This window comes from Taudactylus pleione, unplaced genomic scaffold, assembly GCF_031769625.1.
Source record: "Taudactylus pleione unplaced genomic scaffold, aTauple2 ptg000069l, whole genome shotgun sequence".
Lineage (NCBI taxonomy): Eukaryota > Metazoa > Chordata > Amphibia > Anura > Myobatrachidae > Taudactylus > Taudactylus pleione.
The window spans coordinates 6,021,042-6,093,130 of record NW_028284471.1 but is presented as its reverse complement, the minus strand read 5'-3'; the positions used below and the strand labels follow the sequence as shown (position 1 = coordinate 6,093,130).

Below are 72,089 nucleotides of genomic sequence, written 5' to 3'. Positions count from 1 at the left end.
TCTTTATCAGTAAATGTGGTTTTAATTATTATGATTTGTAGAATGTTTTTGTCATAAGATGTGATGTGTTTAGCAGGCAGTTCCCATCATTTACAGAAACCACCAAGTTGTCTATAACACAGTAAACCCCATGGTATTATTAAATGCTAAGTGCACTGACTTGCCACAAAGTGGAACCCTTCCTTTTTAATATGTATGTCATATGTTAGGCTGACTAATGAATAAACAACCACTGCATAATAAAATATCCCACCTTTCACAAAGTGTGTGACTCGTTTTTCATATGCATTGGTGGCGTAGTGCTTGTGGCTGATTATATAAGTAATCTAGATTGGAAGACTCTTTACAGCTTGCCAAATGCCAGTTTGCTTCAAGCCCTATCAGTGAGGAATAGAGGAAAACTTATAGTGGGGCTACTAATGGAGTACTATATGAATGATTTCATGCTAAATAACCCCAATATTTTATGATGCAAATTGTTAACATCACCATAATGTGAAAACTATATTTACAAATTTAGGGATTAGACTATGAGCACTGGTCTCCTACTGATGTATGAAAAATATATAAGTGCCACCTAATAACAAATTACCTATAAGATAACTATAGTGGGGTTAGTAACCCCTAACTGAGTATCTAGGTGGATTTCAATTAAAAGCATAACTAGCCAATAGTATGGCAAAGTTCTGGAGGTGTACTCCAAAATTATTTAGGAAAAAAATAACTTAATATACAATAAAATTACTCTACAGTCATAATGTACATATAAACCAATACTTATTTCAAGACTATATCCTGATTTTTTTCTTTTTATAAGGATAAAAAGTTATTCTAGAGTATAGAAAAATAACAGTTATAAGTAAGTGCATTAAAACATCAATCCCTGATGGGGTGCAACAGGTACAGTGGAAATAGAGTAGATAAGAAAAAGGAAAGAGTGAAATGCTCAGGTTAAAATCTGGCACCAGCGTAATATTTTACATTAAATTCTCTGGAGGATCATCACCACATACACAGAACAGCTTATCACGTGATTCCCAAAGTGTAACCTCCTTCAACTACCAGTCAATAGTTGCACTTCGAACAGTGTCTCCTCTAATCTGAATGTTAACAAAATATACCAAATCTGCCAAAACAGCTCATTGCTAGACACTCCTGTCATGGCACTAGGCGTATGTTGATTCGGCTCGGGGACCCTTGGGCTAGCTGTATGAGCTGTAGTCTGGATGAAGCTGGGGTGGTTTAATAATGTTGTTCCTCATGCAGGTATACTAGCAGCAAAAGACTGATGCTGGAGAATGGTATTGAGAACAGATGCAGGCTAGGAGGATTCTCTGCAGCAGAATGTATTATGTTCAGAGGCAGACTGCAATGAACTAGAACTGGGTGCCGGAAGCACAATTGAGGCAGGCTGTAATGAAATACTGTATGCTGTGAAGCAATACTGCAGCAGGTTTTCTGTATAGCACTGGAGCAGAATGATATGAAGCAATACTGGAGCAGATACTGAACCAGGATCCTCTGAGAGATGTTCTGGCTATGAGCAGTCAGCAGTTCCTGGTTTAAATAGGGTGCCCTTAGAACTGGTAGGCTGGATGAATAATGTGACTGGAGTTGCTGGAAACTGGTTTGTCAGAGCGTATCATGTGATACCCAAGATGGCAGTACCCATTATGCCTTCCAGCACGAACTGCATGTTACAGATGAGTGACCACAAGTCTCATGGATACCCAGGCGGCCATCGGGGACGCACATGGCAGTAAGATGACACTGCCAGACCCGTTAACAAATGCTAGAGACACATGGAGCCATTTTTTTTTTCTTTTAAATGCCAGTATACCTAGGTAGTGCACTGCCTGCCATGGGGGTGGAACTTAACCCTGTCGGTTTTGAATTTTCTGCTTGGCAGGCAGGGTTTTTTCCTCTTATAGGAAAGTCCATGTAAAGCTGCAAGAGACTGAGACCCACAACTGCTGCTCCCACTCTCCGGAGAGTTATACAGTGTATATTTCTACTTCAGGGTCCATAGGGTATCCACAGGATACCTTGGGGTATAGGTGTGACGTCAGTCGCAGGGCACCAAAGAGTTAAGCTTTCAGCCTCCCAGGATGCACTAGGTCCCCCTCCTATACCCCGCCCCCGGGCCAAGGCACCTCAGTTTAGTTTGGTGCCCGGCCGGAGTCGGGTGCACCTGTTGGAGTGGGGGCTAGAAGAGCCCCTGAAGCTTATTCTTCATGCAGCTGTGGCTGCACAACTGGATGAACAGCATGGACAGTCAGTCCTGACGTCCATGCTGTCTTCCCTACACCCCGCCGGTACCAGAACGCCGGTACTGATCCGGGGATGCTGGTGGGCGTCTGGGGTCACAGCTAGCGGTGACCCCAGATGCTCCGGACCATGGCCGGATTCAAGGGGGACAGAGGTAAGCAGCGGGGTCCCGCGGTGGGTCCCCGCTGATCACATGGTCCTAAGTCCCCAGGCAGGGGGCTCCCTGGGGACTGGCTGCAGCGTGGAGCCAGGCGACCAACCTGCGCTTCCACTACCCCCTGGGACAGCGGACCGCAGCAGAGCGGTAGCGCTGCGGCGTCCCAGGGGTTAAATGCATGCCAGGGGAGCGCGCCTTCCCTGTCTCACAGCCGGCGCCTCCCCCGCTGCACACAGCCCTCTCTGCATGCTGCCGACTGGTCCTGTGGCAGCGCTCCTCCCCCAGGCCAGCCTCCTCTCTGCTCCTCGGCGGCCATCTTCTCCAGAACGCATGGTGAACGCTGCTGGAAGCGCTGGACGGAAGCATCGTGGTCTGGGTCCCCCCGCATACCTCTCCTCCGCTGTGGTCAGGTCTGTGTATGCAGCGCTGTGTCCTACCAGGCCCTGTGTCTGTGTAGTTGAGTGATCAGCGCTGTTAGTGCAGGAATTGTTATTTTTCTGCATTGTATGTGACTGTGCTAGCGCTGCTGCCTGTAATCTTTTCTTCTCTAAACTGTCAGCTTTATTACTGTCCCTGTTCTTTCTGCTAAAGCCCTTGCGGTGCGGTGCTGCAGGGTGGTCTCTCGCCTATTTAATACTTAATTGGTGAGAGAGGTCACATACGTGGTGCCATCATGTCTGAAAGTGATTTTCCCCTCCGGCTACAGTGTACCACGTGCAAAGTACCGTTAGCGGAGGGGGAGGGTAGCGCGGAGGGCCTTTGCCGGCAGTGTTTGTCCATGGCGCGGCCTATTACGGTTACAGCACCGGTACAGGAGCCGCCCTGGGCTTGTTTCGCTCAGGCGTTAACAGCTTTAGTGGGCCAGTTAGCTCCGCAGCCCGCGTTTACTCCGATGGGTTTGTCCCAGCAGTCTGTGGTGTCATCACCCATGCAGGGGTTCCCACGACAATTGGTGGTACCCCACAGTCTCCCTATTTCCCCGCTCCCGGGTTCTCAGGAGCCAGCGTGGGTTAACTCCCTGACGAGTTCTGTACAGCACTTGTCGGATGTGTTGCAAGGGGAGTCTGTGATGCGGTCTCATAAAAGGCCGGTGGCGTCTCTGTCCGCTCCTTATGAGGATGACGAAGGGACGTCTGATGATGGGGAGATTCTAGATCCTTACGATCAGGAACCTCTCCATACTAAGGACGCTGATGCTAAGTCCAAAGTATATATTCCTGGACTTATTCGGGCGGTCCGCACAGCCTTGGTGATTGAGGACGAAGTTCCCCCAGCGGCTAAATCTAAGTATGCCTTTTTCAAAGATGTGAAGGGCGATGCCACAGTCTTTCCTCTTTCGGGTCAGTTGGTGGACCATTTAGAGGAGGCGTGGAAACAACCTGGCAAAAGATACCAGCCGCAGAGACGCCTGGCGGTGGCTTATCCGTTCGCGGATAATTATTTTGCGAAGTGGGAATCCCCTCCACAGGTGGATTCTCACGTGACCCGTCTTGTCCGTAGTGCCACATTGCCGATGCCATCCATGTCCTCCCTTAAGGATGCTACGGACCGCAAGGTAGAAATCTGCCTGAAGTCCGCTTATTCCCTTGCAGGGGGGGCAGCACGGCCGGCTATGGCCATTTGCTGGGTTGCCAGAGCGATGGAGCGCTGGGCGGATTCATTAGAGGCTTCTTTTGAATCCGACTGTCCGGCCGATCAGGCGGAGTTGATTGGCAATCTCCGTGATTCGGCCACCTACATCAACGAGGCGGCTCTAGACATTAGTACTCTGGTGTCTAGAATTTCTTCAGCAGCGGTAGCTGCTCATCGCACCTTGTGGCTGCGATCCTGGAAGGCGGACGCAGATTCCAAGAAAGGTCTGGAAGCGTTGCCGTTTACCGGAGAAGTTCTCTTCGGTCCGGATCTGGATAAGATTGTGGCCACGCTGGCGGCAGCCAAATCTGCCTGTCTCCCGTCGGCCGCTGCTCCTTCTGGTTCGGGACCATCGTCCTTTCGGTCATCTAGGGCCCAGGGCAGGCCCAAACCACAGTCGTTTCCTCGACAGGCTGGCCCTAAGAAATCGGTCAAGCCCCGGAAGCAGGCATGGAGTACCAGACGACCGGCCCCCAAGCCAGATGACAAGCCTGCGGCCTGACGGTCCGGGCCTCCCTTTGGGGGATCCCAGGGTGGGAAGCCGCCTGCTACAGTTCGCCCAGTGTTGGTCGACCACTACGACAGACACTTGGGTTCTGGAGGTGGTTTCCCACGGATACGCCCTCTCCTTCCGGCACAGACCCCCGGCTCGCTTCTTCACCACGGGTCTCCCATCAGACCGGAACAAGGCTACGGAGCTGCGGAAGGTATTGCACACTATGCTCCAGGCTGGAGTTATAGTGGCGGTTCCATTCTCCCAGAGGGGCCAGGGTTTCTATTCAAATCTATTTTTGGTACAGAAACCCAATGGGTCATATCGTCCGATTCTCAACCTCAAAGCACTCAACAAGTCTTTGCGGGTCCCGAAGTTTCGGATGGAGACCCTACGGTCCATCATTCTGGCGCTGGAACCTGGGGACTACTTGGTGTCATTGGACATACAGGACGCTTACCTGCATGTCCCTATTCTTTGGCGCCATCAACAGTTCCTCAGGTTTGCAATCAGCAGCGACCACTTCCAGTTTCGGGCGTTACCTTTTGGCCTGGCAACAGCACCACGTGTTTTCACCAAGGTGATGGCGGTCATGGCGGCTTCTCTGCGGCTGCAGGGAGTCCGCATGTTGCCGTACTCGGACGACCTGTTATTGGTGGCAGGATCTCCAGAGCTCCTGTTACGCCACTTGGACCTGACCATTGCACTGCTGCAACGGCACGGCTGGCTAATCAACTGGCAGAAGTCCACTCTAATCCCGTCTCGGAGGATTCTGCATCTTGGAGCCTTATTGGACTCGGGACAGCAAAGGATCTTCGTGACGGAGGACAAGATCTCTGCTTTACAGTCAAGGGTGCGCAGTTGTCTGCACAGCCGCCGGGTGTCCTTACACTCGGCGATGAGGTTACTGGGCTCCATGGTGTCGGTGTTCGACATGGTGGAATACGCCCAGTTTCACTCCAGACCTCTGCAGCACCTGATCCTGTCCAAGTGGAACGGGCTGACTCAGTCTCTGAAGTCCCAGACGATTGTGCTCACCCAGGAGGTTCGCCTGTCCCTTACGTGGTGGTTACAGACGACCCACCTCAACAAGGGACGTCCGTTCTGGGTTCCAAATTGGGTCCTGTTGACAACGGACGCCAGTCTTCGGGGCTGGGGAGCAGTTTCGGGTCCACACTTGTTCCAGGGCAGGTGGACGCCGACAGAAGCGGAGCTTCCAATAAATATCTTGGAACTCCGTGCGGTCTTCAATGCTCTCCAGCAGGCACAGCGGTTTCTCCAGGGTCGCCCGGTGCAGGTCCAGTCGGACAATGCTACCACCGTGGCCTACATAAACAGGCAAGGAGGAACTCGCAGTCGGGCGGCTCTCGTAGAGGTCTCTCGGATCCTGGTTTGGGCGGAGCGCAATCTTCCGGCCATATCAGCGGTCTTCATCCCGGGAGTGCTCAATTGGGAGGCGGACTTTCTAAGTCGCCAGGACGTTCATCCGGGGGAATGGTCCCTGCACCCGGACGTTTTTCAACTACTGGTGGACAGGGGGGGCCTTCCAGAAATCGACCTCATGGCGTCCCGGCACAACAACAAGTTGCCGGTGTACGGGTCTCGCACAAGAGACGAAGGGGCGTCTCTGGTGGATGCTCTGTCCGTCCGGTGGACGTTCCGGTTCGCATACCTGTTCCCTCCGGTCTCCCTTCTTCCACGGGTAATCCGGAAATTCAAACAGGAAGGAGGGACGCTCCTGTTGATAGCTCCCGCGTGGCCCAGACGGCACTGGTTCTCAGACCTTCAGGGTCTGTCCGTGGACATTCCTCTGTGGTTGCCGCTACGACCGGACCTTCTGTCTCAGGGTCCTTGCCTTCACCCGGACCTGACTCGGCTGTCTTTGACGGCGTGGCTGTTGAGACGGCCATGCTGAGGTCCCGGGGGTTTTCCAGCTCTGTGGTGCGTACCATGTTACGAGCTCGGAAACCGTCTTCCGCGAGGATATACCATCGCGTGTGGCATACGTTCTTCCAGTGGTGTCGACCGAGAGGTTATGCACCGCGGGAGTTTCGTCTGTCTCGGATTCTCGCCTTCCTGCAAGCGGGACTAGATCATGGGCTTCGCCTTGCTTCTTTGAAGGTACAGATTTCGGCCCTATCTGTCTGGTTTCACCGTAGGATTGCTACAATCCCGGATGTGCGCACCTTTATGCAGGGTGTTCTCCGCATTCAGCCGCCCTTTGTTCCACCTGTGGCGCCTTGGGATTTGGCTGTGGTCCTGAGGGCTCTCCAAGGACCGCCGTTTGAACCACTGGGCTCAGTGGATCTTAAATGGCTAACAGCTAAGACTGTTTTCCTTCTGGCCATTGCTTCGGCCAGACGTGTTTCTGAGTTAGGGGCTCTTTCTTGTAGACCCCCTTTCTTGGTTTTTTATGGGAACAGGGCAGTGCTCCGCACTCGGCCCGAGTTTCTTCCCAAAGTTGTTTCCCAGTTTCATATTAACGAGGAAATAGTTGTTCCGGCCTTTAACTCACCGGGTCTTTCCGTGGGTGAGGCCTCTTTGGATGTTGTGCGGGCCTTAAGGACTTATGTTGACCGCACTTCTTCGTTTAGGAAGTCGGACGCTTTGTTTGTCCTCTTTGGCTTCCGTAAAAAGGGTTGGCCTGCTTCAAAGCAAACTTTGGCAGCCTGGATCCGTATGGCTATTTCTGAAGCTTATCTTCATGAAGGCCTACCGGTCCCTCCTTCTCTGAAGGCTCATTCCACTAGGTCTGTGGGTCCTTCGTGGGCAGCTCGACGTGGTGCCTCGGCAGTTCAGATCTGCAAGGCTGCTACGTGGTCTTCTGTCCATACCTTCGTGAGGTATTACAGGTTTGACACCTTCGCCTCTCAGGATGCTTCCTTCGGGCGGCGGATTCTCCTTTCTGCACAGGAGCGTCCCCACCCTTAAAGGATACTGCTTTGGGACATCCCCAAGGTATCCTGTGGATACCCTATGGACCCTGAAGTAGAAAATATGAGATATGGTAAGAACTTACCCTTGTTATCTCTATTTCTACGAAGTCCATAGGGTTCCACAGGACTCCCGCCCTGTCGCACCTGTGCTGCAGATGGGCTTTGCTCTGGTCACCGGTTTTCCGTCTCCCTCTGGTGAGAATGTGATTCTTGTATGTGTCCAGATCTTTGTTCTCTCTCTTCCTTCTCCTCCTCCGGCCTATGGCTTGGTAACTAACTGAGGTGCCTTGGCCCGGGGGCGGGGTATAGGAGGGGGACCTAGTGCATCCTGGGAGGCTGAAAGCTTAACTCTTTGGTGCCCTGCGACTGACGTCACACCTATACCCCAAGGTATCCTGTGGAACCCTATGGACTTCGTAGAAATAGAGATAACAAGGGTAAGTTCTTACCATATCTCATATTTTTTTAAGTTATTTCTGCTAATTTAACATATAGGGGTTTGCCTGTGTTGTTGGCAACATTTTGGTTGTGTACTACTCTGTCCACATTGCGCAGTTTCTCTGATGAACAGAAAGGGAGTGGATTTGTGCACTGGGAAGGTAATTATTGCATGAACCAGTGCATAAAAAATATATTTATGCTGGTAGATTTCCAGTATGAATTGGTCTCACTGTGGTGCTTCCTCATGCAAACATTAAATTAAATTAGAGAACAGGTAAAGTACTGTATAAGGGAGCACTCTTAAAGCAATTAAAACTTTTAATAACTTATAAAAACAGTGTTCATAAATACAATGACCTACCACACAAGTGCATGTTTTCCAGGTTTCCTCACAGAATCACAAGTGAAATAAATAACTCCACATGTGGAACTTTTAAACTGTGTCAGTGAGTAATGAAAAATGGAAAAAGTGAAATGCTTGGGGTCCTGAGGACCGAGTTTGAGAACCTCTGACCTATCAAATATAGGATGGAAAAAAAAAAAAAAAAAAAAAAAAAAGATGGTAGTAGAATACAGCTCTTCAGTGTGCCCTTCAGGTACGAATAGTGGAAATTTACACACATACGAAATGTGACACAATAAATAATATCCTTAAGGGGAAAGTACATATTTTTTCTTAAACTGCACCATAGTTTCAGTATAGCATCCAAATCTTAATGATAAGCGGCATTTGTTGACAAAGAAATGTATTGAAAACTTTGTCAAAAGCCTTTTGAGCACTACTGTATACAGATCACAGACCACCTATATGAAAGCCTAAATTAAAACCTATGATTAGTGAATCCATAGACTCAAAAACCTTCATTATGTGTTCATGGGAAATTGGGGGTAATTACGGTAGTCAAGATATAGCTGTCATTTAGTATGAAAGCGAATACCACCTTTTCTATGCCAAGCAGCGCTGTGCGCTTGTCAGTGTGCAAAATTTCGAAAGAGCTCAGTATTGATTATCCCCAATGTAGGTAGTGTTGGTGACAGCCATTTTATACAATATATCGCTTTCCTAGCCAGGGTTATAATTACAGTCAGGAGAAGTATGGAGGCAGAGAAAGTGAGAACAGATGTCCAGGAATCAAAACGAGTAAAGATGAAAGCTTCAGATGAATGTGGTACTACAGATTTAGTCTAATAGTTTATAAACTAACTTTCACATGTTAGACCAGAACCATATGTTATGAGCAAAGGTGGCGATCACTACTATACATTCAGGACACCTTCCTGTTTGCTCTGGAACCATATGACCTATCTGCGATTGAGAGACATAGCTCTGCCAAATTGTAGGGCCTAACAATTCGAGACATCTCATTTCCAGGCCTCCCAGACTCCAGACCAGAGAGCCTGAACAGTAGTAGGTAGGATATCATTATACAAAAACCTAATTTTAAATTTGCTAGAACAGGTAAATGAGGAGGGAGTGAATGGGGTTCAAGTCGGAGGGGAGGGGGAGGATTAGTAGTGCAAGGGGAAAATTTGATAAAAATAAAATGTCTGATTGAAGAAATATAAAGAACTGATTTAGGCAAGTTATACTTTTTAAGATGCTGAAACCTATACAACCCAACTGTTGAGTCAAAGATAACTGAAGTAGCTGCTTTGTCTGCCCAATTGTCATACTGAAGAATAGTGAGAGACAGTGCAAAATCAGAATTCCCCCTTAATGGGAGATGTTTGGTGTAGTGAGAATCAGTACACAAATGCCTATGCATGGCTAACCGCGCAAGATAGGTAAATAAGGGACGGAATTGGTATGAAATACCGACAGAATCCTGACAGGGTTAACATACAAGCACTTGTTGGTCGGTATGCTAACCCTCCCTCTACCCTTACCCTCCCTCTTTGGTGCCTAACCCTAGTGGCATTCCTCCCTGTGGTGAGACCCGGTGCGGGGAGGGATGCCATGTGTGCATCGCAGAAAAGGAGGGCGTGGCCTCACGGCCCGAACCCTGGCCCGGGGTGGTTATCACTGGGGTCCCTCACTGTGACAGGCTCCTGTCACTAAGGGGGAGTCTGCACCTTGGTGTCACCCCTCGCCGGGTGACAGCCGGGTGTGGCCCGCACCCCCCTTGTGATGCCACTGCCTAACCTACGCCTCTCCCCCTTAGTGCCTAACCCTCTCCCCAACCCCGTTACTTTGGCATCCCGGTGGTCGAGATGCTGGTGCCAGGATTCTGACTGGTGTCGGGATTCTGGCGTCAGTAATTTAAGCATGGGGATGCCGAACGCATACCATCAGGGACATAGAGAGATGATATACAGCATATGACTAAACCACTGTAGCAACAAGTAATAATAAGGATGTATAAGATAAAATGTATAAACAAGTAATCAAAGGTTAAACCGTGGAAAGATCCAAAGAAATAGCATATCTTACAGTAGTATATTGTCAAGAGGAAATAGCAATAATACAATTAGCATGTATAGCACACGTTTCAAAAATAAGCCTTAGTAACTTCAGGTGGCAATAGAATAGGTTGAGCCAGTTCCTTATGCCAGCATCTACTTGTCCAGAATGGATGTGGCATCATAGGCTGAGGTGACGTTTTTGTATTCCACAAGTAGAGCATGGTACAAATAAGGTAACTGTCCTTTGCACTTTAACCAAACGGGTGCAGATTTGTGACCTTGTCTTCCTAGACTGGGCAACTTCCTTGGAGTAGTCTTGACAAATCAAAAGACTGATCTGACCACTTCTCCTGGCTGTGAACAACAGACCACCTTGTGGGCAAAATTAAGGCACTTAATTATCGTGAGGGGCCAAGTAGAATCCTTATAGGAGACCAAGTCGATGGGCCTGCTCTACAGTGAAATTTTGAAGCCCATCCAAGACACCCAGGGTTGTTGGAAGAGCGGATGTAAGAAGTTCTGAACCCCAGCAGTCTTCAGAAGCCCCACTAAGTGAAGGTTGTTATGACCAAAAGTGTTCCAGATTGTCCACTTTGTTTAATAAACCGATACTTGGTTTTCTGTAAAGAAACAATCTGTTGCTTGAGGAGCCGACAGCCAATCAGCAGCCGCTAACTGTAGAGCGTGTGTTTTGTGGTTTTTTAACAATTTTTTTCTTCAGGGTCCATAGGGCCTCACAGGGAAACTTTGGGGTGTAGGTAGGACCTGGAGGACCGGACACCAACAGCAAAGCTTTTCAATCTCAGGATGCTCTGGTCCTTCCTGCTATACGCTGCCCACAGCCTGAGGGCACTTCAGTTTCGTTGGTGCTCGACAGGAGCTGGACCACCATTATAACAGAGGGCTGAATTAAGCAGCCCAAGCTTTAATTTTATGATTTCATTAACTTTTTATATTTTACCAAATGGGCGAGCAGCACCAGACTGTCCTCCAGACATCTGTGCTGCCGCCCCATCACCCCTCTGCGGCCCAATGACACCAAGCCTGTGCTAGGTATTCCTGGCAGGGCACAAAGGGAGACTAGCTAGCAGGCCCCCTGGACCCCAGCTGCAGCCCGGAATCCAGGGAACAAGTAAGGTGGAACCCCGTTTGTGGGGACACACGTCCTAGTGCAGTTTTGCTGCTGGTCAGGAGACAGACCGGAGGCGCTGATGTGGACACTGTTTCACCCACTACTCCACTAGACCACCGGGCATAACTATACTGGCGCAGAGGCATATTGTAAAGGCCAGGGGACACGGTGGTTAACATCAGCCAAGGGATAAGGCGCTCAGGGTGCCATTGTATTGCGGTCTTGGTGTTCCTTGAGCTGTTCCTCCCTCAACCTCCGCCGCCTCAGAGACGCGCAGCAGCCATTTTAGACAAGCAGGTCTCCGGCAAAGACCTCATTCAGGATGATCTCTGTATTAATTGTTACACACAGCCCCAGCTCAATCAGCCCCGGTGTCTCTCAGGACCAACCCTGGGCTGCCTTTTCACAGATGCTGGCAAAACTTGTGGACCAAGTAGCAGTCCCCGTGGTAGCTCCACCTGTGGGATGGCCACAGCAGGTACCCCCTACAAATCTTTTGCCTCCCCCATGGATAAACTTACTGTCTATCCCAGTGCAGACTTTAGCTAATACCTCTACGAATTTCCAGCAAATGCTGAAAAAAAGATAAAAGGTTTATCTACTAAAGGTGTCCATCCACTAGAAGACATGAAAACGACCGCACAATTACGACATTGTAATCGTGCAGTTGTTTGTCAGTCTGTGATGTTCCTACACATAACGAGCAGTTGTTAGGCACATAAATCATCTGCAAACATGCTGAACCTGACGTCATCGTCAGGTTGTCCAGCATGTTTGCCCGATAATAGATGTCTAAACGACACTACAGCGCAGACTGCTTCACAATCGCAGAGTGTCGATTCACTCAGCAATGCAGGCCTTGGGATCAATGGTGTCCACCTTCGACATGGTGGAGTTAGCCCAGTTTCACTCCAGACCCCTCCAACACCTGATCCTCTACAGGTGGAACAGGCTACCCCATCTGCTCAATCCCAAATGATGAGCCTCCCCCCCAGAAGTTCGCCTGTCCCTAGCCTGGTGGCTACAGACTTCCCATTTGAACCATGGTTGTCACTTTTGGATCCCGGACTGCACTCTCCTTAACAAGGACGCAAGCCTCCGACGGTGGGGTGCAGTAACCGGCCAGCACTCCTTCCAGGGCTAATGGTCCCCAGTCGAGGCAGTGATGCCAATCAACATTCTGGAACTTCGAGCCATCTACAGAGCTTTACTCTGGCTCAGAATATTCTAAAAACAGGCCAGTACAAGTACAGTCCGACAATGCCACAGCTGTGGCCTACCTCAATCACCTAGTCAGCAATGACAGAAGTGTCCCGCATTCTCACTTAGGCTGAACGCATTCTCCCAGCCATCTCCGCAGTGTTCCTATCGGGGATTCGCAATTGGGAGGCGGATTTCCTCAGCCGTCATGACGTGCATGCAGGAGAATGGTCTTTACATCCGGAAGTCTTTCAACTTCTAGTGGACAATGAAGTCTTCCGGAGGTGGATCTCACGGCCTCCAGCCACAACAACAAACTTCCAATTTATGGAGACAGAACAAAGGACCCCGGCCTTCATAGACATATTTTCGGTGAAATGGAACTTCCATTCAGCATATCTTTTCCCTCCAATATCTCTGCTTACCCGAGTGCTTCGAAAGTTCAGACAGGAGGGAGGCACAGTCATGTTAATAGCTCCGGCCTGGCCCAGACGTCACTATTACTCCAATCTTCAAAGGTTCTCCATAGCTGTTCCTCTTCAGCTTCCTTTATGAGTAGACCTGTTGTCTCAGGGTCCATGTCTACATCCTGACCTAGCCCATTTGTCTTTAACGGCTTAGCTCTTGAGACATCCCTCCTAACGGCTAAGGGTTTTTCCAGCTATGTGGTCCAGACAATGCTAAAAGCACGTAAACCAGCCTCAGCCAGGATTTACCACAGAATATTGCATACATATTTCCAATGGTGTGCTCCAGGAAAATATGACCCTCAGGTCTTTAAAGCTGGATTGGATCTAGGCCTCCACCTAGCATCTCTAAAAGTGCAGGTCTCTACTTTGTCTATCTGGTTTCAGCACAGAATTGCTCCTATACCGGAAGTTCACACCTTCATGCAGGATGTTCTACGAATACAACCTCCCTTTTTCCCTCCTGTGGCTCCATGGGATTTGTCAGCAGGGCTCCAAGCACTTCAGGAACCTCAATTCGAACCCCTGGAATCAGTGGACGTCAAATGGCTCACTGCAAAGACTCTGTTTCTTCTGGCTATAGCATCTGCCCATAGGGTATAGGATTAAAGGCGCTTTCATGTCGCTCCCCCTTTTTGATATTTCATCAGGACAGGGCTGTTCTTCGAACACGCTTAGGCTTCCTTCCCAAGGTGGTTTCTCATTTCCACCTGAATGAGAAAATTGTGGTTCCAGCCTTTAATTCACCAGACCTCTCGGCAGCTGAGACCTCTTTGAATGTGGTCTGTGCTCTAAAGATCTACGTGGACCGTATTGCTTCCATCCGGAAATTGGACTCCCTCTTTGTCATATATGGATTCCAAAAGAAGGGATGGCCAGCTAACAAACAGACTGTGGCCAGATGGATTCACATGACTAACAAATAGACTCTGGCCAGATGGATTCACATGACTATCTTACAGGTTTACACACAGACAGGCCTTCCTGTGCCGACTACAGTCTCTGCTCATTCTACTCACTCTGTGGGTCCCTCGTGGGCAGCCCGGCATGGTGCCTCAGCTGAACAGCTATGCAAGGCGGCCACCTGGTCTTCTGTCCACACATTTCTTAGGTTTTATGCCTTTGATACATTTGCCTCTCAGGATGCTTCCTTCGGGTGTAGGGTTCTCCTGTCAGCTCAGGAGCATTCCCGCCCTTGAACGACTGCTTTGGAACATCCCCAATGTCTCCCTGTGGAGCTCTATGGACCTGAAGAAGAAAAGGAGAGTTATGGTAAAACTTACCTCTGTTAACTCTCTTTCTTTGAAGTCCATAGGGTCTACAGGGCACCCGCCTTGGCGCTCCTAGCTTCTATGGGTTTCCGTCTCTGTGGGAGAGTGTGATTCTTCAGTGTACCATTCTTCCTTCTCTCCTATCCTGCCTTGGGCTTGTTGGCAAAACTGAAGTGCCCTCAGGCTGTGGGTGAGTTATAGGGGGAAGGACCGGAGCATCCTGGATTGGTGTTGTTGGTGTCTGGTCCTCCACATCCCACCTACACCCCAATGTCTCCCTGTGGAACCTATGGGCTCCAAAGACAGAGTTAACCAAGGTAAGTTTTGTCATAACTCTCCTTTTTTACAGCGGGGGTACGGGTGCCGGCCACCTACTGGCACGTGTAGTTCCACAAGTGCCAAAGGGCAGGCACGCTGGCACCTGTAGTTACACTGTAAAAAAAAATATATAGTTTTCATTCTAACTACACCACTATTACCCCTGCACCCACCAGCCAGGGGTGCAGGGAAGAGCCTTGGGCTTCAGCTTAAGGCTGTGGTTCTCAGGAGGAATCCTTTTATTGGGGGGGTGATAATGCTTTGACCGGGGTGAACTGGTGAAAGGGTCCCCTGGGTGTGGCATCACACCCCGGCCGGATTTGAGTCCAGGCTGGTTTTAAATATAGGGGGAATCCCTACACAATTTCTTCCCCCCCCCCGACAGGCTCAGCAGCCCAGTGCTGGTTCCTAAAATATGGGGGAACCCTACTAATATTTTCCCCTGTATTTTTAGGAACCAGGCAAGGACCCGTCATTTTTTTTTTTTTAACATTTAACCCTTTTTTGACAGGTATAACACACAAGCAGCCTTCACATAACTTACTGTGCTTGTTCAGGAGAGTTTGGCTGAGAGAACACACTGCAAATTCCGGTTATAAATCTCGTTCTAAACTTGCAACTCAGGTGAGAAATCTCGATCTAATAGACCATCAGAAAACTCGATTTGACCTCACGCTTAATATATTTGAGAGGTTTCAGAAGTCTCAAAATCACCTGAGTTTCGGCGATGCAAATCGAGATAAAAAACCAAACAAACTCGATCAGACTCGAATCTTAGTAAATTTACCCCTAGGTCTTTAAAGCGTTTTATGGCCTCAGTAAACTGGGTGGCCTGCTGTTGTATCATAGGCACCATTGTGTCTAATAGTACAGACCATGTTATAAACAAAGAGTAGGTGAGGCAGATACAGCAGAATTGTGAAGCAGGGGAGATGAGCAGGAGGTCCCAGCAGATGAAGGGGGGTAGCTCTGCGAGAAGTGGATGAGGTAGGCTCCTGCACAGGGGCATCATCTTGTTTGCCCATATTAGAATGTTGAGCTTTAGCAAGCCTGGATATATCCATAATAGGAGAGAGCAGAGTAACCAGTCAAATTGTCTATATTCACCGGTATGAAGATATTGAAAAAGCCAGAATACATGGATCATGTAGTGAAAATATCAGGTTATGTGAAGAAGGATCTGGAACATGTGGGAAGTGGACTAGGCCCCATGGCAGGTAAGGAAAAAATGGTCCATAATAGAGGTCTCAGAATAAAATAGGGTAAGGTATCAAAGTCACTGTGAAGGGCTCAAAGAAAAGAACAAAACATCTTAACCTAGAGGTTCCCTAACGCTGTCCTCAAGGCACCCCAACAGTTCAGGTTTTAAGTCACCTGTGGTCAAGCATGTTTGGGAACCTCTGCCTTAGCCAACAGGGAAATCCGAAAGTCAGCAGGACATATAAAAGGAAATGTATGTGGGGCAGCAGCCAAATCCAAGATGGCAGCCAGAGCACGATAGCATCTGAAAGAAAAAAAAAAATGGCATAGATGGGTCAAAAGACACAAGAAGGCATAATATTCCAAGCCATATGAGAGATAACACGAACACAGTTAAGCTTCGCAATTATAAATCAAAACAAATCCCTAATGTTTTTAAATGTGGTAAGAGATATCACTATCAGAAAAGAGAAGAAGAGAGAGACGGAGGGAAACAAAGATGGGGGAAAGCGAGGAAGTATTAGTAAGGAAAAATAGGGAAGGTAAGTGGCAGGAAGGGACGTGTTGACATGTGGAGTCCCTTCCAAGAGGTCATACTAAGCTAAGTATGCGTCTCCTGATAGGCTAACCAAGGAGCCCACGTCTCCGAAAACTTAGCAACATTTTCATGAATTTGGCAAGTGATATATTCTAGATTATATGTATGCCAAATCGAGCCCTGCAGGGCAGCTAAGGACGGAGGGTCCAGTTTTTTCCAAGATGATGCAATCGCACAATTAGCAGCATTGAGAATATGTCTAATAAGAGATTGGGTGAGTTTATCACAGCTATTGATAGGTCGCGGGAGAAGGGAAAAGGATAAGCACGGGGGAATGGAGATACTCGTTACCTGTAGAATCAACCCAATAGCCTTTAATTTTAGGGCAATGCCACCAAATGTGAGCCAGAGACCCCTCACCTCCACAGCCCCTCCAACACCTGAGGACTGAGGGAAAATGGCCCGAATTCGTGTAGGGACCAGATACCACCTATACATTCTCTTATATGCGTTTTCCTTGATTCTGATACAAATGGAAGACTTCGCCGTCAGTTCGCGAATTTTGATCCATTCTTTAGGATCCAAAGGAACACCCATGTCTCTTTCCCAGGCCAGTTCGTGCGGCTCCTTTAAGGGCCGGTTTTGACCTAGGAGAAGGTTATAGAAAGTGGAAATAAGCCCTTTAGAGCCTGAACAGAGTAAGCAGAGGGACTCCAAAAGAGAATAAGATGGATGAGGCCCTGAGCCAATTACCATGGTGAAAAGATGACACAATTGGAGATATTGAAAGAAGTATCTTGTTGGTATTCCTAACCTATCTTGTAAATTGGAGAACTCAGGAAATGGACAAACAGGAGCAATATCTCTTAAGAATTTAATATCCTTTGCCGTCCAATGGGAGAAAGATTTAGGATCCAATCCAGGTACAAAAACCCCATTATTCCATAGTGGAGTCATAGCGGGGTGAATCTGAGTCAAGGCAATTGTCCTATTGCAGTAGTCCCAAATAGACAGAGAGAAGCGAAGGGTTGGGGGAATAGAAAGGGAGGGCGGTCTAAACTTGTGATCCATTCAAGAGAGTAAGGGGAATGAAAGGTAAGTAGCTGAGCTTCTAAGTCCACCCAACCCCTAGTGCAGGACGGAGCATGTGCAAGAACAGCCTGGGTTAAGTGGACAGCTAGATAGTATTTGTGGAAGTTTGGTAGCCCCAAACTCCCCTCTCTACCACGGTAACATATAATACGAAAGCGGACTCTAGGTTTACGGCCCGACCAGACAAACCTGGAGACCGTCCGCTGCAAGGTAGCTGAAAAGATCGAGGGGACTCTGGGAGCGTCTGAAACAGGTACAGAAATCTTGGAAGCACATTCATTTTGATGGCGTTAACTCGTCCAGTCCAAGAAATAAAATGAGCTCCCCAGGTGTTCAGATCTCGGCGAATCCTATCTAAGAGTGGAGGGAAGTTGGCAGCAAATAATTTATCGTAAGTGTTGGTGAGGGGGACACCGAGATATTTTATAGATCGGGAACACCATCGAAAGGAATAGGAGCTACGCAAACGAGAGATAGTCGTGGGGTCCAAGAGTATAGGAATTTATTTTAAAATTTGACAGGCGACTGTAGGATTGGATTTCTTCAAAGACCACAGTGAGAGAAGAGATGGGGTGGGTCAAGGTGAGAAGGACATTGTCCGTGTAGAGAGCCACTTTATGGTGAGACTGATCAACTGAAATGCCCGTGATTGTCGGATTGTTGCGAATGCTTGCTGCTAGGGGTTCCATGATCAGGGCGAAGAGGAGCGGCAACAGAGGACAACCCTGACGGGTTCCATTTAAAATACTGAAAGGAGAAGAAGCTAAACAGTTGGCCAGGACCAAAGCAGATGGGTTAAAATATAGAGAGGCGACACCATTTATAAAATTCCCTCTGAAACCAAAAGCATGAAGAGTGGATTTCAAGAAGGTCCAATCAACCCTGTCAAAGGCCTTCTCAGCATCTAAGGCCACCACCAGGGCAGAGAGCGACCTCGTGTTAGCAAAATTAATGAGGTCAATGACCTTCTGGGTGTTGTCAAAGGCCTGCCAGCCGGGGATAAACCCCACCTGATCATGGTGGACCAAGGAGTGAATAACACGGGCAAGGCGAGAAGCCAGGAGCTTAGCAAAGATTTTCAGATCAACATTAAGATGGGATATTGGTCTGTAGCTAGCGCACGAGTCGGGGTCTCTATCTTCCTTATGAATAACCACTATCTCAGCCCTGGTGGTGGCCTCATCAAACTTCTGACCCGAAAGAACAGAGTTATAAAGGTTCAACAGCAGAGGAGAGAGGGAGGGAAGGAATCTCTTGTACAAAGCTGCACTAAACCTATCCGGGCCAGGGGCAGAAGAGGATTTCATGGACTTCACCACCAGCTCCAGTTCTTCATATGTGAAGTCTTCATTGAGGGCAGATACCTGTGACGAAGATAGACAAGGCAAGCTACATGTGGTAAGATATGTAGAAGTGGCTGCAGAAAGAGAGGAGGGGGAGAGCTCACGATTTTGAAGAGAATAAAGCGAAGAGTAAAAGTCCCTAAAGATATTAGCAATAGATTTGGGATCATATTGAGGGGAACCAGTAGGAGCTAAAATTTTTAGGATCCTATTTTTGGTGCGCTTAGTTTGGAGCTTAAACGCTAAGATTATATCCGCCTTATCTCCACGCTCATAGAATCTTTGTTGCAGCCATTTGAGAGTACATGACGCCTTTGATGAGAGAAGTTGGTTCAGTTGGGCTCTACTTGAGCGAAGTTGGTGAAAGAATTTATCTTTAGGAAACCTCTGACACTTCTCAGTTAAGACTGAGATTTTAGCCTCTAGATTGCAGATTTCCTTTCTTTCTATTTTTCTACGGGTGGAAGAAATTTGAAGGAAATGGCCCCGGAGCAAAGCTTTTAGAGCTTCCCAAGTAATCGCATGTGAAGTATGGTCAGGGTCATTGTGTTGATTAAATCAGTGATTGCCTGAAGGATTTGAGTACGACCGTCTGGGCATAAGAGAAGGAAGTCGTTCAATCTCCACTTAAACCTATGGGGGCAAATGGAAGGGAACTCTAGGTCCAACAACACTGCTGAGTGATCAGACCAGGAAACCGGGGAGATCTCTGAACTATGTAGAATGGGAGTTGTGGTATGATCCACCAGAAAGAGATCTATTCATGAGAAAACCTTATGCGAGTGGGAGTAATGCGAATATTCGCGAGCTGACGGATACAGGACCCTCCAAGAGTCATACAGGTTGTATAATTTAAGGAGCGAGGTTAATTTATTGGATTCCCTAAGTTGAGTAGAAGAGGAGCCAGAGAGACCTGTTCGATCCATATTTGAGAGGATCATGTTAAAATCTCCACCAATTATTACTCTGCCTCTCGCTATTTTAAAGAGCCTAGAGAAGACCATGGAGAGAAAGGCACCCTGGGAGGCATTGGGAGCATAAATATTTGCAATAGTCACGGGGACGCTACCAATAGAACAAGGAAAAGATAACGACCCTAGGGGTCTATGTGTGAGGTTTCAACAATGAACGGGGAGGACTGAAGAATGAGGATGGCAACCCCTTTAGATTTATGGTCAGTAGACGCATAATAGGCATGCGGAAAAGTTTTATTTGTTAACTGTGGATGGGTTTTCAAAAAATGAGTCTTTAAGCAATGCTATGTGAATACGTTGATGCTTCAGGTACTGAAGGGCCATAGTGCACTTATGGGGAGAATTTAAGCCGTTAACATTAAGGGAAATTAGTTTCAGGGACATCGGCATAATAACAGATGAGGCTCATAACACATGATAGCAAACATGGAAGACATCCATAGCCAACTGGGGGGTAACAGCAGAGTGAAAAGGGTAGAGGGGAGGTTATTAGTAACGTATAGAGGGTAGAGAAGGAACTGCGTCTGATCAACAGGCCGCAGAAGGTGCACGAAAGAAACAGCACATCCTGTAAACTTGGGGCTCGGGGTGGTAGCCCAGAGAGCATGGACAGACATAAAACAATGCAAACAAAACTTATCAGTACAATATTTCAAATATGATATAGAAATGAGGAGAGAAACAAGTAAGTAGAAAAGAAAGAAGTCGAGGAGAACCAATATAAACAAATATATTAGATGTCGTGAAAGGAAAAGTCTCCCTTGCCACCATTCACACCAGTGAGAAATGAAAAAAAATAAAGGGAGGAATAGCAAAGAAAACAATTAAAAAAAAAAAAAAAAAGAGGTAAAAAATAGACAGTGAGGAACGAAAACATGGATCAGATGACAATGCATTAGTAGAAAAGAACATATAAATAAAAATATAATAGTAACTTGATTACCCTAGATCAGATAAATAAAAATAAGAATTGGCTCTTGGAGAGAGCAAGGGCGGTCCCATCATAAGCGTAAATATCAGAGAATCCTATCCAAGGAACATGATATGGACCCACCACCCGGAAACCCGAGGGATAAGTCTCTCAATTTAAAGAACAAAACCGCAGTGTAAAAAAAAAAAAAAAAAAAAAAATGTAGACATTGGTAAATTAATATGGAATCAGACAATAAAAGAATAAGACAGGATCAGTAATAACATTAATAGAGGAAGAACAACACCTGGAGTCCACAAGATATACCGGTTTCAGGCGGTGGACCATTCCGGAGTCGGAGCAGAACGTAGAGGGGATTCATTATCAGACGGCTGCGCAGGCGGAGAGAGGGCAATGCCCAGCTTAGGAAGCAGAGCAAAACCCTCCTCCGGGGTCTTGATTCTGTATAAGCGACCCTCATGAGACACGTTGAGATGGAATGGAAATCCCCATCTATATTTAATTTTGTGATTACGAAGAGCTTTTGTAACATTTATGAGGTCTCTGCGTTTCCTCAAAGTCGAAGGAGCCAAGTCCTGATAAACTAGGAGATTATGTCCTCAGAATGAAACAGTAAGGGAAAAATGAACTGAAGAAAGGAACTGTTCTTTGGTTTTATAATAATGAAACCGGACCACTACATCACGGGGGGGGGGTTGATCAGACGATGGCTTGGCACGAAGCGCTCTATGAGCTCTATCAAGTTGCAAGAACTCTGGAGAAGCATCTGGTAGGCACTGGTGAAATAGGGCCACTAGGTATTCAGACAGGGCTTCTGAGTCAATAGATTCGGGAATGTTTCTAAAACGGATGTTGTTCCGTCTGGATCTATTCTCAGCATCCTCCATCTGCTCCTTGAGAAGATCAATCTCCGAGCACATATCGGTGAGTTCTTGGTTTGTGACGTCTTGATATAGGCAAATCTCATCCACTTTACGCTCGATGGTATCTGTTCTCGAACCAAGGGAGTCGAGCTCTGTTTTGAGGGAGGAAATCAGAGAGCGAAGCTCCGTTTGAATCATAGTCTGAATCATTTTAGTGACTTCAGAGGAGAGAGAAATTGCAGGGGAACCTTCCGTGAGGTTCGAGGTCACCTCTGTAGATGGCGGGGAGGGAACAGGTGTAGTTTGGTCTGGTTTTGTCCTTGGGTTTAAAGAAGTCAGCCGACTCTCCCGTCCCTGATTTTTTATGTCTTTGAGACATAGCGGATTTCTCAGAGCAAAATAGTAAAAACATAGAAAAATAAAGAAGTTGGAGGAAAAAGACACTGGTGGTGGCCGCAAGTATAAATAGAGAGAATGGATCAAATTATCACATTAGGCAAAGGTTCTCCTCCTAAGTGACAGACTAAGTATAAATCAGCATCTTAATAGAGCAGAGGAACCATAGAGATCTTCAGCTATAGGAAGTACTGCTTTCTTTAGGGATATGACAAGTAATATTAGAGTCAAGTAATGCACTGTGAGAAGTCTGACTGTCCAAGTAAAGGAGGCAGAGGGTCCTTTTGTTTGACTTCAGTTGCTCCAGTCAGCCGGATAAGACAGCTAGGATGTAGCGCTGACAGTCCCAACTCCCTACAACAGCAGGGGTTAATAGCGTTTTGCCTTTGTTTAAATAATTAGTTAATCAGGTCTTCCCCTTAAGGGACAATGCCTAGCACAGGAGCCGCTGCACCAGGCAGGCAGGTGGGTCAGCAGAGGGAGAGGAGCCACGCCGCAGCAGCGCTCACACTGGCAAGAGCCAATGATCCCCGGCAGGTAGCTGTGAGTACCAGAGGGCACACGAGGTCTCCTTGGGGCCGAGGGGCTAGCGGGAGTTGTGGGGCTAATGAAAGGGCTTACCCCAGTGCTCCGCAATGCCGCGCTGATCCCGGCGGGTAGCGGCTGTAAATCCAGGCCGCGGCTTCTGGCGCGAATTAGGCCTCAGAACTCCGGGCGCCTGGAGCAGGTTTCTGATAGCTCAAAAGACCCCGCAAATGGGTCTGTGGGGTCCAGTAAGCAGCAACCTGCAGGCCAAAATGTTTCAGAGCCCCTCTCACTTGGTGAAAGGGGTAGTTTGAAGGGCTGTTTAGCTGGAGCTCTCACAGATCACTACCATCCAGCTCTGCAGACAGGCCACACCCCCCACTAATGGTAGATCTTTCACACTGAGGAGAGTACAAATTCTCTGTCTGCTCCCCATTTCTTCAGGTACCATACGTGTTCAGGTGGGAACATTTACCCAGGCTCCCCCATACTAATTCCAAGGAAGATAAGGAGGGGCTCTACACTGCACACCCTAATAGTAATTAAAGGTGCCATCATGCTGAGATTTCAAAGTGACATATACAAAAAACAGAGTTGCAGATGCACTATGCGATCATTACTGTATACATTTAAATTTATAATATAGAATTTCAGAGGTAGTTTGCATATCAATGGCCACTGATACGGGCCTGCCCACCAGCGTCAAGGTCACCTCATTGAGCAGGTCCCTAACACTCTGGGGTTCACATCTGGGACGCAGGGCACCCCAAAAGTCAGCTCAGCCAAAGACCTCCCCAGGGCAACACAGGTGTGTAAAGTAATTAACAAGAGTTATAATAATGATAAGGGTAGAATATGTGTGAAAAAATACATAAATAATAAACAAACATAAAAGTGATATACAAAGTGACTATATGTATTAAATGGTGATGCCCTGGAGAGGTCCAGCCGGAACAGCTCAGGGGGCCCCACACCCAAATGCTCACCCCAAATAAACTGATACTAACAATATAAATAGGACTTGTAATTATGCCTGTTTCCTTGTGCAGTCAAATGCTAGGTCCCTGCTTAAAAACATATGAGGGGGTGGGGGAGGGGTGCAAATCTAGACTGGAGCAATCTCAGGCTTCAGATGTGTGTATAAATACACAATATGGAGTATAAGGAGGGGCTCTAGACTGCATACCCTAATAGTAACGACTTTTGAGGTGCCCTGCGTCCCAGATGTGAACCCCAGAGTGTTAGGGACCTGCTCAATGAGGTGACCTTGACGCTGGTGGGCAGGCCCGTATCAGTGGCCATTGATATGCAAACTACCTCTGAAATTCTATATTATAAATTTAAATGTATACAGTAATGATCGCATAGTGCATCTGCAACTCTGTTTTTTGTATAATTCCAAGGAAGAGTCTGGCAACACCTGTACAAAGCTTACTGAGGTTTTCCTCTTCCTTTGAAAGGATCTCAATCTACCTCTACAGCAAGACCAGACAATGTCACAGCCCTTGCAGTGGTCCAGCCCAGGGAAGGATTGGACAGTCTACATTCCATTCAATAGAAAGGAGAAGTGGTTGAGGATTTGGACTTGAGGATTCCTCATATTTTGATGAGGACTGCTCTGGAAAATGGGACTTGGTGTAGGCTGTGTGACATATCTTTAGCATTCAAGATAATGATTAATTGGTTTCTCCAGTCTCATTAAAAGGCAAAATAAACAATAAGACTTGGGTAATTACACAAAATACAGTCCCCTCTGTTTGCGGGTCATGTCCTGTTTTGGCTGTAAACGTAATATGACTATTCATGAAGCCACAGTAAGAAAGACCTCCACTGATACTGTTCACGAGTTTGAGGTGCTAAATTTTCATACCTTTGCTTGTCATTTAGAGCTAGGGGTGATAATGCCATAGTGCAATACTCAGGAATGCTTAGTGGAGCACAGATTTGAAACCTTCAAATTTTAAGAAAAATAATCACGAAGGGTTTTTTGCCTGCCTGGGAACACACCTTTTCTTCAGCAATCAGTGGTCAGTTCAATGTCAGATACCTGGATGAGCAAAATATAAGAGCTGGCTACACCATAGATCCTTTCCTTCCACCTGCTACTCCAGATGCATGAAGCCATTCAATCTTTAATAACCAAATGGGTGGTTATAACATGGCCCTGAAGTGCAGAAACAGTTTGGATACTATTCAAATTTATTAATTAGTCAAGCCCAGTTTGAACCTAAAAACCCTAAACACCCATCTTTAGGTAGACAGGTTGAAGATGGAATCCCTTATGTCAGTCATAAATGGCATGGAGTAGAACAAGTTCCTGGTCTCCATGCATATATATGGGACATAGGGCCTGATTCAGAGCTGAACGCTCTGAATCAGGGCCGTCCCAGCTAAATTTGGAGCAGCCTCCCGGCCGCTCGCATAGCTGTGGGTAACCACCCACAGCTTATGCGAGCGGCCAAAAAGATGGTCGCGATGGTCTTTGACCATCGCGACCATCGGGCTTGAGACGAGACCCTGCGGTAGGGTCTCGCTGCCGCAAGCCCAGGAGTGATTTTGGCTCTATCAGAGAAAAAATCACTCTCACTGACATCATTACTGATGTCAGTGGGGCCGGACTCAGACGGTAGGTGTTCCCATGGGAATGCCTCCGTCTGGCAGTCACGCCCACCAAAGGGGGCGTGCTGTCAATCAACATTGACAGCACGCCCCCTTTGGTGCGAGACCCGGAGCGACGGAGAGCCCGTCGCTAGCCGGGTCTCGCGCATGCGCACGACAGAGCTCCCTCCGTCGTGCGCATGCGCAGTGGGGCAACATTGACCCGTTTGCGAGCGTCCTATGCTCGCGAACGGGTCTGAATGACCCCCATATATTCAAATGTCTCAATTCAGGAGTCACAATCTGGTTTCATCATGATCAATATTGGGTTCTACCTTTCAGCCTGATAAAAGAAATATTCATATATATCCTGTTGAGATCCAGAGGAGTGACAGTCATCCCATACTTGGATTATATGTTAATCAAAGCAAGATTCTAAACTCTACTGCAGGCCCATAGATTAATTATGACCCAGACCTTAAACCGTTACATGTGGATCATCAACTACCAGAAATCTAGGGAAGTAATTGCCCAGCCAGGTAGCTGTTCAAACAGCAGAGAGTATTCTTGCTGGTGGACAAGAATTTGCTCTTCAGAAAGATCAGTATTGGCTTTGATTTACATACATTTTCTCTGTGGTGAGGGTATTCTGAAAGATTGTCTCAAGTTTGATCAGAGTGAAAGATAAACAAATTGTACCACCTCCAAATTGCAACAAGTCTCACCAAAGGGGGGACGCCATCCAACAGTGCCACCAGCAGAAAAGGGGTGGACTAGTCCCCCGGCCCCACAAGTGTAGGGCAGACTGCAGTGAGAGCGGTCTACCCTGCGGCGGCTATGTGTTTGTTATAGCAGCCAGCTAATGAGAGTCAGACTCTCATTGGCTGCTGCGTCGTCTACGGAGGGAGCCGGCTGGAGCGCACTCATGAGCTCAGTCTTCCGGCTACCCCCGCAGCGAGTGATGGAAGAGACGTCATGACGTCTCTGCCATAGTGCACTCGGAGCAGACAGCCGCGGTCGAGTCAGGAGCGGGGATCAGGTAAGTTGTATTATTTTTTTCTTCTTCTGTGTGTGTAAGCCTGGCACAGCTTGGGAGGGGCACTGTATAGGGGATGGCCACTACTGGGGGCAATGCAACATAGGGTGGATTATTACTGGGGGCAATGCAGCATAGGGGGGATTACTACTGGGGCCACTGCTTAGGGGAGGGGGGCACCAGTCCACTACATTGCCAGGGGCGTTTGGATCCCTAGATACACCACTGCACACAATACCCCATAATGACAACGCATTAACCCGGCATCAGTCAGGTTGGGTCATTATGACCCGGGCAGTTTTCACTTGTGTATTTTTTTTGTAATGTAATGCGATGTTGCCAAACTTCTCAGTAGCTGAAGTTAAGACCCCTCACATCTAGTTTTTCGCCACAGCTTAGTTGACGTGCGACTGCTCAGGGAGATAGACGTGTGCAAACATCAAAAAGGTAAATATAACCCAACCTTACAGTCAATGTTACAATTTTGTGCCAAAGTAGTGTAGTGTTTATGGTTTTTTTGTTATTTATAGGTTTTTTCTTCAAAATGGGTCACGAAGAACATGAACGGGAACATATTTTATCTTTTTTTAGAGGAATCTGATTCAGAACAAAAGTGACCATTCGATAGAAAGTGAGGTAAATGAAGATCACGTTAGTATATGCAGCCAGCAGAGTGACACAGAGCAGGAGGCTTCTGAGGAGCCACCAGAAAAAGTTCAAGGTGTACCTAAAAGATGTCAAGTTTGTCCTGCTAAAAAAGATCGCAAGACCACCCACACATGCACAAACTAACAGATTTATTTGCCCCGAACATATTGTTCCGTTCCGCAGCAAGAACGTGACTGCATTTATTTACTAAAGATCTCGTATTCACTTACACCAAAATGTAAAATTTATGTCAAAAAGTTAACTGTTATCTAGTTTAATAACTGTGAGACTAAGGATGTCTATTTTTGTTAAGTAATTTTGTAGTTTTTCATAATAGCAACATAAAGTTCCTAAGATGACTTCTAAGGTCTTTTATTTCACATAACTTTTTTTGAGTCTTTTATCTAAAATATATCGATGGATTTACAAACCCACCTGACTGCCGTGGTAACAATTTTCTACCGTACTGACGCCAGGTTAAAAGGTTTTTTTTTGAGATTTTTGCAAATTTAATTAAAAAAAAAAAAAAACCCCTAAAGAAATCACATGTACATAAGCATTCACAGCCTTTGCTCAATACTTTGTTGATGCACGTTTGGCAGCAATTACAGTCTCAAGTCTTTTTGAATAGGATGCCACAAGCTTTGCACTCCTCTCTTTGGGCAGTTTCGCCCATTCCTCTTTGCAGCACCGCTCAAGCTCCATCAGGTTCGGTGGGAAGTGTCGGTGCACAGCCATTTTCAGATCTCTCCAGAGATGTTCAATTGGATTCAAGTCTGGGCTCTGGCTGGGCCACTCAAGGACATTCACAGAGTTGTCCTGAAGCCACTCCTTTGATATCTTGGCTGTGTGATTAGGGTCGTTGTCCTGCTGAAAGATAAACAGTCACCCCAGTCTGAGATCAAGAGAGCTCTGGAGGTTTTCATCCAGGATGTCTAGGCGGAATCAGTATAAATGATTACAGCCGGCGGTTCAAATCCCGACACCAACAAACTGGCAGCAGTGAAAAACCCACCAGGGGATTTTAGGCAAGTATAACTAACCCTAACCCCCCTTCCCCACGGCCTAAACCTAAGTCTCCGGCGGGGGTGCCTAACTCTTAAGTCCCCCGCCCATGTGGCTGTCCGTGGCCACCGCCGGCTTACCTTCTATCGGTATGCCGGGTGTAGGGCTCCCGGTGTAGGTATGACAGGCGTTGGGAGTTCGACGCCTGTCATTAGTACCCTGTGGGGATTTGAGTCGGGAAGCTGGCAGTCGGCATTTCGACTGTCGGCTTTCTGACTGAATCCTGTCTCTGTACATTACTGCATTCATCTTTCCCTCTATCCTGACTAGTCTCCCAGTTCCTGCCGCTGAAAAACATCCTCACAGTATGATGCTGTCACCACCATGTTTCACTGTAGGGATGGTATTGGCCTGGTGATGAGCGGTGTCTGGTTTCCTCCACACAGAACGCCTGTCATTCACGCCAAAGAGTTCAATCTTTGTCTCATCAGGCAAGAGAATGTTGTTTCTCATGGTCTGAGAGTCCTTGAGGTGCATTTTGGCAAACTCCAGGCAGGCTGCCATGTGCTTTTTACTAAAGGAGTGGCTTCCGCCTGGCCACTCTACCATACAGGCTTGGTGGATTGCTGAAGAGATGGTTGTCCTACTGGAAGGTTCTCCACTCTCCCCAGACAAATGCTGTAGCTCTGACAGTGACCATCAGGTTCTTGATCACCTCCCTGACTAGGGCCCTTCTCCCACGATCACTCAATTTAGATGGCCGTCCAACTCTAGGTAGAGTCCTGGTGGTTCCGAACTTCTTCCATTTACGGATGATGGAGGCCATTGTGCTCAATGGTACTTTCAAAGCAGCAGACAATTCCTTGGACTTCATGCTTGGTTTGTGCTCTGACATGCACCATCAATTGTGGGACCTTATAAAGACAGGTGTATACCTTTCAAAAGCATGTCCAATCAACTGAATTTACCACAGGTGGACTGCAATTAAACTGTAGGAAAATCTCAAGGGTGATCAGTGGAAACAGAATGCACCTGAGCTCAATTTTGAGCTTCATGGCAAAAGCTGTAAATACTTATGTACATGTGATTTCTTAGTAATTTTTTTTTTTTTATAAAATTTGCAAAAACCAAAAAAAACAAAAACTTTACACATTGTCATTATGGGGTATTGTGTGTAAAATTTTGAGGACAAAAATGAATTTATTCCATTTGGAATAAGGCTGTAACTAAAATGTGGAAAAAGTGAAGCGTATAGTGAAGACCATGCTTAAGGCTAGAAAGCCAATCTCATCTAGGAATTAAAAGATTAATTTTGTTGGAGGGTTGCAGTGGTTCCCAAACTCGATACTCAAGGCACCCTAACAGTCCAAATTTTAAGGCTGTCCTTGGATGCGCACGGATGGTTAAATCAATTTATGAGGTACTAATTATGTCACCTGTGCTCAAGCATGGTTATCCTTAAAACATGGACCATTAAGGGTGCCTTGAAGACAGAGTTTGGGAACCTCTGCCTTAATGGGATTTCAGTTTTGAAAATAAATAAATTATATATATATATATATATATATATATATATATATATATATAATGTGGTTTTGCATCAAAGCAATATTATTGATGGATTACTCCAGCAATTAGACTAACAGAGCAGAGATGCCCATTTCTGAAAATGCGAGGGATCACTCCCCCAGGTCATTGTGTACCTACTGTGCGGCACAGGACCACAGCAGCATCTCATCAAGCATCCCACTGGTCAACAGTCCAGATGTTGTGTGCAGCAACTTCAGTGTCCCAGCCATAGAAATAACTTTAGGTTACCCACAGATCCAGCATCCTCCAACTGGTTACAGAAGTTATTTTGTGCATAAATTATATTATCAATCTTTTGCTTGGACATTGGATACCAACACCCTTTAGGACTAGCCTTAAGTTACATGTTTGATGTGAAAGGACATGGTCTTCCTTTCCTGTTCTTTGGGGCTTGGTTATAAAATGAAATGACTACCAACACAGAATGTGGGATATAGATATTGTGGATGTTATATTTTGGAACTATTTAGTGTAGAGCTGCAGTTTGAGGCTTAGGGCACTTTATGCAATGCCACACTGCGTCGTCCCACCACCGGATGCCGAGAAAAGGTTAATGCAATTGCAAAAATCCTTCTTTATAAAAAGGCACCACAAAATGTAGAAGACCAGCAGGCAAAAAAAAGGAGACTTAGATTTAACAAGTAAGACCTCTGTCTTCGTCTCCATAGGGGGCACAGGGACAACTCTAGGTTTACCACAGAGAGGAGATTCTAGGCACCAAACAGTTAATAAAAAATTATACACATGCCCAGCTCTCTCTATACCCCATCCCCAGTCACTGGGATCTCAGTTTAGTTTGCAAGCCCACACCAAGAGCAAATCAGAGAAGGCAGGAAAGTCAGCATACATACAAAACCATACAAGTCATGGAAAGTACAGCTGGACCGGTCACAAAGAAAACACCTCCTGGCAGACAGGTGCGTCATGGAGGGCACCCTATGCCCTCCAATGGAGTCGAAGAAAGAGACTTATCAGGTAAGACATTAGTCACCTTTTCTTCTTCCTCCACTAGGGGGCACAGGGAGAACTCTGGGACATCCTAGGCTGTGCCCTATGGGCGGGAACGCTCCTGGGCTGCAGTAAGCACAGAACGCCGAAGGCAGCATCCAAGGACACAAACGTATCGAATGCATAAAACCTGACGACGACCATGTGGCAGCCTTACAGAGATGTTCAGCAGAAGCCCCACAGAGAGCTGCCCACGAGGTCCCCACGGTCCGGGTGTAATGAGCCATCACCATGTCAGGGGCAGGAAAGTCCACCAAGGAGTAGGCCTGGCGAATAGTGAAACGTAGCCAGTGGGCTAAGGTCTGCTTAGTAGCTGCCCAGCCCTTCTTGTGGAAATTGTACCAAACAAATAGAGATTCCAACTTAGGAAACCGATTAGTCCATTTAACATACACATGGAGAGCTCTCACAACATCCAATGAAGCCTCAGGGAGAGAAGGATCCACCGACAAACACAGAAGGATCCACTGACAAATGCAGGAACAACGATTTCCTGATTAATATGACAACGGGACACTACCTTGGGAAGGTATCCGAGGAGAGTCCTTAAGACAGCCCTGTCAGGATGGAACACAAGAAATAAAAGCGACAGGAGAGAGCGCTCACATCAAAGACCCTCCGAGCTGATGTGATGGCCAAAAGAAACACCATTATCCATGTGAGCCAATGCAATTCAACTGTCTGTAACAGTTCAAAGGGAGCAGACTGGAGAGCGCGAAGAACCAAAAAACAGATCCCAGGGAAGCCACAGGAGAAAAACAGTGGCTGCACATGGAGAACAGTCTGGAAAAAAAGTTCTCACTTCAGGAAGCAGAGCTATCTGTCTTTGCAAAAGGACAGATAAGGCCGAAACCATAATCTTCAAGGACGAGAGCCGAAGACCCAAATCCAGACCAGTCTGCAAAAAAGAAAGGATATGGGAAAGGCGGAAAGACCTGGGGCTGAGACCTTTAGTTGAACACCACAAAAAATAGGTATGCCAAACCAGATGATAAATACGTGCATAAGACTTCCTCACCTGCAGCATGGTCTTAACAACCCTCCTGGAGGATCCCTTTGCTCTTAAGATGGATATCTCAAGAGCCACCCCATCAAAACGAGACGGGCTAGATCCGGATGGGAACGGGCCCCGAGAGAAGATCCAGCCACAGGGGAAGACGCAGTGGGGCATCTATTTACAGACCCAGAAGATCTGCGTACCATATTCTCTGGGGCCAATCCAGAGTCACTAGTATCAGAGTGCCTCCTTCCAGTTTGAACTTGCAAAGCGCATCTACCAGGATGGCTAGTCTCGCCATCTGAGGATCTCTCTGAATCCAAACCTCTGGGATATAATGGAGTGGAACTTTCCCATGAAGCGGGTCTGCGTTTAGGAGTCTTCTCTATATCAAGCATCTGCAGAAAGGACGTGGACATCTGAGCTAAGCCCTGGACTGATAAAAAGTCAATATAGCAGGAAGGAGACCGTAAAATAGCGCAGCTGCTGGGAGCAGGCTATCAGAGGAGAAACAAGCCCTGCTGCACACCTCCACGCTTAGACAGACTTGCTAAAATGGCTGCTCAATGTTCTGGTGGGGGAGGAGTGTGACACACACATGCTTGGGGCTTGCTGGCCACCTAGGTAAAGCAACCTCCAGTGGAGCACCCACCTCCCCAGACTCTCCTCCTGGCTATACCCAGAGTTGTCCTTGTACCCACTTAGTGGAGGAAGAAGAAAAAAAAAAAATTGTAAATATGAAGAGTACACAAAGATGCACAGTTGGGTGCAGACAAGACCGAAGAGGGCTTTGCTCCTGAAACTTACAATCTAATGGGGAGGGGTGAGGCAGAGTTGAGACGGAGGAAGACAGACTGGACCAGTGGAGATGTATGAGAAACTGCTAGGCTTTGATGAACAGGTAGGTTTAAGGTAGTGTTTAAACATTGGGTGGCTGGTGTTTGGTTGGATGTGGAAGTATATTCAAGATGCAGCAGTGTAATGCTTTATGGTGGTGGAGACGGTTGGAGGGTGTGATGAGATCAGACATTAGTGGGTAAGAATTTTATAACAGAGCTAAGAGTTTAACGGATTCTGTAAGGGATAAAGACGCATATCCACTACACAACTAATGAACGCCTGTACGATAACGACAATCAGTGTGCAGTGGATATTGTGCACACACTGAACGATGTCGTTCAGTGCAGGCACCCTCCCTCATCCCCGAACATGCATAACCTGACGATATCATCAGGTTGGGCAGTATGTTCAGGCGATGACAGATGCAGACGACCAGCGGGAGCGCGCATCGCTGGTCTTGCCGGCAAATTCACTGCACGATTAATGAATGATTGAACGATGTCGTAATCGTTCATTTATATCGTGTAGTGGATATGTGCCTTAAGGGTAGAGATGGACAAAGCTGGCAGGTAGAAGCCAAATGGTGTGAAAGAAAATCAGTATTGCCATGGCATTGAGGATAGACTGAAGTGGAGGGAGATGTGTGACAGGGAAGTCAATGTAGAGGTTGCAGTTAAAAAAAGGCAGAAGAAACTTTTGTTAGCAACATGGTTGAGGCAGGGTCTAATCTTAGTTATGTTGATACACAGATGGTGGGAAATGAGTATGTAGCAAAGACCACATGCAGAAGAACATGTGTGTATTGTCCAGAGACATGTGGGGACATTTGGAAACTCTAGAGCAGTGTTTCCAAACCTCGGTCCTCAAGGCACAACAGTCCAGGTTTTAGCGATATCCATGCTTGAGCACAGATTGTGAAAACCAAACTAACTGAGGTACTAATTAAGACACCTGTGCTCAATTATGGCTATCCTTGAAACCTGGACTGTTAGTGTGCCTTAAGGACCGTGGTTAGGAACCCCTGCTCTAGAAGGAAAATGCATTGACCTTAGGCAATGGTCAGGCATTCCTGAGAAGATAACTGAGACAGCTGGACACATAAGAAAATATGAGATATGGTAAGAACTTACCCTTGTTATCTCTATTTCTACGAAGTCCATAGGGTTCCACAGGATTCCTTGGGGTATAGGTGTGACGTCAGTCGCAGGGCACCAAAGAGTTAAGCTTTCAGCCTCCCAGGATGCACTAGGTCCCCCTCCTATACCCCGCCCCCAGGCCAAGGCACCTCAGTTAGTTACCAAGCCATAGGCCGGAGGAGGAGAAGGAAGAGAGAGAACAAAGATCTGGACACATACAAGAATCACATTCTCACCAGAGGGAGACGGAAAACCGGTGACCAGAGCAAAGCCCATCTGCAGCACAGGTGCGACAGGGCGGGAGTCCTGTGGAACCCTATGGACTTCGTAGAAATAGAGATAACAAGGGTAAGTTCTTACCATATCTCATATTTTCTACTTCAGGGTCCATAGGGTATCCACAGGATACCTTGGGGATGTCCCAAAGCAGTATCCTTTAAGGGTGGGGACGCTCCTGTGCAGAAAGGAGAATCCGCCGCCCGAAGGAAGCATCCTGAGAGGTGAAGGTGTCAAACCTGTAATACCTCACGAAGGTATGGACAGAAGACCACGTAGCAGCCTTGCAGATCTGAACTGCCGAGGCACCACGTCGAGCTGCCCACGAAGGACCCACAGACCTAGTGGAATGAGCCTTCAGAGAAGGAGGGACAGGTAGGCCTTCATGAAGATAAGCTTCAGAAATAGCCATACGGATCCAGGCTGCCAAAGTTTGCTTTGAAGCAGGCCAACCCTTTTTACGGAAGCCATAGAGGACAAACAAAGCGTCCGACTTCCTAAACGAAGAAGTGCGGTCAACATAAGTCCTTAAGGCCCGCACAACATCCAAAGAGGCCTCACCCACGGAAAGACCCGGTGAGTTAAAGGCCGGAACAACTATTTCCTCGTTAACATGAAACTGGGAAACAACTTTGGGAAGAAACTCGGGCCGAGTGCGGAGCACTGCCCTGTTCCCATAAAAAACCAAGAAAGGGGGTCTACAAGAAAGAGCCCCTAACTCAGAAACACGTCTGGCCGAAGCAATGGCCAGAAGGAAAACAGTCTTAGCTGTTAGCCATTTAAGATCCACTGAGCCCAGTGGTTCAAACGGCGGTCCTTGGAGAGCCCTCAGGACCACAGCCAAATCCCAAGGCGCCACAGGTGGAACAAAGGGCGGCTGAATGCGGAGAACACCCTGCATAAAGGTGCGCACATCCGGGATTGTAGCAATCCTACGGTGAAACCAGACAGATAGGGCCGAAACCTGTACCTTCAAAGAAGCAAGGCGAAGCCCATGATCTAGTCCCGCTTGCAGGAAGGCGAGAATCCGAGACAGACGAAACTCCCGCGGTGCATAACCTCTCGGTCGACACCACTGGAAGAACGTATACCACACGCGATGGTATATCCTCGCGGAAGACGGTTTCCGAGCTCGTAACATGGTACGCACCACAGAGCTGGAAAACCCCCGGGACCTCAGCATGGCCGTCTCAACAGCCACGCCGTCAAAGACAGCCGAGTCAGGTCCGGGTGAAGGCAAGGACCCTGAGACAGAAGGTCCGGTCGTAGCGGCAACCGCAGAGGAATGTCCACGGACAGACCCTGAAGGTCTGAGAACCAGTGCCGTCTGGGCCACGCGGGAGCTATCAACAGGAGCGTCCCTCCTTCCTGTTTGAATTTCCGGATTACCCGTGGAAGAAGGGAGGCCGGAGGGAACAGGTATGCGAACCAGAACGTCCACCGGACGGACAGAGCATCCACCAGAGACGCCCCTTCGTCTCTTGTGCGAGACCAGTACACCGGCAACTTGTTGTTGTGCCGGGACGCCATGAGGTCGATTTCTGGAAGACCCCACCTGTCCACCAGTAGTTGAAAAACGTCCGGGTGCAGGGACCATTCCCCCGGATGAACGTCCTGGCGACTTAGAAAGTCCGCCTCCCAATTGAGCACTCCCGGGATGAAGACCGCTGATATGGCCGGAAGATTGCGCTCCGCCCAAACCAGGATCCGAGAGACCTCTACGAGAGCCGCCCGACTGCGAGTTCCTCCTTGCCTGTTTATGTAGGCCACGGTGGTAGCGTTGTCCGACTGGACCTGCACCGGGCGACCCTGGAGAAACCGCTGTGCCTGCTGGAGAGCATTGAAGACCGCACGGAGTTCCAAGATATTTATTGGAAGCTCCGCTTCTGTCGGCGTCCACCTGCCCTGGAACAAGTGTGGACCCGAAACTGCTCCCCAGCCCCGAAGACTGGCGTCCGTTGTCAACAGGACCCAATTTGGAACCCAGAACGGACGTCCCTTGTTGAGGTGGGTCGTCTGTAACCACCACGCAAGGGACAGGCGAACCTCCTGGGTGAGCACAATCGTCTGGGACTTCAAAGACTGAGTCAGCCCGTTCCACTTGGACAGGATCAGGTGCTGCAGAGGTCTGGAGTGAAACTGGGCGTATTCCACCATGTCGAACACCGACACCATGGAGCCCAGTAACCTCATCGCCGAGTGTAAGGACACCCGGCGGCTGTGCAGGCAACTGCGCACCCTTGACTGTAAAGCAGAGATCTTGTCCTCCGTCACGAAGATCCTTTGCTGTCCCGAGTCCAATAAGGCTCCAAGATGCAGAATCCTCCGAGACGGGATTAGAGTGGACTTCTGCCAGTTGATTAGCCAGCCGTGCCGTTGCAGCAGTGCAATGGTCAGGTCCAAGTGGCGTAACAGGAGCTCTGGAGATCCTGCCACCAATAACAGGTCGTCCAAATACGGCAACATGCGGACTCCCTGCAGCCGCAGAGAAGCCGCCATGACCGCCATCACCTTGGTGAAAACACGTGGTGCTGTTGCCAGGCCAAAAGGTAACGCCCGAAACTGGAAGTGGTCGCTGCGGATTGCAAACCTGAGGAACTGTTGATGGCGCCAAAGAATAGGGACATGCAGGTAAGCGTCCTGTATGTCCAATGACACCAAGTAGTCCCCAGGTTCCAGCGCCAGAATGATGGACCGTAGGGTCTCCATCCGAAACTTCGGGACCCGCAAAGACTTGTTGAGTGCTTTGAGGTTGAGAATCGGACGATATGACCCATTGGGTTTCTGTACCAAAAATAGATTTGAATAGAAACCCTGGCCCCTCTGGGAGAATGGAACCGCCACTATAACTCCAGCCTGGAGCATAGTGTGCAATACCTTCCGCAGCTCCGTAGCCTTGTTCCGGTCTGATGGGAGACCCGTGGTGAAGAAGCGAGCCGGGGGTCTGTGCCGGAAGGAGAGGGCGTATCCGTGGGAAACCACCTCCAGAACCCAAGTGTCTGTCGTAGTGGTCGACCAACACTGGGCGAACTGTAGCAGGCGGCCTCCCACCCTGGGATCCCCCAAAGGGAGGCCCGGACCGTCAGGCCGCAGGCTTGTCATCTGGCTTGGGGGCCGGACGTCTGGTACTCCATGCCTGCTTCCAGGGCTTGACCGATTTCTTAGGGCCAGCCTGTCGAGGAAACGACTGTGGTTTGGGCCTGCCCTGGGCCCTAGATGACCGAAAGGACGATGGTCACGAACCAGAAGGAGCAGCGGCCGACGGGAGACAGGCAGATTTGGCTGCCGCCAGCGTGGCCACAATCTTATCCAGATCCGGACCGAAGAGAACTTCTCCGGTAAACGGCAACGCTTCCAGACCTTTCTTGGAATCTGCGTCCGCCTTCCAGGATCGCAGCCACAAGGTGCGACGAGCAGCTACCGCTGCTGAAGAAATTCTAGACACCAGAGTACTAATGTCTAGAGCCGCCTCGTTGATGTAGGTGGCCGAATCACGGAGATTGCCAATCAACTCCGCCTGTTCGGCCGGACAGTCGGATTCAAAAGAAGCCTCTAATGAATCCGCCCAGCGCTCCATCGCTCTGGCAACCCAGCAAATGGCCATAGCCGGCCGTGCTGCCCCCCCCTGCAAGGGAATAAGCGGACTTCAGGCAGATTTCTACCTTGCGGTCCATAGCATCCTTAAGGGAGGACATGGATGGCATCGGCAATGTGGCACTACGGACAAGACGGGTCACGTGAGAATCCACCTGTGGAGGGGATTCCCACTTAGCAAAATAATTATCCGCAAACGGATAAGCCACCGCCAGGCGTCTCTGCGGCTGGTATCTTTTGCCAGGTTGTTTCCACGCCTCCTCTAAATGGTCCACCAACTGACCCGAAAGAGGAAAGACTGTGGCATCGCCCTTCACATCTTTGAAAAAGGCATACTTAGATTTAGCCGCTGGGGGAACTTCGTCCTCAATCACCAAGGCTGTGCGGACCGCCCGAATAAGTCCAGGAATATATACTTTGGACTTAGCATCAGCGTCCTTAGTATGGAGAGGTTCCTGATCGTAAGGATCAAGAATCTCCCCATCATCAGACGTACCTTCGTCATCCTCATAAGGAGCGGACAGAGACGCCACCGGCCTTTTATGAGGCCGCATCACAGACTCCCCTTGCAACACATCCGACAAGTGCTGTACAGAACTCGTCAGGGAGTTAACCCACGCTGGCTCCTGAGAACCCGGGAGCGGGGAAATAGGGAGACTGTGGGGTACCACCAATTGTCGTGGGAACCCCTGCATGGGTGACGACACCACAGACTGCTGGGACAAACCCCTCGGAGTAAACGCGGGCTGCGGAGCTAACTGGCCCACTAAAGCTGTTAACGCCTGAGCGAAACAAGCCCAGGGCGGCTCCTGTACCGGTGCTGTAACCGTAATAGGCCGTGCCATGGACAAACACTGCCGGCAAAGGCCCTCCGCGCTACCCTCCCCCTCCGCTACCCTCCCCCTCCCGGTACTTTGCACGTGGTACACTGTAGCCGGAGGGGAAAATCACTTTCAGACATGATGGCACCACGTATGTGACCTCTCTCACCAATTAAGTATTAAATAGGCGAGAGACCACCCTGCAGCACCGCACCGCAAGGGCTTTAGCAGAAGAACAGGGACAGTAATAAAGCTGACAGTTTAGAGAAGAAAAGTTACAGGCAGCAGCGCTAGCACAGTCACATACAATGCAGAGAAATAACAATTCCTGCACTAACAGCGCTGATCACTCAACTACACAGACACAGGGCCTGGTAGGACACAGCGCTGCATACACAGACCTGACCACAGCGGAGGAGAGGTATGCGGGGGGACCCAGACCACGATGCTTCCGTCCAGCGCTTCCAGCAGCGTTCACCATGCGTTCTGGAGAAGATGGCCGCCGAGGAGCAGAGAGGAGGCTGGCCTGGGGGAGGAGCGCTGCCACAGGACCAGTCGGCAGCATGCAGAGAGGGCTGTGTGCAGCGGGGGAGGCGCCGGCTGTGAGACAGGGAAGGCGCGCTCCCCTGGCATGCATTTAACCCCTGGGACGCCGCAGCGCTACCGCTCTGCTGCGGTCCGCTGTCCCAGGGGGTAGTGGAAGCGCAGGTTGGTCGCCTGGCTCCACGCTGCAGCCAGTCCCCAGGGAGCCCCCTGCCTGGGGACTTAGGACCATGTGATCAGCGGGGACCCACCGCGGGACCCCGCTGCTTACCTCTGTCCCCCTTGAATCCGGCCATGGTCCGGAGCATCTGGGGTCACCGCTAGCTGTGACCCCAGACGCCCACCAGCATCCCCGGATCAGTACCGGCGTTCTGGTACCGGCGGGGTGTAGGGAAGACAGCATGGACGTCAGGACTGACTGTCCATGCTGTTCATCCAGTTGTGCAGCCACAGCTGCATGAAGAATAAGCTTCAGGGGCTCTTCTAGCCCCCACTCCAACAGGTGCACCCGACTCCGGCCGGGCACCAAACTAAACTGAGGTGCCTTGGCCCGGGGGCGGGGTATAGGAGGGGGACCTAGTGCATCCTGGGAGGCTGAAAGCTTAACTCTTTGGTGCCCTGCGACTGACGTCACACCTATACCCCAAGGTATCCTGTGGATACCCTATGGACCCTGAAGTAGAAAGGGTAGGACAATAGATGTGGGTATAATTAGCATAAAGTTGGTAATGGTGACTGTAATGAGAACTATGGGACCACAATGGGTAGAGGAATAGCTGGAAGCTTAAACAGACAGGAAGTGAACCAGGAGAGATCAGTAACACAAAGGCCAATTGAGGAATGGGTGGGCCAGAGGATAGGTGGCCCACAATGTTGAAATCTGCAGTGAGGTCCACATGGATAAACATAGAAAAGTGACCCATATATTTAGAAGAGGAGGTCATTAGTGACTTTAGTGATGAGTCATTGAATGGAAACCAAACTGGAGTGGGTAATTTAGATGGTGAGGGTAATCATCTTGTACAGTAGTTGCAGACAAGCTGCTAAAGTATTTGGAGGCAAATGTGAGGAGTGAAATTGGGCAGCAGGGTCAAGAGGTTTTGTTTGAGGGTAGGGGAGACAACAGTGCATATAAAGTATGAGGGGGAAGAGCTCAGTAGAAAGTAAACTTAAATAATTGGACTAGGCAAAGGCAGTATTGGGAGAACGTGTGAGGGGATGCAGACAAGGGGGGCAGGTCTGAAAAATTACATGAGCCTAGTCACAATCTCCAGAGAAAGGAATATCTGGAAAGAATATCTTGCTGGATGGTGACAAAGGTGGCGGTAGCCACAGGAGGCAGTTGGGAAAGGCGGACGTGGCTAGGAAGTAGTTACATTTATGCACAAGAACTGAACATTTTCTTCTGCCATAAAAACTGGTTTGTGATGACAAAATGGCATTTGTAATGCCTTTTTGTAAATGATCTTCATTAACTTATATGCAGACTCATCAGATGTCCTCACTACACTAGGTAAAAGCCTAGCACAGAAAAGGGAGCAATAACCGTTTAACAGGCTGTCACTGTGTTGAGGGACAGATGTTTTTCTAGCATTAGCTATTGCGTACTTGTCGACTTTGACGCAGGCCCTCTGGAAGATGCCGGATGGGAAAGCCCATGAGTCAAGTTATCACAGTCCTGTTCCCACTATACAATTCACTGAGAATCATATCGTCAAGCCCCCTGACCGCCCTCTTCTCAAAAGATGCGAGAGCTCCATTAAATTCAAGAGTCTCCCACACATTCCGAGAGTAGGCAATTATAGAGCTACTGTGTGGAGGATATTTTATTCTCATTCAGCAACAGCCTACAATAGCTGAAACAAGCATAGCACAAATATAACTCTACAGAGCAGGGGTATTAAACTCCAGCTGTTGTGGAACTACACATCCCATCATACCCTGCCACAGTTTTGCTAATAGGGCATACTGGGATGCCTAGTTCCACAGCAGCTGGAGGGCAGCATGTTGAATACCCCTGCTATAGAGTTTCAATTATAGGGCTTTAATCTGCAGGGAAGACTGCAGATTAAAGACATTTACCATACTACCAGTCACCTTCATTCTCTTATATGCCAAAACCCTTGTTCCCTAGACATGGTTTGAGATTTGTTAGAATGGGCACTGCTATGCCCACTAAACAGCAGACTTTAGCGACTGACAATTGCCTGAATTCATGTAGACGTTTCTACAATTTAGTGCTTGGAAGGCAAGAGATTCTGCCAAAGCTGCTGATTGGACTCCAGGGGAAAAAAAGGCAAAAAGGTGTATTGTTCTAAGAGATCTAACTACTGAACTTCTTCAATACAGATTTTTACATTAAGCAAAGAAAATTAGACAAAACATCTATTCAGAACAACTTTGTATGCTTGGAATTCATCCCAAAATTAAAAGTGAGGGTGCTGTGCATAATGCACAAGTCTCCTACACAATGTAAGCTGGACTTTAGGTATGCACACTAGGCCAGAAAAATCTCCATCCAGGCACTTCATGACCAACAATCATGAGGTACTAGTTCAAGTACTAGTGTATCAACAAGCTGCATGCACACAGATATGGATTACACCAACAAAATGGTAGTCTCCAATGTGTGTATGTGACAGGATCCCTGTGAACAGCTCTGCTTGAATGGATTAATATACTGTAGGTTACACACATAATCCCTGAATAAATTTCTTGTTATGAAATAGAAGTCGCTCAGCTCTGGGTGTGTTACCTTAACACTTCCAGACTTTTATAATGTGACAATGACATAAAATTCTATTGTACAGGAGTAGCATAATTGTGCATATAGAAGGATGTATTTGGCATGTTATCACTTAACTTGTACTAAAATATAAATTTATTGCTTTGGTAAGTACCCCTTTGTATGATCGCTTATTTAAATACTGTACTAGCAAGTGGCAATATAGAAGCTGGCAGTGGCAAGTACTCTATTTTAAGACAACAGTAATAGGAATTGAGGTCAGCTAGGCGTCGGTATTTCGACGCCTATCTTAACTCGCTTATCCGGATTCAGATGTCGGTATTGAGTCCATAACTACATCCCATTGTGGCATTGCTACATATAAAAGGTTATATGCTCAGGCACCGACTGAAAGATAAAAAGTGAGCTCTACACGAAGACATTCTTGTACAGATAAAATGAATCTGACATGTTCAGCAGATCTTCATATTCCGGTTATAATACAAGATATGAAATGGTGTCAGGCGAGAGGATACCCATTATAGAAAAGCACACCTTCCCCTAGAGCACAGGTTGTCAAACTAGGTCCTCAGGACTCCAAGCAGTCCATGTTTTCCAGGTCTCCTCATAGAAACACAAGTGAAATAATTAGCTCCACCTGTGGATCTTTTAAAATGTGTCAGTGAGTAATGAACACACCTGTGCACCTGCTGGGTGATCTGGAAAATGTGAACTGTGTGTGGTCCCGAGGACAGAGTTTGAGAACCCCTGCCCTAGAGGTACCCAGTATTCATGAGAATGGATCCCATTAACGTTCTTAGTAAATCAATAGGCTGCATTCTCATGAATAGCAGATGCTGTAGCTGCACGTACAGGACACAATCCCCACTCATCTTTGTAAAGACGTGTGATAACCACCATATAAAGTCAGCAGCTCAGTAAATGAGACACACGCAGGAGTGCCAGCTATACAGAATATACATTTATATTGTGGGCCAGTAATGTTTACAACATAAATACAGGAATAAAACACAAATGCAGAAGCCAAATATTTTACTTTATATACAACCTGTTTGACTCTCATACATTGCTTCTTTTCAGAAATACTGTCCATGCATAACAAGAGATGGACAAATCCCCACCCCTCCCTAACCCACCCCCAGAACACTGACCGTTACCCTGCCATGCAGCCGTAGCACAAACAAGGCAGGGAAGCCCCTCGCACAGCTTCCCAACATCCTCCCTGAGTGTGCGAGGGGTTAAAGGGGCAGTAATGTTAAAAAAAAAAAAAAAAAGAAAGGTATTCACCAAACATCAATTTTCCTTAATACGGTGTACACCTCAGCAGGTACTAGAATCATTGGACTCTTGTTCATATTAAACAAATCAGTAAATACCATGTGACTTGCAGATGTACACAGGGATTATACCATCCTCCCACCAATTAATAAAACAAAGTAAATCTGATGAGGAATCGGAAAAATGTTCTTAAAGTCTTCATTGAATAACTACACAATTTTCACCATTTTTTTTTTTGCCCTTGAAGTATTTCTTTCTGCTGCCAGTTAGGGTAATGAGTAAAAAAAAAACGTGAGCGTGGTCTAGTAAACGGCAGGGAGGAAAATAAACCACTTTTAAACAGTACATATTATGTAGTAGTTTTAGTTTCTTTCTGACCATTAGCACAGTAGAACAGAATGTAACCAATAAGCTGCAAATAGAACAGAATCTTCATATAGTACCTGTCCTCACCACACTGTGGTGGCAGCCATTTTTTAGGTTGCACCTGTATACATGAGAATGTAACCTATCAACTTAATAGGAACAAGTGACATCACTGAGACACTGCAATAACCATTTTTAAGCTTAAAATAGAATTTATGCAACCAGAAAATGTCCTTTTATTAAGAGTAGGTGATATTCCCTGGGCACATATCCTATATTCATTAGGGGCCGGTTTCTATGGAACAGATTGATTGCACTCAACAAAATGGCTAACTCCATTATATACACTATATGACAAATACATATGCAAGAGTCTATAAACTAAACTAGTGTCACATCATGGCTTTGTTTCTCTGTAGACCATTTAACAAGCTAGCAATAGCCCAGCTATAAAATGAAGGAATGCTCCTTGTATTAAATAAAAGGCTGCATACTACAGGAAGCATTCCCAGTAAATGACACTGTAAAGGGGAGTAAAGAGTAAATGATAATGTAAGAGACGGCTATATATGGTTGGTTTATAAAAGTGCACTCTTTCACACCAATAATGATTGAAGAAAAACCATCAGTAAAACAGTCAAACTCTACTTAATAAAAAACATAATTTTGAATCCCTCTGTTCCATAATGACCAAGATCAGATGCAGTTTAGCAGTTATTTGCTATTTATCTAAAAAAAAGAACTACTGTATTTGTTGGTGTATGTGCGAGTTCTATATTTCCATGAATGGGCTTCCTTTTGGTAGCCTCTACAATTAAAGTTTTCTAAAACTTGCAATTATTTTTTACATATTTCCTAGAAGATAGATCTCCTAAAATGTGTTCCTCTATTCCCTCCCCGTTTACCGTACTGTAGTAAATGCATACGTTTTATTTTACAAATCGATGTATCCTACGGTCTAAAAATAAGCTCTCACTTTTAAATATTACACATTATGTAAAAGTGTTTTTTGGGATACACAAGTAATACATGCCCACACCACCTGTTTATTTTTACTGGAACTTAAAAATAAGAAAAAAAAAAAAAGGTGATTTATTTTTATATTTCAAAGCTAATTTGTCTTCTTGGACCTACTGTATCGCATCTTGTATGTGCCGCATTCAGTGAACACTGCTGCACCTGTTGTCAAGTGGCCGGGAACCCTTACTTCTCTAGGGTCCCACTCCATATACAACCATGCTCAGGCAACTGCTAATGATCAATGTAAAAGTTGGTGTGCAGTCACGATTGAATCTAATGAAGCTGCGTTGTTCTCCAATATCCTGACTTATGATGCGATGCCCCAGGCAGGGGAGCTTGTGCACCAGAGAATAAGGGAACACCACTTGCAGTCTGTAGTTACAGCTTCTATCGGGTTGGGTATGAATCCCGGATGTTCAGAATACAGACAGCGGCATCCCGGCAGCCAGAAACCCGAACAGATGGTAAGTATTTTCCCAACCCCTACCCTAACCCTCCCTGGTGCCTAACTCTAACCCCCCCTCCCCTAGTGCCTAAGCCTAACCTTCCCGCACCTTAATGCTAACACTCCCTACCCAGTGCCTAACCCTGCTACCTAACACTAACCCTCCCAATAACACCCGGACACTTACCTTTGGGATGCAGACAGTCGGGATACTAGTGCCGTGTTCCCAACCTGTCGGTATTTCGGTCTTGGTATTTAGACAGTCGGCATCCCACAAGCCGGGATGCCGACTACATCCCCTTCTATCCCTCCTTTATTCAACAGAATCTGGTAAGCACTAATTCAGTTACTGTATAACAAATCATACTGCAGCAGAGAAACAGGTATATTTAAATATGGTCTTTCAGCCATAAGGTAGCAGAATTTATTTATTTATGGGATAAAATAAAAAATAAATGAATAAAAACCCCAGAAAAGAAATATTTCAGGGAACACAAACATCCTTAAGGATGTCAGCCATTGAAACTTGCATTGGTCACAGAATAGGCTATGTAAGCATATGAAAACAGATCTGCTGTACAAATGTATTGTTCTCGCAAGACAGGAGCTTGGTGCTTATACAGCCTACTATGTGCAGGATAGTACAGGTGCACATGTGACAAAGAGCCATGAAATTGGGCTTAGACTGCATAAACCACAGCAAGTACTGGTACTACGAGCAGTGAAGAATCTCTCATACTTGGTAAATAGAACGTTAGACCTAGTTCCATTAAAAAAAAAAAAAAAAAACACTACCTTTTAGCATTACTGCCCCTTCAATAGGATCTTTATTCACAATAAACAGCTGAATAATAGTAATCAGCAGTTTAATCTCTAACAAAATTAAGCATAATACATATAAACATTTCCAGGCTCAAATATTATGAAAATACAGACACTAAACTATATAATGTCCCAGAGCCATCATTTATTATCTTATGACAAGGCACGAAACACAAAGCTTGGAAGGTCCTATGCAGTCAATATGACAGAAAGCCCCGCATCCTTCACACATGGTCATGGCTTTGAAGCTGCAAGAACATCGTAGAGATACTTTTTCACCACTATCGTGCTCCGTGAATACTTCCACAGAGAGTGACGCGCTGCCAGCGACCATATAGTCCCCGGGAAACCCAGAGAGCCGCACACCGGCAGAGTAACAATAGGACGTTTCCTGTGACTGCTTTGACATTTTCCCAAATAAAGTATTCTTCATTTTGTGAGGGGAAGAGAGAGAGGACAACCCTACAGGCAGCTGTACACGGACCCCAACTTCCTTTGGAAAGCAAATGAAAGGCATATCCAAATACAAAGGAACCTTATCGATTAATTCTGTAGAATCAGCCAGAAAGCGCTCCTGCTCTCCACAGCTCTCTAGACATCCCAGCGGAGTCTCCTTACATGGGGAAGGGCTTGAGTATGTACAAGGGTCTACACCAGTAGGACTATGGTTACCTGTAACACCCGATCCCTTGCCAGGAGTTGTTGCTTCAGAAGACAACAAACTAGACTGCAGGCAAGAACTTCCCTGTTCATCTTTAATCTTACCAGCCAAAGAATCTGCATCTATGGCAGGCAAGGTAGTGAATTCAGAAAGTTCTTCATGAGGAATGTTGTTCAGTACAGAATGAGGAGCTTTTGGCTGTAAAGAACCCATGTTTCCTTTATAATCACTAACTACAGAGTCTGTCTCCCATTTTCGAAGTGAAACGATTTTTTTCTGCACGGGTATGTCCTCCCACAATTTATCACAAGATGGAGAGTTATGGATCAGTGACGGCTCCTGCATTGACTCTGCCTGGTTTTGTATAGCACCATTCAATGGGTCAGATTCAATTGGCTCCTGTAACTCTAGATCCTTTGATATGTTGACCATCTGACAAGGGACACTTTCCTGAATTTGCCCGTTAGAGCAAGGATTACTCACATAGACCCAATCTGTGTTAGAAGTTGAGGCGTCACTGGTACATACTGCTAACTGATGTCCCATTGGTGAGGTTTGTGTTGCCTGCAGGTTTTCCACTAACTGGAAATGTACTACAGGTGAACTTGGGGATTCTTGCAGTCCAGCAAGGTCCAGGTCATGACTTTCCATGAGCACACTGTCACCTTCCTTTTCAGAGAACTCCTTTTCGTTCAAACTTGATGAGACCGGTTTAATTCTGTTCTGAAAAGTATTTGATACATCACCAAGAACAGATGCCACAGTCTCATAGTATTGTCCAACAGGCCCATGTCCTGTTGATCCATCGACAGGTGGAGTCACTATTCTCTCAGCAGTTAAGAGATCACCTCTTTTATTCTCCTCCTCTGTGTCCACCCCTTTATCACAGACATCTGCATTCTTTTCAGTAGTAGGGTTGTAGTCCAATGCTAGAGAAGCAAAACTCCCTTTAGGAATAGCCGCTTCGGTGGCATACCATTCTTTGGTTAGAGAGTCACAGATGTGTTCCTGCTCTTCTGGAGAGCTCCTTATCCAACTGATTTTGACACGTGGTACTTCCTGTTTCTCAGTGGTCTCCTTCACTGCAGAGGACGGCAGTAATTGTGTTCTGCAGCAATTTGTTGGTTTCTTTCGATGTCTTCTCTTTGCGGATCTTCTACTTCTCTTGGAATCTCTGGGTCTGTTTCTTTTGCTTGTGTTGTAACCTCCTCCTGGGCCTCCACCTCCACCAATGGAGGTCTGGAAGTGAGGGCCACAGGTCTGACTGTCAACAGACGAGCAGGAACGAGTCCAGCACCCAGTGGGATCAGTGTTTGGGACGATCCGGGGGCAGATCTGGTAAGCTGGCAAACCTTTAACCACCCAGGGAGGTTTGATCCGAGAAAGCTGTATCTGGAGAGAGGGAAGACAGGCGAAAAATAACAATGCCATAGATTATGAATAATTCTCTACCAAAACCAAACATGCTCATGTGACACCAGGATACTTCATTAAGTACATATAAAACCAATATATACGGCCAATGTACCTATTGTACGCTCACAATAGTGGAGCCACTTTGTGGTCTGGATTAATGTTCATGAGAATACAAACTAGCCTAGCAATTCACTAGAGCAGTAGTTCCCAAACTTTTTTTGAATCATGGCACCCTAAAGTATCACCATTATTTTCACAGTACCCCAAAGCCAAAAGTTTATTATTGAGAAATTCATAAAAAATTGAGTAAAGTTAAGTAAATTGTGCTTACCTGTCATCCTTGGGTTCAGTTATGTGGTGGTGGACAGGATGCGCCCTGCCCTTTTAGTGGCACCCCGCTAAAAACAGCCCGCCCTGTTCCTTCTGCACAAAAGTTGCGATGACCGATCTCTGCTGGGTGAATAGATGCCGTGCGCATGCGCAAGGCATCTATTCATCATGAGGGAAGAACTTGGGGGAAGCCCAGCACCTCCGTAAGTGCTGGGAACGCCACCATGGTCGGCCACTCCCTCTTTTGGGGAGCGCACAGAGACTCCCTGCCCGCGCCCTCAGTCGAGTGGGAACACTATTGGTTGTATTGTACTCTCTCACTGGGCCCGTTTCTAGCTATTTCAAGTAAAAGGAGATAAAGCCATCTGTGGCACCTGGGTACAGCACACCCAAGGAAAGCTAGGTTGTTTGTTTTATCATCAGCACAAGATTTTTAGATTTAAGTGGAAATATTTCACAGGCTGAATAGTGTTTCAACCTACATAACAGCTGCCTCTATTTTTAAAGTTAAGATAAGGCTCGCCTCATACCCGGATTGGTGGGACTTTTGGTTCCTCTTTGGTGGGCTGTGGCTTTTCGGGGTGAACACTCTGAATTGTGTTACGAAAGGACTGACGCTGTTCCATTCGTGGCTTCTTTTCGATGGAGGGGCTGGAGGTCTCTGGTTCAGTGGTCTCTCTCTTCTGCTCAGAATTTTCAGGATGAAGCTCTGGGACTCTTTCAGAGGTGGAGGGGAGGCTTCCTGCATCTCTGGGGAACAATCTCTGCTTCATAACTGGACTGTTAGCTTCCACTGCCTCTGCGCTAGCTGAAGAGGTGGCTTTGACTTCAGCAGTTGAGAGGGCTTGCTGGATTCGCTCTTTGTTTCTGTAGAGACTCCTTCGAGTTCTGCCCAGAAGCTCTGGAACAGGCTCTTCATCGTAACCAGGCTCTGAGCTTGTACGCTGTACTGGTTGCTGTACACAGGGGGTCTCAGATTGATCATATGTATCTTCTGGCTCAGAACCTAGCTCCTCAGATAATCCAAGTCTAGAAAGATAAGAGGGAAAAATATATTAAATTTAACAAATTTACAGGAAATACTGACGTGTACAAGTTTACTTCTACAAAAAGCTCCTAATAGCAGTAACATATGTCATGAATGAAGATATTGTAGATGATGCTGCAAGTGTGTGTGTGTGTGTGTGTGGGATATTGCAGACAGGCACTTTTAGCAAAAAAAAAAAAAAGTCTGTAAATGGAATTGTCTTGTGAATTGCCGGTTCCGTCTAGCTGTAGCAACTTGTACATGAATGAGGAAATATTTATTCTGGAAGGATGTTCTCACATTTCAACATTATCCACTACCATATCAGTAAATAACCTAACCTAAATTTTGAGAAAAAGGAGGTGGGTGAATGTCAGTTCTCTTCTCCCACATTTTTAATAGATTTCCAGAAAATCCCCAGCCACTTCCCACTCATCTAAATCTAGGTCAGTGGCACCACACAGAACAGCTGCATGTATACTTTTGATTATTCAAAATGTAATGTGAGATTTTTTCAATACTATCAAAAGCACAGAATAAAGCTGAAAAATAATAAAATACATTCCTCTACCTACACAATCCCACCACAAAAGCAGCTTCAGAGAGCATGCACAAAACCCAAAATATATCCAAAAGAACTGCTTACTTCTGTCCGTAAAAATCTTCAAAGAACATTTCTTTCCAGTCTTCCACCTTCTTCTCCTTGCCCATTTCTTGTCTCATTCGCAGCTGCATCTCAGGAGTAAATTCACCTACAGTTAACAGTACATTAATCCGTTAAGAGTCTCATTACACAGTAAAATTAACAGAATTTAGGGCATTTATTGGCACGTACCATCTGCAAGCCTCTCCCGCCATCTTTGGCATGCGTGAGCAAAGAACTCGTTGTTGAGGGCACTGCCACTCATCCGCAACTGTCCTTCAGGGCTGACCTTCACAGAGAGGCAAGGTTAATGCAGTAAGAACAACTAATGAAAAAGAAATGTGGGTTTTGCCCGATTTCAGATATTGCCTTATTTTTAATTCTTATAAACTCTGTCAAAATAACCTGTTACCATAATTTTACAGTCTGTTTTTGCCATGCTCATAGGTTCTTGAAATTTGTATTTTTGTTTGTTTTTTCCCCCTTATTTTTCCTTTTATGGAAACTTTGAAAATCAATAAAAAAAACTTGATAAAAAAAAAAAAAAAAAAAAAAAAAAGAAAGAAAGAAATGTGGGGGACCAGGGTACTGAGATGAAGGGGGTTATATTTAACAGGAAATGGGATCTCTACTCTAAAGAAAAAATAATACCTGTCTGTCCACCTCCGGGAGCAGAAGTAAAAGTTGCTGTTGTAGATGGGCAGGAAGAGCATTAAATGTCCGGACATTGATCAGTGCACGAAGGTTTGTGTTCACAAGGATAGAACCAGGTGTCTCAAAATCAATCTCCTCTTCTTTTTTTTTTACTTGTCCTGTGACAAGACATGTATTATAAAACCAGGCATTCGTGTATATGTTCTCAGCAAATGGGAGGGTATGAAACAAACCTGGAGCAGACACATTTTTGATACTTCGCAGGTGATGTGTAGAGTTCCCACTTAAAGTTGCATGTCGGTTAAAAGTCAGACTGCCCCCAAGGGTACGGTTACTGGAGGACTCGCTCTCTACGTGACGGACCGACAAGCCTGAGACAAAGTTTAAGAAAATACATAAAATGTTGGCTTGGTTTAAACAGAGAGTCAATAGGAAATAAAAGTATCCTAAGTCCAGAACAGGTTTCCAGCTTCTATCCTGAGTTAAAATGTCATGTTTTGGGATTCCTTTTTACTTCACAAGCGAATTCATCCATTGGAATTGCATTGTATTAATCTCTTTTGTCATCACAATATGATCTAAGCGGGAGTCATCCCTTTAAGTGCCCCCAACACAATGAAGGATGAAAAATAAATGTTTATTAATAGTATATTTAAAAAAATAATTAACAATATGTCACCTGAAGTTGATGGAAGATGAGCCCCATTTACTTTGAGGGGTGTCAGCACAACACGGGGCAGCAGGACCCCACTCCTTCTCTTCTGCTTATTCGCCTAAACAAAATCATAACAAGGAGGATATTAAGAAAAGAGAAACAAAAAAAAAGTGGATGCCAGCAGCAAACAGCCCTTAGAAAAGCAATACGCACCTGTACTAGAGATCTTGTTTCCCGGGCATTAGACTCTCGAGAGCAGGAGGCATTGACAGAAGTCTCAACTGCTACAGAGGTAAAGAGAACATAAACTATAACCAATGTCTAGCAGTGCCTATTATCACAAATTCATCCATGTTCATTGTAATACATTACCACAGGAAGGGTTGCCAAATGTTTACTGACAAAATAAAAAGGAGGATTTCTAGCCAAAGTGTTTACTGACAACCAGCCATATCATTTAGAGTTCAGAAATAGGCAAGATCAGTTCCAGGAGTTGCTGACTGGCGATTTAAGGTGTGCTTGTTCTAGCCATTGGCTGAAGACAGTTTTGAAAAATAAAATAAAAAGTTTCTTCCTCTGCTAAAATGTACACATACATTACCTAATTGTCAAGCACCTAGCACTCACCAGCAGCCACAGAGCTACCTTCAGTCCACTGGCTGCTTTCTTCATCCGCAGTGTCCTCCGTGTCTCCATCCTCGGGCAGCGACACAACCCGGGACCACTGCACAGCATTTTTCTATGAAAATAGAACAGAAATGGCTGAGTCCACACAGATACAGTCTTTTAAAATGATTTTATGAACAATTATACATTAAGTTTGACACTCTATCGACTGTGAAAATGAGAGATATGCTAAGAACTTACCTTTGTTATCTCTCTTTCTTCGAAGTCCCTAGGGTCCACAGGGTTGACCCTGGGGTATGGGTTGGGAACCAAATCCGGGCACCACGCAGTTAAAGCTTTCAGCTCCCAGGCACTGGGCCACTCTCCCTATAACCCCACCCCCAAGCCAGAGGCACCTCAGTTTGTAAGTAGCCAAAGGCCGGAGGAGGAAAGAGAACACTGGAACACACAAGAACCATCCTCACAGAGAAGGAGACTGGAAACCGGTGACCAGTAACACAGCCCATATGAAGCCAGGTGCGTCAGGGCAGGTGCCCTGTGGACTTCGAGGAAAGAGATAACAAAGGTAAGTTCTTACCATCTCTCTTATTTTCTTCTTCAGGGTCCATAGAGGGTCCACAGGGTTGACCTTGGGGATGTCCCAAAGCAGTCCTTGTAAGGGTGGGGACACTCCTGCGCTGAGAGTAGAATCCGGCACCCAAAGGAAGTATCCCGAGAGGCAAAGGTATCCAAAGGTCTGGACAGAAGACCACGTGGCCACCTTGCAAGGCAGAACAGCCAAGGCGCCACAGCGAGCTGTCCACGAGGAGCCCACAGCCGGAGTAGAATAAGCATCAACAAAAGCCGAAACAGAAAGGCCTTTGTGTGTTGGCCCCTATGAAAGCCATACGAAGCAAACTAGCCAATGATTGTTTATTTGCCGTCTATCCTTGGATATAGAGTTTGTTACCACCCTAATATGTCGCTATTGATATATATAGTTCAGGAAGCCAACTAATTGGAATTGTAACACCAAAAACTTTGGTTAGTACATTTATGGAGTTGGCGGTGCTCCCCAGAGTCAGAACAAACTAGCATATAAGTGTAGAAAAAAAAAAACTTTTGGGGGCACTCAATATGTGTATTAAACTTTCACTTTTAATAAGTATAAGATTAAAAATGTAGGTTTACACACAAAAAAACCCCAAAAATATATAGATATAGCAATGGTTGCCAATAAAGGAAACCATAAAAAAAACATACAATCATAAGTCTGAATGAAGGCGAATATTAAAAGGCAAAGGATTAATCCATTAGCGATATTCTGACTGTACCTGCCTAAAGAACGTTTGTACACTTGATAATGAGAAAATAAATCTGCGTAATAACGATATGCGAAGGACCAAAAAATTAAATCCGTTAGCAAAGCGGGAAAATACCGTACTTTCAATGTGTGTATGCCGTCTTTTTAGGAGGGTCCTTTCTGATACATATATAAGAAACCATTGTATTTGTCTATGTATCAAAAAAGACTCTCCTAAAAAGAAAGCATACACACATTGAAAGTACAGTATTTTCCCGCTCCGCTAACGGATTACATTTTTTGGTCCTTCGCATATCATTATTACGCAGATTTATTTACGCATTATCGAGTGTACAAACATTCTTTAGGCAGGTACTGTCAGAATACCACTAATGGATTAATCCTTTGCCTTTTAATATTCGCCTTCATTCAGAATTACTTATGATTGTATGTTTTTTTTATGGTTTCCTTTATTGGCAACCATTGCTATATCTATATATTTTTGTTGTTTTTGGTTTGTAAACCTACATTTTTAGTCTTATACTTATTAAAAGTTACATTTTAATACTTTAATACACATATTGAGTGCCCCCCCCAAAAAAGTCTTTTTTCTCTACACTTAAATCCATAGAGCACAAAAGAGGAGTCTGATTTCCGGAAGGAACTGGTATGGTCCACGTAAATTCCGAGATCCCGGACCACAGTCAATAAGATCCCACCAGTCGGTAGGACTGGTGACTGAAATGTCAGTACAATACGTTCCCAAATAATATGGATCCTAAAAACCACCTCAGGAAGAAACACAGTGCGACTCACAGCCCTATCTAGGTGAAATCTCCAGAAGAGGGAGCCACATGAGAACACTCCCAATTCAGACACTCTCCTGGCAGATGCAAACGCCAGAAGAAAGTGAGCCGGGAGCGGAGCATTTCCACGTGCGAACCATACTGACGGTGCAGAGACCCACCCTGTCAGGGAGGCCAGGCGGAGGGTTAGACAATCCAGCTGGAAGGAATGCCAGAACTCTGGAAATCCGAAACACCTGAGGATCATAGCTACAAGTAGGATACCATAAGATATATGTATGCCACACTCTGTGTAAGATCCCAGCAGAAGCTGGCTTATGCGCTCAAAACTTCCCGATGAAGACCGAGCCAGAGAATCCTTTGGACCACAGTAGGGATGCAGTCAAAGACAGACGATCCAGGTCCAGAGAAAGGCAAGGACCCTGAGACGACAGGTCCTGACAAAGGCAGCAGGAACGGAGTGTTCTATGAAGAGACTCCGAAAAACTAAGTACCAGTGACGTCTGAGTCAATCTGGAGCCACCAGCAGGACCGTACCTCCGCCTCGACTGAACTTCCGAAGAACTCGAGGAAGAAGGGAGACCGGAGGAAACCGGTACGCAAATTGGAAGGTCCACTTCACTGACAACGAGTCACCGGAGGTTGCTTCGGTATCTAGTTCTGGACCCCCAACACCGGCAGTGTGTGATAAGAGTCAGGAGGCCATGAGGACCACCTCTGGGAGGCCCCATCTGCTCACTAGGTGTTGAAACCTCTCATGGCGAAGAGACCAGTCCCCGGATGCACGTCGTAACGGCTGAGGAAGTCCGCTTCCCAATGGAGAACTCCCGGAATGAACACTGCAGAGCTGGCCGGGAGGTGACACTTCTGTCATTGCTGCCCAACTTCGAGTGTCTCCTAGATGTAAGCCACTGTTGTGACCTCATAGGACTGAACCTTTACAGGTTTACCGTGAAGTATGCATTAGGCCAGAGTGATGGCTCTAAGAAAGCTTGAAGTTCCAAAAAGGTGAATGGAAGAGTAGAATCGACCGACGTCCAACGGCCCTGAAAGGAGTGCGGACCGGTCACTGCGCCCCAGCCCCGGAGACTGGCGTCCATTGTAAGGAGTGCCCAGTCCGGGATTCAAAAAGTTGTGACCCTTGGTTAGATGAGATGGCCATAACCACCCAGATAGAGACAGATGCACCTCCGGGGAGAGCATAATCATCTGAACATTGATCCGATGGAGAAACCCGTTTCACCTGGAAAGGACCAGATTTTTGTAAGAGCCTGGAATGGAAATTAGGATATTCCACCATTCCAAAGGTAGACAACACGGATATCAAGACCCGCAATGCTGAGTGTAAGGACACTCGTCGACTGTGGAGACATCTGCGCACTCGTAGTTGAAGAGTGGAGATCTAATCTGACGTCAGAAGGATTCTCCGATTCTGAGAATCCAGTAGGGTCCTAGATGAATAATACCCTGTGAGGGATTCAGGGAGGACTTTTTCCCAATTGTTTAACCATTCGTGCTTGTGAAGGAAAGCAACGGTTAACCGGAAATGGCTTTGAAGTACCCTGGTAATCTTGCTAAGAGCCGGAGGCCGTCCAGAGACAGGAGCAGTCGGATACCCCGAGCAAGTGGGCTGTCATAAAAGTCAAATCTGGTAAACCCCAGTGGGCCTGTGGACAGTCCAAAGGGCAGAACCTGAAAATTGGAAGTGCTGCTGTGGCACAGCAAACCTGAGATACAGCTGATGATAGAGCTAAATAGGTACCATGTAGGTACAAGTCCCCAGGTTCCATAGCTCAGATGGAGCGTAGGGGTTCCCTCCTGAACCTAGGCACCCTTCAGGAAGTGGTTCAGGGATTTGAGATTGAGGATAGGTCCATAAGGACCATTCGGCCTCTGAACCAGAAATAAAGTAGAACAACCACCAGTCCCTCGCTGAGATAGTGGGGCTGGCATATTAACCCCTGCTTACATCAAGGACTGTATAGCTTTCTGGATTTGTAAGGCCTAGTTTGGGTCTGCAGAAGGGCCTGTGTAGCAAAACAGGTGGGGAGGCCATCTGAGCAATGAAAGGGCGTACCCATGAGAGAACCAATCTCTCTTACCCAAGCATCCATGGTGGGTTGACACCAGCATTTGGCGAACTAAAAAAGATGGCATCTCACTCTGGCCTCCCCCAGATGAAGGCCTGTCCCGTCAGGCTGAAGGGTTATCCTCAGGTATAGAAGCAAGCCGTCTGGAGTTCCAGGTCTGCTTGGTTCAGGGTATGGCGGCCCTCGTGGAGGTAGACAGCCTAGGAAAGTACTGACTTTCCATGAGGACAAAAGGACTTAACAAATGTAGTCCGAGGCCTTCCAGCGGAAGCAGTTGAAGGTGGAAATTGCCGTTTGAGATACTGCCAACGTTGCTACAATCTTGTCAAGGTCAGGGCCAAACAAGATCTCCCCATATAGGGTAATCCATTTTAAGGACTATCTTGGAGTCCACCACTGCCTTCCATGAGCGCAGTCATAGGATATGGTGGGCAGATACAGTCGCGGCCGAAACCCTGAAGTTTAGGAGACTGGCATCCAATGTTGTTACTCCAACATATGAAAACTGCATCTTGAATGTGAGCAGCAAGAGACATCTGATCCCCTGAAGTTTTTGAGGGAAAAGTGTCTACAAATGCATCAGTCCATCTCTCAATAGCATTAGCCATCCAAGCGATAGCCATGGTTGGACAGGCAACAGCCCCTGAGAGTATATGGATTTCAGGCAAAGCTACCACCTACGTATCCGTAGAATCCGTTCGGGCAGGGATGGGAGGTGTAGTAGCGCTCTTAATCAGACAAGGCGATTCGAATTACTTGCAATGACCCTCAGGGAATGGGCATGAGGCCAAACGCTTTTGTGATACCTCCTAACTGGCGATTGCCAGACCACCGCCATGTGATACACACATTGGTCAGAGAGGGGGAAAAACAGCCGAAGACACTTTAATGCTTAAACGGAGGATGATAAGATTTAGGTGCAGGTTCGACATCCTCTATAACTAGGATGGACTAGACCACCAGCACCCAAGCAGGGATAATAATACTTGATTTAGGCTCCCCCTCGAGTGAAAGGAGTAGGAGTCCGACATCATCCAGTTCACCCTTAGCTGACTGTGTTAGACAGCAGTGCAGACTGGGAAGTAACCACAGGGCATTTATTACACCATCTTGTGTTTCTTAGAAACAACATACACCCAGGGTGGCTGTTGTGGTAATCCCTGCAAGGGAAAAGACAGACTGTTGTGGTACCTGAGGAAATTGTAAGAACTGCGAGATACCCTGAGAGGGAAGGGTAGCATGTTGCAGTAACCCCAAGTGGGTTATAACCATGGGGGCCACCAGGCGATCCGCAATGGAGGCCAGGGTCTGGAGAAACAAACCGCCCAAGGGGGGTCCTTTAAGGGGCCCGGCACCCGATGGCACCTTAGACATAACCCTTCCTGAGTCAAATCCTCCATACTCACACCTGCAGCACATGACTTGCAGGAAAGCAAAAATGGGTACAGTATTGTGCTCCATTTCCTGGTCAGACATATCTGACTAACATTCATTGTGGAAATATCAAGCAGCACTATACTGGTCCTGACTGGCGCTAAGATTAGCTGCAGGGACCCACTATCAGCGTATGCAACACACAGTTCCACTTAAAATATGGAAACGTGCAGCACGCAACAGTATGTGACCAACTTCACAAATATTGACAAGTATATATATACACGAGGTCTCAGAACCACCCTAGGTACACCTGTATTAGGTCAGATTGTATAGATAAGGGATAGATGATGATTTTACGAACGGACAGGTGAGAGAATAAAGCACAGACAGTCAGCGCTAGCAGAAGTCACATACAATGCAGAAATATATATACATAAACATTACATAGAATATACTGCAAATGGCACTACATTCAACTGCCCAGATTCAGTGTCTGGGAAGGTTATAGTGCTGTGTACACTGACCCAATAGGCCAGGTACGCAGGGGGACTGGACCAACTGCTGTCCTAGTAGATCTGCGATGCACCGGAGACAACATGGCCGCTAGAGGCCTCAGAGGAAGCGTGGTCCACGGAGGAAGCAGCTCAGCGACGCCAGACCTTAGGCTGGAAAGGCGCGCTGAGCTGCGGGGAGGAGCCGCTGTAACAGGGAAGGCTGCCAGCCCTGGCCGGCTATTAACCATCGGGACGCCGGCTTCCCGCTGCCGAACTATAAGTCCCTGGTGGTCTAGTGTACACGCGGGGTATGCCTCCTGAGAGTGGGTGCCCGCCTGCCACTGCCAGCTCCTCCGGTCTGTCCCCAGAGACCAGAGGCAAAGACTGCATATACCCGCGGGTCACCACAAGCGGTGACCCACGATCTTACTTGTTCCCCGTCGATCCGGCAGCAGTCCTGGGATCCCACAGAGCACGGCTAGCACAGACTCTGGGGTCCAGCCACGATCCCCAGATCTGTACTGGCATCGCGGCGCCGGCGGGGTGGAGGAGCAGCGGCTTGGACGTCCAATGGACAGTCCGACGCTGCCGCTCAGAAGAGATCTAAAAATAAAAAAAACACAAAACTTAGCTTAGGGGCTGCTAATCAGTCCCCCTGCGATAACGGTGACCGACTCCGGCCGGGCACCAACTTAAACTGAGGTGCCCCTGGCTTGGGGGCGGGGTTGTAGGGAGAGAAGACCCAGTGCATCCTGGGAGCTGAAAGCTTTAACTGCGTGGTGCCCGGATTTGGTTCCCAACCTAAACCCAAAAGGTCAACCCTGTCGACCCTGAAGAAGAAATTACATGTTTTTGGGCGCCAAGGTATGGCAGGACTTGCAGTTCCACCACAGGTGGCATCATCATTCTATATAGAGTTAAGACTACCAAACACCTCTACATCTAAAAATATTATAGGACTTACCTGTAATTTCATTAACAAGTACTGATGGCCAACATTTTTGCTGTTGCATTAGGTCAAAACAATATGCAATAAATGTACAGTATATTAAAAAAAAAAAAAAAAAAAGGGTAAAAATAGAAGGTAAAGGCTCATCGCACTGTCCCATCTGCTGTGCAGCACAGCTGTTGGGACTATGCCGTGAATGACTGCTGTACACTCGCAGTCAGATGTACACACTACACGTGGATCCGCACAATATTTGTTGGAATGATACAATTTCCGATATATCTAATAGTGTGTACCCAGCTCAAGAATACCTCTAGTTTCTGAAGGGCTCTTTGGGGGGGTGGGGGGGGGGTTGGGTGTAGTCTGGAACCCGACGGTCTAAATGCCGACCATCGGCTTCCAGACTGCTTTATTCCGACTAGGGACGAATAACAGGCGTCTAAAGCTAGACGCCCGTCATTTGCCCGACGTCGGAAGACCGGTGCACGGCATCCCGGTCGAGCGGATGCTGGGCGCCGCAGTGGACAGCTGCAAGGGGGGGGTGGTTGTTAGGGTTTGGCACCCCCCGGAAGGTTAGGGTTAGGCTAGGGAGAGGGAGGGTTAGGCACCCCCCGGGGGACTTCGGTTTAGGCAGCGGGGAAGGGGGGGGGGGGGGAACACACCCCTGTGGGGTCAATCCAACTGCCTGCGAGGGGTGCGAGTTATAATTGCCATGGCGTTAAATCGCCAGCAACTGCACCACATCTCACACCCCTCACGGCCCACTCAGAGACTGAATTCGCACAACTTTGCTCGGAGCCCTATGGGGTTCCGAGCAAAGAGTTCGGGCTGCCATCATGGGGCTCAGAGCAAACTTGTGAGAGTTCGGGTTGCCGTCAAGTGTGACTGTTGCAATGACTTGCACCAGTGAGATCATCGCAGACAACTGGATTGAGCCCTAATACTTTGCCATTAAAAACAATCTACATCTGCTCCCTCTTATGTAGAGGCATGTTTGCCTCAATTTACAATAGGATACTCAGTCTATGGAATCCCAATGAAGGCACCATAGGGAGTGGGGAAGAGACCAAAGTTCCTCCACAGAAGTAAATGTTTCTGAATCCCAACCTCAAACTAAAGAGACATTTTAGAAGCTCTATTACAGGTGGGACTATATACCAAGTAAAATTAGTAGGACGTTCAAAGAATCCAATATGGATGCTGGAGAAAAGGAAAATGCTTGTGTATGGCATCTCTAAACTAGATGGGTCAATGTAACCACTAGTAACCTCCCTCACCTTCATAGTAAAGAGACTGATGCGCCCTGGAAGCTTGTAAAAGAGGGCTTCTCGCGTCCTGGAGTTGGAATGTAGCATGGCATTTAAACAGGCAAGTGGGGAAGATCCGCTATATGGACAAAAGACCACAATAAAAGCTTCATTAGAAAATCCTATAGACTTGCTTCCATCTCAGCCATTAACACTGCCACCTCCCAAACCCCAAGCATTTCTGCTATCCTTACCTTCTGTAGGTGCCAGGTGGATATGCAAAAAAGGAAAACAAAGAAATGGTCACTGAATAGAAAGAAATGACCACAGAATTGACATTAGAAATGTTGAATACTATGCTAGAAAAGAATACAGCTCCATCTAGCCTGCCTTTGTATTGTTACTAGATTCAGATGTTAGATTCAACATATGTGTTCTAGAACATTCTTGTACTGTACGAGTCCCCACCACAAATGCTGGGAGACCACTCCATGTAGGAATATCATTCCTTTCGTTATTTTTCAGTCTTTCTTCCTCCAAATTCAGTGTGCACACTAATATATATATTTTATGACTTTGGCTACATGCCCTCCATAACTCTATACAATACTTGAGGCTTGGTCTTACCAGGGAGCTATGAAGTAGCAACATGACCTTTTCCTCAATGCCTACCCAATCCATTCCATCATATCTGAGTGTATTTAGTCAACTCCTGTAACTAATGCCAGCCCACAAAAATATTCTCAAGTACAGTACAATAATATATTAGAAATGTCCCAGGAATAAACTACTGATCCTAATAAAGGATACATATGTATAATTTAATATACACTTGAAATAAAAAAAAAACAACAAATTGGTAAAAAGTAAATGTGATCTTCCATAGACAATAACCTTACAGCCGTATTGAGAAATATGTAATAGACTGATGACATTCACAAATTCTGTGATTCTTCTCCTCACGCCTATTTATATTCGTTTACCTCATCTTTCCATTGTAATGGCAAACTATATTGTGAATACAAGACCCTGACAGCGTTTAAGGAACAGTTTACATTTTGCGACAAACAAAACCACATATTGGCATTAAAACCATGCAAAAAAAAAAATAAAATGTAAAAGAACGGTGCCCAGTTCATTACATGTCACATAACATACTCGCACCTTCTGCTCACAGCCAACTTACTTTGTCTCCTTCAGTCCCTCGGCCTCAATCACGTTCAGAATCTGTTTTGGAGTCATAGGTGCGTCTGAGTAATTTTCTAAAACCTGAAAAAGAGAGAATCGGTCATTTCTCTAATCCAAGCCATCATCAGTCACCAGGATCCTGCAACTACGACCATAGCAGAAAACTTATGCTGATAAAATGAGTATTGCCATTGATCTGTAAGGTACCACAATGGGGAAAACAAGGCATAAATATAACAGGGTCGCAGTAGGCAGAATTCATGCAGAAAAGATTTGAAGACTGGGAGATAGATTTTAGTCTCTATATACTGAGCATTCCATCTGCACCATACCATTGATGGCTGCACAGAAATGCCAGATGCAATGGCTGCTTCAATATTGTTGTTGGATAATGCTCTTGCCTTACAGCAGCCACACGCACTTTCCCCACCATCAGCTCTGTTGCCCCACTATCTTATGCAAAAAATGCTCCAAGTCCATTTGGAGAGCGACATTGCCACTTTAGAAGTATAATACTATTCATCACAACATCATGCCAAGTTCTTACAGAACAGTGCTTAAAAGAGCTCTACTAATTCAGAAACATAAAGCGCAAGTTGTTGCTTGTGTGGTAGTGGTGGTGAGTGCTTGAGTTTTACATTATATTATAGCTACTGGTGAGGAACATTTTATTATTTTTAGAAAGCAACACCAATGACGCCAGTTGTTCAAATCAGTCACTGCCCATTGCAGCTTACCGTCTAAGCTGCCAACACACAAGCACAATACAATCCAGACTTGTCAACCAAGAAGAACAGCATCTCAATTTGCAATAAGGAATATGATCAATAGCAACATTTACTTAAACATGTTGTACTGAGCATGCATAGGTAAAAATGAAGCAACATCGTTCATTCTAGCACCCTGCACCTGTCACAACCCTCTTTCCTGCCTGTGGTGTCGCTCTCTGCTCTAGTGCTTCTAGCACATTCAGCAAATTTAACAAACTGCTGACATACAGACCTGTGTGTGCTAGAAGAACCAGAGCAGAGAGCAACACCGCAGGCAGGAATAAGGAACTGCACGGGTTGTGACAAGTGCAGGATGCTAGAATGAACACTAGAAACAAGAACCATTAAGTACTAATAGCCCAATGCAGAAGATTTCACAGAAGTATTCTGCAAAAGGCTAAGCAGAACATTAAGCTGAGTACACACATAGACCAGTTGACCTAATGTGTACCCAGCTTTAGAGTCATGTAGACATAAATGAATACCCCCTACAACAAGAAATAATCTTAATGCAGGTAGCCATTACAGCTACCAAACAAGGGTCTGGGAAGTTACACAAGCCAGGTTGACAATTATTAGATCTAACAGTTGTGCTAGGTACACACTAGGAGATACATCTTTCGGTCCATCTGGCAGTGTGTACACTATCTCTGTGAAAGACCTCTTTCACAGATATATTGCAACAGCGGTGCTTCACAGCAGATATATCTTCCAGATATAGTGCATCACATCTGTTAAGGGGGGTATCGACTTAGCGATTTAACCAAGCGATTGCACGATAAAGACGTAGTTATCGTGCAATCGCTTACAAATCGCGCATGCATCGGGCATGTTTTGGTCAGAAGCGACCAGCGATGCGCGTGCCCGCTGGTCACTTCTGACATCGCCTGTACATGCTGGTCAACCTGACGATCTGGTCAGGTTCAGCATGTGCGGGGATGAGAGATGTGCCTGGACTGAACGAGTGAACGTTCAGTCTAGGCACATCACTAGATATACAAACGAGAGCACGACAGCAATGTCGTAATCGTGTTCTTGTTTGCATATCTGTAAGTGGATACCCGCCTTTAGTGTGTGCACACGACAGATTGATTGATACATAAGGGGCCTATCCATTAGCATATGTATTTCTGAGAGATGAATGACAAGATATCTCTTGAAAATTCCGGTGGCTGTGCTGAATGATATCTGTCATGTACATGATAGATTTTGGCAAAAGACGAACGATATTGCATGACATCATTCCGGGAGTGGATTTTTTTTCTCTGTAGCTGCTGTTAATATCGTTCGTTGTTTACAGCATATAAACTGCCAGATATTTCTAATATCTGTCAGCGATATGCGATAATTGACCAACATGTTGGAGAGATGAAAGATTCAATTTATAGGCCGCGGGAGTGCGCATCTGTCATCGTTCAGGGCCTATCCATAGCAGATAAATTGAACGATATATCGTTCTATCATTCAATTTATCTGCTAATGGATAGGCCCCTATATTCTGGCCACAGGAACCAGCAATAACATCACAGCTGGTCCTTCTGACCAGATATGAAGGGCAACAGGTTGGTAAGTGTGTATGCACAAGATAGTCTGTGCATAACCTTACCAAATCGTTATGCTGAGTACACACTAGGTCGACGATTCTGATGATGGTTAAGTACATAAACACTTACCAATCATCTGCCCGATGTGTCAGGCCTGACGTCACAACTGGGTGGGAATTTCAATTTGCGTGGTTACTCACTGCCGGGTCCCTGCAGCATGTGTACGGGCGATTGAGAGGTTGCCCATACACACCAGAAGATGCACCAATATATCAGATGTGCTGCACAGCCGATGCGATGTGTCTGAACTACATCGTTCAAAGACATATCGAGAGTACACACCCGTCGACACGCTCGTGACAAATCGCACAATATATCGCCCAGTGTGTACCCAGCTTAAAGCCAGTTGGCTGAATTAATGATTTGCCGTTGAAGTGTGTACCCAAAATTAGGGCACTAGGATGGCCACCTTTTAGAATAGACAGTAGTAATACTATAATTTATAACCAATACTATCCATGGCAAGTATAAACAAATTATTAATTTAAAAGTATTTACTGCAAGCGTTTAATGGATAATACTCGAAAGATTAAAGTAACAAATTAACAAACAGCCTAATGGTGCATACACACAGTAAGATCAGACAATGATAAAGATATCGTTGTCTGATTGTTCTGCATGTGCTGGATGATCGTTATCGAACATCCAGCTCAGCACCAACCCCCAAACGACCTGGGTCCCTATAGTAACCTGGTCGATATCGGGGGGATGGGGGTTAAAAGGGGCTAAAAAATGGACAATATAAACGACCTAACGATATGTTCTCACATTTTTTGGACTGGTTTCAATAAGACAGCAGTTGGCCACATGTTTAGTGCTCCATACACTCACAACAATGATGTGTGAAAACCCTGCAATATTGAAGTTACTGATAAAATTAAAAAAATATAAAAATACATGCCACAATAAGGCTCTTAAACAATTTGCCTTAGCCAATACAAACTAAATTGCACATATGTTCTGTTGGTACCAATCTAATTGATAACTGTCTGCACATCACAAACACCCACTGACCAAACAATGGTGAGGACTGTTGAATTCAAGACAACCCACTCATACCAGTTTTATCCCATGTTCTCCATTTATCAACAGATGATACCCTCCCATGCAGTATCCCTCATTTATCACCAGATACCACGTTTGTTTTTGTTCTGTGGGGGCCAATTGTCTGTTCTTTTTCCTGTGTGGGGCCAATTTGTGAGTGTTTTCTCCCATGGGGGCTATGTGTATTTTTCCAGTGGGGGACTGATGTGCCTTAGCAATTTTAAAATCTTATTCGGTGTGCCGCAGGCTTAAAGGTTGAAAATCGCTGTCCTACACCAACCCACCCATCTTGAATATAATATTCATTGGCCTGTTTGTTTGACTATCTGGTTATGCATTCGGACAACCCTGCATTGATTTGGATAAAACCAACGCGAGGTCGTCCAGTTGGATCCTGGACAGGTTTTAAGCTGGTTAGGGTCCCAGTCAGACCTCCCATTGGTGTACGCTGGAGCAGAACTTTGATCCTGGAAGCCTGTTTTGGATGGATTTGGACAAAAACTTTAAGGTGATAACATTGGAACCCAGAAGACATACTTGGGGGTTGAGGTCATGGTCAGATCTCCCGTTGGTGGAGCCTTTTCTGGGCTCTCCACTGGATGGATTTGGATGAACACTTCACATAGGGGTGGCAATTGGAATGTCATGCATAACTTAATAACTTGAATATTTAAAACCATGCAACGCCAGGTACTTCATCTAGTTTATCATATATGCTGTGCTACTCCCATGTGTCTTCCCTCATTAATCACAGCCAGCCAATGTGATTTCACTCATGTATCAAATAACAAAAAATAAAAACACATACTAGACTAATAAATTATTAGCTTTAATTTATTTTTCTTGACGTACTCCTTGGCAGCTTGATTAGTTGATAAAGAATTGTTAGATGACCTTTCTTAAAGTGATTACAGTTAAATTGAAGATCTCCCACATGGCACCTTGCCCAACGAAGAATACATATTGATGATGGCAGAGATTGCGGTAGATAAGCTAAAAGCTGAATTTTCGCAATTTTTCTTCTGACAAACATATTATATGCCTTACACTTATCTATTTGAACCTACAAGAATTGTAGGTGTTGAGAAGGCACTACAAGGCTTGAGAGTGGCCATAAGAAGGTTCTTGGAGGAGTGGGAATTTCAAATAGGAGTACAGTGAACTGGAAATGGTGTCCCAATTTAAAAACAATCTAGGAAACTGATGTTGGGATATAGAATAGAGTTTTGTATAGTATATATGCCTCTTGAAGATATATTGAAGAAAGGAAGTCTCCTTTCTCTGTTGCATGTAGAATGGACTATACAGATTTCAAAAGAAAAAGTCTTGCATAGATGAATTGATGAAGCCTTCTTAGATCTGTAACTGCTTGAAATATTCATCATACTTTTTCTACCATGAAGATCTTGGGGTAAAAAGGTGTTCTTCTGTATAACAGGAAGCAATTAATACCCCTTTTCCACCAAAATTCCGGGTCTGACCCGGATAGGAACTCTGTTCCAACTCCGGATCAGACCCGGAATTTAGCCGGCGCCGACTCGGGATATTCCCGAGTCGGCGCCACTCACACCGGAGTCGTGACTGCATAGACCCGGCTTTCCCGGCATGAAAGTGGACGCTTGGAGATTACGTCATCTCCAACGGCCACTGAAGCCGGACCAATCGGCCGACTTGCAGCGCACTCCAGGTCATTGTGACACGGAGTGCGCTGTTCTCACAGCAGGGTTTCACGAGCTACGCCCGTGTTAAACCCTGCTATTTACCTGGGTTGGATGGCCGGGTCACTTGACCCGGCAATCCAACCCTCTCCCCTTTTACACCAGGGAGCTGCCCGGGTTAACCCTGCGATAACCCGGGTTTTAGCTCTGGTGTAAAAGGGGTATAACTGTTTTTCTAAGAGACTGCAGATTGTCCTGTAATGCCTTCAGCTCTGTGGAAACTCCTACATCTAGCATCTAAATATCATGTGACAGACGCCCAGAGAGGTGTAGCGTACAGTCTTTTTCTTTAAATTTTGCGTCTAATTCGCATAGCAGCAAAACACTACTCACAGGGCGATTAAATTGTTGGTTTTTTTTAGGCGTGATAATTAATGAGCGCCCAGTGTTGCAATTCAATTGTGCTGGGCGCTCACTAATTATCACCCTCTTCGCCCCAGGTTTAGCCATGTAAAACTGCTAAACAAGTCTAAAGTTCTGGTTAGGGCACGCTAACTGCAGATAGCGTGCCCTAACCAGGGGGTTTCTCACATTTCTGTACGCACCCTCCTGAGGGTGCAAGCAGAAATCCCGGCGCAACAATTGAATTGCTCCGTTGGGCATCTTTAAAAAAAAAAAAAGCCGTCGGCAAAATATTTGAATTGCCCCCACAGTGTGCTAGAGACACTAGGCTGCGACTCTGTGCTTCTATGAATTGTTGGAAGAAGATAATGTAGTATTTTTCTATCTTGTGGCAAATGATGGGATTTACCATTTGTTTTTGAAGCATTGTGTTCAGCTATTTTCCCCAAACAGAAAACCTCCACAATTGGAAGCATAGTTCAAAGTCTTTGAATGCGGACTGCCACCCATGGTCCCAAAGCACTTCTGGCCACCGCTGCTACAGACATACTTCAGGATGAAAATTAAATGCTAAAGCTAGGTACACACGGGAAGATATGTCGGGCCGACATATTGTACCGCGGGTACATATTAAAGCGATGTTATGAACAACGGAACGACCACTCCTTCCATCCTTCATTAACTTGAATGGGGCCTATTGCGATATTGTCAGGTTTGATGTGCAGCACATCAAACCTGACGTTGCATGCAACCGCGGGAGCATACACTGCAAAATATGTCATTACGAAATGGGAAAATCTTAAAGACATCGCTCCAATGTGTACCTAGTTTTAGTTGAGAAGCTTCACACAAACCAAGTTCTTGTTTTGTATTAACTCATTTTTGTAATTAAATATTGTCTTTTTCCTCTTGCATATCCTTATGAAGGGTCACTGCTCAAGATTTGAGTGCTCTGGAAACTGATGCCATAGCTACATTCAACTTAATATTACATCTCTTTTAAAGCAACCTTCTAATTATCTATCAACAGATCCTTTCTAACTATACCTTGTAATGATATAGTTGTCCCTTCAGACAGGCAGGCTGCCGCTGCATCAATTTCAGGCACATATAGAAGAGTCTTTATTCCAAAGGGGATACATAGCTGGGTGCACACTTAACAGATATATCTGCAGATCGAGTGATGATTATTCATACACACTGACCCCACCATCATCTGTCTTCTGGCCGCGGATCCCACTGGCCGGGGAGCGTATTGCGGCCCCCTCGCCGCAGCCTCTGCAGCAATTGTACTAGCGGTAGGCAGATATATTGGGCATCGGCTTTGCAGCACAGCCGACACAATATATCTGAACGACGTCGTTCACAAACACATCGCTGGTACACACTGGCCGACGGGCACCCGATATATTGACCGATCAATTGATTGGCCAATATATCTGCCAGTGTGTACCCAGGTCCTTTAGGATTAAACAGACACTTATAAGATATTTAACAACCTGTTGTTCTATGAACAGTCTGCTTTTTCTTTGTTGAGTCATAAATGGTGAATCTTAAAGTAGTGGCTGGCCTAGCATATCTTCTATCCCCATGATTTAGCTAAATTGATTAAATAAAACTCTTCAGTTTTAAATGCTCTAAAGGCCCCCATACATCAGAGATGGATTGTAGCAATCGTGCAATTTGCAATCGATTGTGTATAAAAATCTGCAATGTATGGGCTTCACAGATTGCAACCAAAAAGTGATTGGAATTGTTTAATCAGATTGTCCAACATGTTGGATTTCACAGATCAATTGGGGCTGTAGATTGCTAGTGTATGGTCATGATCACCAGATTTGCAGACCATTACCATGAAAATGATGGAGCCTTTCAAGATTGCCAGATCTGTGTTTGCTGCAATCGATCTGCAAATCACTGAAAAAGATCTGTAGTGTATGGGCGCAGATTGCTCGATTGGGAAATCCTAAAATCGGGCAATAAATCTTCAAATTGTTCAATTGTGGTTTTCAGATTGCTGATGTATGGGGGCCTTTAGATGTTCCCCAATCTCACCTGACTCGTTACTTGATAGTGAACCGAGTCCCACAAGGGACTCAATTGTTCTTGAGGGCCCAGGTTATGCATACTCTATGGCCACGCTTCTAGATCTTGGTCTCTTCTGTCCCTAGATATTAAATCATCCTGAAAGATTACCTAATCCAAGTAAATTACTTTTATTTGTTCACAAGGCCAAATAGGGGATTTTGGGATACAGCACCCACAACCATCAGCTAAAGATGCATCACGATTCAAAACGGTGAGATTTCCAGTTTCTTCCCTCCAGCAGACACTGCAAGAATACTGACGACAATTAATTCACAAGCTAAACCATTTCAAAAATAGCAGTGCCACTAAATCAAACTTAAGAAAGATCTTATCTAGGCACAGTGTACATCTTCCTGGGTAGAGCTCAGGCTTCATAGGTGCAAAAATCATTGTATGGTTGGTTTCTCTGCCAAGCAGAGGTTCAGGGTGCACACAACTTTCCAGCTATCAGCACTAGATAGACAGATAGAGATATATATATATATATATATATATATATATACACACACATATATATACACACACCGACACATGGGAGAAAAGTATAACTAGATACCATCAGCAACAAATGTGATATCATTAACGACTGACTTCCAGCTACACTTACCCAATGTGGGAAAAAGGGTAAAATCTGCAGCTTTGCACTTGCTATTTTTAAAAGTAGTCCCTCAAGGAGCAAAGTCTTGTATTAGCTTGCACATTAGGAGGTGCATTGCAGGAACCATTCAGATTTGATTACGTAATACACTAGCCTTTCACATACATTTGCCTCACAGAGCTGAGGCACAGGAAAAAAACACTGGTGTTTATTTTTCTGACCTCTATCAGCTAACAAAAGTGTTAACCTGAACTGGTAAAGAGGGTCGGTTTACAGTTGGTGAGTTGCTGGCTTGGCCAAGCAATAGTCAGTGACAACTAGTTCACCAGTAACCAGCAAAAATCCCTAAAGCTTTATGGGAGCGCAAGACCAAATTCCACGCCACCCCGGTCCACCGGCATTGCCACATATCCCTCTCACATCATTTGTGCAAGCCACCCCTTCCCTGCTCCCCGAATACCATATGTGTAACCAACTCCATTACTGTGCAACTCCACTGGGCCCTCCTCATATAACTCACTGTTGTGACTATTCAATTCTAAACGTGTCTACACACTAGGCAATATTTTACACAAGCCGTCTGATTCCAACGCATCGGAAAGAAAGATAGTGTAAAATATGTCCTAATCATGAGTGTCCACTCACGATCACGAAGCCGATGCGCGTACATCGCATCTTCCTGCAGGTGAGATCTGACAATTTCAGTCACGATGCACTGGAAATAGGAGGCACGATAGATTGTGGGTCAATTTGGACAGTCTAACACCAAACCGTGCCCACGACTGCCGGGGAGGTGCTAGGGACAGTTCAAGGAGGAAATCGTACACAATATAACATCGTCTAGTGTGTAGGCACCTTAAGTCATGTACTTCCATCTGCTGCATTGAATATTCGCTCATGTTTACGCACTGAGGTGTGCGCAGGAAAAATAGTAAAGATTGCTGAGTGTAAGAAGCAATAGCGTGCAGCGCCAGACACCGCAGAGGCACATAACAGAGGGCTAAGTGCATCCGCTGACCCCTCCCTAAGTATAATACCACATGTATCCGCTGCCCCCTACACAATAAAATGGGGAGGGGGGGGCGACTGCCCAGCCCACTCCGCCTCAAAATATAGTTGCCAGTATTTCGGTGCAAAAATCCTTAAAGCTTTGTGGGAACATAAGACCAAATCTCTGCGCAGTCTGCACAGTGGCGCGTGGGTGGGCACTGGAAGACTATAACTCCCAGCATGGAGTGTGCACTGGTGTATGGGATCATGCCATTTATTTGCGTGTGCTGAATGTGAAGTTTCTGGAGGCCAGAGTGACAATGGGCGGGGGAGTCACACGTACTAGCAGCAACACACGCTCAGTGCGGCGCAGCAGCAGCCGTGGAACCTAGGGACGCCTACTACATTTAGGCTCAGCTGACGGCCCCGTATGTCCCCACTCCCCACCCGCATGTACCGCCCCCTTCTCCCCGGTATGTACCATCCTGGCGGCCTCGGCCCACGTGCGTTCCCTGCGGCGCTTCTGTTTGTCCCTCATGGTGTCCGGTCAGCGGGGAGCTCGGCGCGGTCTCGACGGTAGTCTTGTTATCTGCGGATGGAACACAGCGGGGGGGGTGTTCTCGGGAGTTGTAGTCCGCTCCGGCCCGGGCTGCTTCTACAAACCGGAACCACACTCCCCACAATGCACTACGGGTACCACTTCCGCCCCACCTCGGAAATCACGTGTATGTGACCGACAACAGGTATTGGCTGACCAGCGGAATAGCACTGCTCGCGAGATTGAATACACCCACCTTGACGTCAGCACCGTAGTGCGCATTGAAGGGCGGGTTTGTGATCATGTGAGAGAATGGGCGGGTGACGTTGGCAGCCAGGCTCCGCCCCCAACATCATACACAATAAGTACATAGTACACAGTTAATGATGAGTGTATGTGTATGTCTGAGTGTGAGTGAGTACTGTTATCCTATAGCAGCCCATCAGACTCTTGCTTTTATTTTCTAACCTGCTGCGTTCTGAAATTTTAATGGTTTGCATTAATATATATATATTTATATTGTGCATCATTGTCGGCACTAAATCCAGCTCTCAAGTTGGCCATACATCAGCAATTAATTGGGGCAATTCTCCTTTCTGCCAATGACTGGGTCAGGTGATTAGCAAAATCATACTTGGTGACATGGAGGGGGCTGCCAGATCAGCACAGCAGGGGGCGCGGCAGCAGCATAGGTGGGCTTGGGGGGGAATAGGCAGTGGCGGCGCTAGGTGTCTTTGCGCCCAGCGCTATTCCGTGTTTCCCTTCCGCCTGCTCCTTCCATGTGTCCTCCCCCTCACCTTATAATAATACCTACGACAGATGGGAAGAGGGCAGGAATTATCTCCAGCCAGACGCGGCCGCACTGACAGAACGGGTCAGTAGCTGGCCCTGGGAATGGGTTCGTGTGGCAGTGCAATCACGTCATTATGACCCCACCCCCTGTAATGCAGTGCCGAGATCACAGGCATTACAAAGCAGGGAGCGGGGCTACGATGACACAATTCAGCGAGAATAGGGTCATCATGCCCCCGACCGGCCACTTTTGCTCAGTAAGTGGGTGGCTGTGGGATACTTCCCCAGGCTGCCAGGAGTGCCTCACGATTTTCATTGCATCCCACTCAGTTCAGGAGAGTAGGCAAGTAAGAGCAAAATCCAACATGTTGAATAATCTCTATTCAGCGACTGACCAAAAAAATTATCGTAATCGGCGAGTCGGGTATTTTTACATGTATTTTGCCTGAGTGATTCGCTGAACGGCAAATCACATCGGCATTCACACGCTAGATGTAAGCTACGCATTACTGTACACCAGGGGTCTTCAACCCGTGGCCCACGGAGCTCTGTTGGGTGGCTCGCCGACCAGGGGGAGCTGTTTCCCACGGCCAGCTAACATGCTCCATTTGCCGGCCGCCCACTGAGATTTTGTTACCAGCGGGCGCCCTGCTCCCTACCTGCACCGCACCACCAGCCAGAGGCTTGAGCTCACTCCTGAGCTCTGGCTTCCGGCTCCCGCAGTGCACTATGGGAGAGAAGTCATGACGTCTCTCCCATAGTTCAGACAGAAGAGCAGCCGGGCGGACTGGAGGCAGCAGACTCGGGAGC

At 46.5% G+C, this 72,089-nt stretch overlaps 2 protein-coding genes across 5 annotated transcripts in view; one reads left to right on the top strand and one right to left on the bottom strand.

The window, feature by feature from the left end:
* NOL4L (nucleolar protein 4 like) overlaps window positions 1-247 on the top strand; it is a 46,027-nt gene extending 45,780 nt beyond the window's left edge. For all 4 annotated transcript variants that reach the window (XM_088467165.1, XM_088467164.1, XM_088467162.1 and 1 more), the window contains one exon: window positions 1-247. This exon is cut by the window's left edge and continues 2,595 nt beyond it. The gene's annotated coding sequence lies outside the window, so the exon portion shown is untranslated.
* Window positions 248-44,601: 44,354 nt separating this feature from the next.
* Window positions 44,602-70,739, bottom strand: ASXL1 (ASXL transcriptional regulator 1). The gene is made up of 12 exons (XM_088467098.1): window positions 70,431-70,739; window positions 60,794-60,876; window positions 59,638-59,746; window positions 51,363-51,474; window positions 50,949-51,019; window positions 50,760-50,853; window positions 50,314-50,451; window positions 50,078-50,238; window positions 49,619-49,715; window positions 49,430-49,535; window positions 48,287-48,785; window positions 44,602-47,402 (listed from the first exon to the last, which is right to left on the bottom strand). The coding sequence occupies exons 1-12, from the start codon at window positions 70,485-70,487 to the stop codon at window positions 45,498-45,500; spliced, it is 3,432 nt and encodes a 1,143-aa protein (XP_088323224.1). The 5' UTR covers window positions 70,488-70,739; the 3' UTR covers window positions 44,602-45,497.
* Between the last annotated feature and the right edge of the window lie 1,350 nt (window positions 70,740-72,089).

Bases quoted from the DNA above. Each gene is read 5' to 3' on its own strand.
- ASXL1 (XM_088467098.1), bottom strand. From the start codon at position 70,487: ATGAGGGACAAACAGAAGCGCCGCAGGGAACGCACGTGGGCCGAGGCC. The intron at 59,747-60,793 runs GTAAGTTGGCTG...TTGTCCATATAG, and splicing joins GAGGGACTGAAGGAGACAAA to CGGATCTTCCCCACTTGCCT. The intron at 50,239-50,313 runs GTTTGTTTCATA...GTCTTGTCACAG, and splicing joins CAAAAATGTGTCTGCTCCAG to GACAAGTAAAAAAAAAAGAA.